General features: G+C 40.1%; 2 protein-coding genes across 2 annotated transcripts; both read right to left on the reverse strand.

Annotated features, from left to right (window-relative positions):
* Window positions 1-14,535: 14,535 nt before the first annotated feature.
* SOD2 (superoxide dismutase 2) lies at window positions 14,536-23,317 on the reverse strand. Its single transcript, XM_074896619.1, has 5 exons — window positions 23,199-23,317; window positions 21,863-22,065; window positions 18,056-18,172; window positions 16,150-16,329; window positions 14,536-15,054 (listed from the first exon to the last, which is right to left on the reverse strand). Exons 1-5 carry the CDS (start codon window positions 23,225-23,227, stop codon window positions 14,909-14,911), a joined length of 675 nt encoding a protein of 224 aa, XP_074752720.1. The 5' UTR covers window positions 23,228-23,317; the 3' UTR covers window positions 14,536-14,908.
* Window positions 23,318-26,454: 3,137 nt separating this feature from the next.
* Window positions 26,455-55,077, reverse strand: WTAP (WT1 associated protein). Its single transcript, XM_074896620.1, has 8 exons — window positions 54,820-55,077; window positions 50,999-51,036; window positions 50,844-50,899; window positions 43,202-43,260; window positions 41,309-41,436; window positions 34,517-34,695; window positions 29,555-29,709; window positions 26,455-27,679 (listed from the first exon to the last, which is right to left on the reverse strand). Exons 2-8 carry the CDS (start codon window positions 51,026-51,028, stop codon window positions 27,096-27,098), a joined length of 1,191 nt encoding a protein of 396 aa, XP_074752721.1. The 5' UTR covers window positions 51,029-51,036; window positions 54,820-55,077; the 3' UTR covers window positions 26,455-27,095.
* Between the last annotated feature and the right edge of the window lie 4,547 nt (window positions 55,078-59,624).

A 59,624-nucleotide genomic window follows, 5' to 3' on the forward strand; every position in this document is an offset into this window, starting at 1 on the left:
TAGGAGGATCTCACTGGTACCCCAGTGCCTGCCCTGCACCCAGGCAGGACACATGACAGAGGCAACACATCCTTCTGCACTGCCAGTCCTTGGCTCTGCTCATAATCAGAGGAGAGAGACAGCCCCGACTCCAAAGTAAGGAAGCTGTTGTGAGGCGTCTGAACACAGGTCGCAGTACCTGTGTTCACCAGCACAGCAGAAACTGGGCGAGAAAGTAGCCTGAAAGGCTGCAAAATAAGTTGCATGGCCACACTTAAGAGCTCTGGTTTGTTCCCAGGAGCCAAGGCAGAAGGTCACCTGCTGCAATGAAATTCTCTTAGGTCTGCAGCGGAATGCACTCAGGATTGATCCTGCCTTTCACGTCGGCCTGCACACTTGCCTGCTACCGACTCCTACACAGTCGTCAGCTGAAACAGCAGTGGCTGCAACTTCCCTAACAGCCCAAAGGAACGGCCTGGTTTAAAAATCTGTCAAACACATGAGAAGGCTCCATCCTGACTTCCTGTACAGCAGCTGATGCAAGTCAAAACCCAGCCCTGTGCCCTGCGGTGGAAGGGGCAATGTTTTGGTGGGATACAATTGCCTTCCCAGAATACTAGAGAAGAAATACTAGAGAAGAAAGAACATGTGTCATGCCAGCCATTCCTCTGCAGCAGTGGAGCTTTTTCCTACACAATATGTTTATTGTTTTAAAGGTCCACTTTGGGGCTTTTCATACCAGTCATTACTGAAGTTATGTGATGATCACAAAACCCAACTTTTGTACTGTATATAGTATATATGTTCCATAGGTAACAACATATCCTGCCTCAACTTCTCTTTATTTCTCTAAAAAATCAACAGCGTGAGATTCTCCACAGAATTAATGGGACACTGTGGTAAGTAAACAGGGGATTAAGCATCACTCACAGGCACCTTTACTCTCTACACACAGTACTGGTGAAGGCAGGATGGGGAGAGTGGTAAGTACCAGGCTGACAACCATGCATACAAAGGGATGCTGGAAAAATGAAGCAGGTTCATAGATCAGCTACAAGAAAAATCTCATCTTTGTTTGTACAACTGGTGACAGACCATATAGGAGATGACATTTAGCAGCTCAGTTAAATAAAACAAAGCATGGGAACACCAAACTGGCTTGTGAACATCTTAATTAACCTTTTACTCTACAGAAAAACTCAGTGCTCACCACATCTAACCTATCTTCTTGGCAACATGAGTCTCCTGCCTATATTAGTACTACAGTTTTCCCGTGAAAGTTTCTTAAGCAAAATCCTTATTCTACTGGAAAAAAAATGAATTATATTACATCACTGTGGCTATTTCTGAAACAGAGATCATATTTTCTTTTTGAGGCTCTCATGTATCATATGAGATTGGCAGGCCTTGGAAAACCTGGTCGTGCCATACACTTTAGTGCAGAGGCTCAAACTACCCACAGGCATCCTACTAATCTACAGGGTTACACACATTAGTAAAAGGGAGGCAAGGATTTGATTGAAGCTCTCAACTTCTGGAGGGAGAACTCAACTTCTCATCAGGGAGAAAGAGAGGAAGAGTAAAGGAAATTATGTGGGAACTGAGAAAGGAAAGAAAAATATATTACATTTACTGGCTTCAAAACACAAAGAGACACTGTGATCATCCATTTAATATAAATTCCTGTGTAAGCCAGGCCATGACATGATTGATTACCCCCAAACAAATACATGGTTAATTCCTCTACAACTGTAATTACAGGTATCTTCAGAAAAAGATCATTTACTGTCATGGCAGTATAGCAGTATTTTACCAGCATCACCCATTCGCCTTTTGGGAATACATTCCTATAGCCCTTTCCAGATGCTGAATGTGAATTATTGTGCAAAAATACCTTGGACATGGCCAATGCGTTCTCTAGGGGACCTCAGAAGAATATGGGATGTGCCAGACCTCTTTACTGGAGAACACATACTGCTATTCAAACTTCTTCTAAGTCAACATCCCTCAGAGGAAGAACTGTCTCAGATTTTTCTACAAGCTTTCATTACCAGAGTGATATTTATGGCTGTGCCTTAGGGGAGCAAGCAGACAGCCATCCCACACACAGCCAGCAGTCCCTGGGCCCTACTTATAAAAAGTGTTCTTTTAATACAAATTTCATCTCAGGCCAAGGGTTCGGGCGATGACCTTCTAGACACCACTACAGCACCAGCAGTAATTGCTTGGACAGAATTTTATGCCACGTTAAATTTCTTAACTTCAATCTGTTAAATGGTAATGAAAGGAGAGCACACAGCTCATTTGCTCATAGTTGTTCTAATCCAGCATTATCGGTCAGACATTCATAGACTGTCATCATGCTGGATGGGGCCCCCAAGGGCTCTTTCAGTTCCCAATGAAGAAATACACAACACTTTTCGAGATATCCAAGCTTTCTCCAAATACATACAAATCTGATGTGTTTTCAGAAAGCAGCAGGAGCAGCAGCATTTTTCTGGTCTTCATTCCTTATGCCCCTTCTGAAGTATACTGATATCCTGGCTCTTAAGGAAATTGCAATTCAGATTTCCTGGAGGGCTCATGAAGAATGGAAGTTTTATATGCTGGGGATGCAGGACAACACCGGCAGCCAGGACCTCATGGCCTTCTGCAGCTTTAGAGATGTTGAGACTTGCCTGATACAGATATCACTGAAATGCAGCCGACTTCTTACTCCATGATGCTCCCGGCTATTAATAATAAAAATTGGAGATAAATGTATTTGTTCATAATGTAGACCTCTACATACTGACATCTCAAATTCACCTGTTTCCTGAACTCATTTTTTATGAAAAGTTTCATTAGCTTCAGGAAATTTTCACCTGAATCTGGGCCAGTTTAAGTTTTTAATTGGAATGCCTTGCTTGGATTAGTTCCAAACTAAATAAAGTTTATTAATCATTCATTGTAAATGGGATCCACACAAGGCTTGAAATTCAAAACCAAGTTCAGAGAATAAAGGCAGCATGCCCAATTCGAACAAAAAAATTCACCTGGTTCTCAGCAAATAAAAACATTTTACAAAGGAAAGATAACATACAAATCAAACGTTTTAAATTAGAATATATATTTCCCAACAATTTTCTCATTGTTTTCAACATAGTGCCATTTTCTCAAAAGTACCATGACTATCATGATTATTTGCCAGCTGTATCAAGCACCACTTTCATGCTGTACTATGTTGTGATACTTTATCCTGCTAGGAAGAACACAAGAAACTTTTACAGTCAATTTTATTTGTGTTTTTGGCCACCTTGAATAATGGATGAAGCACAGTATTGTGAAATGCCTACGTGTCCTAATAAACCAGAGCATCCCTTGGGTTAATGGAAAAGCTGAGTTTTATTTTTATTTGGTCCAACTAAAAAGCACAATCCCAGTTAAAGGCATATAACAAAGAGCAGAAAATAATAGGAAAGTTATAGAAAACTGGTAGGTCTGCCTAAGTTCCTACTAGAGAAATGCAAGGCTGGACTCCAACAAGAATGAAATGAAAGCAGGCCCCTTCAACATGACAGCTCTTGCTTCTTCCATGTATTTGAATTGATAGTGTACCATGAACAATAGTAAGGAGTTCCTGCGGAAAATGATGAAGACTTTTTGTTTAAAACTTGATTTTTTCACTTGCACAGCATCATCTGCACAGTTTTTGAGTGCACAAGCAGCAGCCACTGTCTGTTCCCATCTCTCTTTTGCCATGTGACAAAGAAAGTGACATAAAAATGGATTGTTTTGTTCCTATGGAAATAAATACCATCTCCTGCTGGAAGTACTCTTCCCTGCCTATGTAGATCATGTCTTAACAAACAGCTGTCTGCTGGATTCATCCATCTGCCTGCTTCATCTGCTTCATGGTGATCTGGGTATGCAGCTGCTGTCAATCAGGAAAGGTGGATGTTTGAATCTGGACTGTCTATACAGTTAGACCCCACAAGCAGCTAGAGGCTCTTCTGAAAGCATTTTCTTTGGTGAGAAGGAACAACTACCTCTATGAGAGCAAAGGGCCTATACATACATTAATGTTGCTTAGTTTAATGTTAGTTCAAGTTGAGAGTGAAGGTTATTCCTTGGCCTAGGTGGGGCCTGTCTTTTATTTGACATATTTTTCTTAAAGATTAATGTTAGCAAAGCTGGGGCATTCTCGATAATCCTTGACTGCAAGCTGAGAATTTGACAGATGAGGTCAACAGAAATGACAGGTTGTTTTGGGTGGATGGTGGTGATACAAACTCCTGTGGGCAGATTTCAATCTTCACCAAAAAAATTCCTGTACAGATAACCAAATAACTGGCTTTCTACAAGCACAGATTTTGTTTTTGATGTTTTACAGTTATGTTCTTTTTCTGGTTCCTTGTTTTTTTTCAGAAAAATTTTACAATCTTATCACCATTGTCAAGAACAGCATACAAATTAGTACAAAAGACAAGACCAGTGGCACTCTCCTCTCTCTGCCTGTTCCACTGCATTTGTTTTTCTGGTCAAGGTGAAGGCTAAAACCTGATCATTTCGCCAAGACAAGCTGAGATTGTGTTGCTTTAAAAAAGAATGTGATTATCCCAGTTTTCAGCCTGTAGTGTGGTTTGGTGTTTTTTTTTTTTTTGCTTTTCCCTGAGAAAAATAACATAAAAAAACTGGTGCTGTGACTTTTCAATAATTCTCTCCTTTGATCTGAAGACTTACAGGTAGTTCTTTCTTCTTTTTAATTTATTTTTCATGTTTCCGATTCCTACTTAGTGCTACATGTAATTTTGCACTATATTTAATTTTGTGCTCATTAACATAACCCAAATGTCACTGCCAACTGCCTCCGACAGTCATTCTGATTTGAGATTAACAAATTCATTGTGAATTACTCTGAAAAAAACCCCACTCCACTGCCTAAATATCTGTAGAAGATGAAGTCTAAAGTTGATTGTGATGAAAATCAGTAAATTAAGAGTTCTTGTTTAGCTGCCATTACATGTTCTATGACTCAGTCAACAAATTTATTTCATTCCTGTTCCCCTTTCAAGCCAATAAAAAGTAGTTTCATGGAGCTGGAAAATGCATTGGGCAAGACTGGGGGAAGCAAATACAATAACTTACTTACTGAATACAGGGTGTTGACTGATTCAAAATGTCTTGCCAATTCACCTGAAGTCACCAAACACTTCAAGCCAGAAAGAGGATGTGGGGCTCAATTAGTGAAACAAGACCATGGCAAGGGCAGACGATGCCCCTCAAGCAGTCAGGATACTGCCTGCAGCATTTTTCGGAAATCCAGAGTCTCTCTTTTAGGTGCGCATCTTGGGCATTGGGCTGGAGAAGGTCACCTTTGCCTGACCAGCCCAGCTAACGAACATTTCAGTAATGCCGCTGCAGGAACTGAAAATTCATGACCTCCAAAATGCTCCTGGCACAGCAGACATGGCACTTTGGTGGGAGATATACATTCAGGTCCACTTCAGCAGAGGAAGAATTCAATGCTGCCCTCTTGCATTTTGAAGGAGTGTCCGAACTGCCCACCCAGAGAGCAGAGGCAAAGCTGCAGCACTCGCCTTCTCCCTCCTTGCATGAACAATGCTGTCATACCATCCTTTTTCATTTATCCAGAAATAAATCAAGGGGGGGGAAGACCCAAGGTCTCATTTCCTTGGGGAGGGTGTGGAAACAAAACATATTTTTCCTGAATTTCAGTTCAGAAGCTGATAGGAAGCCTTCATTTTTTTATTACATTCATAGTGCAGGACTAGCATTTTACCTCTATGATACATCTGGGTAACTGCAAGAGCAGCTCCAGGCCAGGCATTAGCTTTTTAAGGCCAAGGCTTTATTGATGAAGCAATATGAGAACCATACACGTATATTGCTGCTTGGATTAACCTGGCAACACTTCCACGTAAACAAGGTCTAATGGTGGACTTCTGTCCTTCCAACACACTGTCAGCTCGTGCTCTGCCATGAGGCATGAGTTCCTTTCCAGCGCTAGGTCGTAGCGGGAAATCAAAGCATGGAAACCACATGAGCAGAGATTACACAGCCTCTCAGGTCTGGCAGCCAGATGTTGGTTTGCAAGAGTGAGCGTAATCAGATGTTTTTTCTGCCATTTTTATTCTAAACACCTAGAAGAGGTTAACAGAATGACACACAGAGAGAAGCTCATGATTACATTTGCATATTTAGATACATACTCATATTAGTCCCTTCAAAACTGTAATCCCTAAGGATCCATAAATGTATGGCATTGTTTTGCCAATTATTAGGCCTAGCATAAAGGACACAGCTGGCATAAAGATGAACCAATAACCCAATTGTATTTGATACAAAAGGGTCAGTACATGGGTGAGTGCTGGGTGTACAAACAATTCAGTCAGATTATACACAATCGACATCAATCCCACTGACCCCAACAATGACACCCCACGACCAACAATGGGTGGAATAAATGGTGAAATGCAGTTTCCCATAGAAGGGACAGGAGACAACCAAGTCAACAAACCAAATACATAAGACCAAGGAAGCCACATACTGAATCTCTACACAGCCCGTGTTTACAAAAGCCAGACCTGACTGGAGCCCAGTTCCAGGGAGGCAGGAGGTCCTTCCCCAACAGGAAACTCTGCAAAGTGCATCCACCTCACAGACAGACACTGCCCCTTCCTGCAAGGGGTCCCAGCTTTTATCCCCAAGTGGGACACTGACCTTTGCTTACTGAATGTGGGACACCTGGGGCTGGTTTACCCAATGGCTCTCCCTGCAAGGCAGCCGCACCCTGGAGGGAAGCCTAAAGGCAAACTCACCCCCCCTTTGGGAAGGGCTGTGGGAATCACCCATATGTCAACCTTCATTTGGGGCTTGGGGTTGCAACCCCAGTATTTCAGGCATGGCTAGGAATTCAGCAGGTCCAGCTCAGACTCTGCAAGAAGCTCTAAGTGAGTGACAGCCAGACTAGGACTTCTCCACATTGCTGCCCTGATGCCAGGACCAGCCTGGGGGTGCAGTCCACAGAATCCTTCAGCAGCTGACGCCAAGCACTTCCCTGGGTGCAGCACAGGGGGGACAGGTTCTCAGCCAGCCATGGACAGTACCCATGCAAAACTGCCCTACAGTGAACTCTTCGGGATTTTGAATAACAAATACAGTAGGAAGATCATTGCAGTGTTGTGACACACTGGCTGCTGATGCAAAGGGCTCAGGCAAAGGAAAAAGGACTTTCATGGCATATTCCTACATCCCAACATGAGCTAGCTCCTTGGATACTTCTCTGAGGCCACAGAAACATGCTTCTTGCTTACGAAGCTGACATCAGAGCTCACTGGAGAGAAATCTGAGCAGGTCAGCCCAGAATCAGTAGATGCAGATGTTACTTTCAAGGACCCATTTCAGGGCTGCACACTCATCGCCAGGCCACACCTGTATCCGTCCCACAGTGTCTGTGCCAGACAACTACATCTGGAACAGAAACTTTTAGTTCCATTTAATATCCTGTGCTTTCTCCTATACAAAACATGGGTTCGACACTCACACACACAGTGTGCATTGCACAGTCCCACACCAGCTGGTGAGAATGCATTTAGGACAGCAATGAATATCAGCAGATGAGCAACCACCACCACTTAACTGCTATGACTTACATTTAAGATAAAATAAAATCCAGGAACAATTCCAACTCCCAGCTAGATAATACAGAAAAGCAGCAGTTCTGGCTCTGAACTGTTTCTAATTGACCCAGGTCTCACGAAAGCAAGGGAAAAACTCCCATTGAAGCTTTTGACGCTCAGACATTCCAGCTGATTGTTCCCATTTTATTTAGTTATGCAAATAAGCACCAAGCCCTACACTTAAGCTCTTATAAAAAATACTCCCCCATCCCCAAAAAATCCAGGTGAGAGTTTTAGGTTTGTGATCCTTACTATTTCATAAGAAAAATAATCAGAAATTCATGAGCATTTCTTTCCTGTAAATACCAGTACAGCTTATTGTAATTAAACCTAAGGTCTTTTGAAACAGCCTGAAATCTTAACTAGAGGTGGGGGAACCCAGATGGAAGAAAAGGAAAAACTAATTCTGACACAAGTTTCTCTCAGTGTGTTGGGAAATTAACTCAAAGGACCCAAGAGTCAAGCTCTTCTGGCAGGCTGGCCAGGTTTGCATGCACCTTTTATGGGAGGGAGAAGTCAAAAGACAATCCGACTATGCATCCTTTGAAAGGCTGCATTTCCCCTCCTCCCTACAGCCTCTCAACACAACTCTGCTTGAGGGCTGAGTGGCTGGAAATAACCCAGTGAAGCCTTTAGTCAGAAGACAGATACATAGATACACAGAGAGACAGAGAGGGAGAACTTCCTTAAACACTATCTTGGTGACCCCAGAATGCTTTGTTTGAAACTGCTCTGTCTGAAGGACCTCTGGAGAAGTCTGAGGCTTGAAGCCTGCAACAGCTGCTCCAACAGACAAGAACATCAGACTTCCCCTGCAGCTGTAGGGCCTGGGGAGCTTCTGTATTCCTGGAAACACTGAGTTTTCAATTCAGGCCAGTTTTGACCACAGACAAATTTCAAAATTCCTCCTTGCTTCTAGCTACCTCAGGTAAGAATTTGTAGAGGCATAACAGGGGTTCTAGTATCACCCACTCCTGTTAAGTCCAAATACTGAAATAGAATGAATTAGCCCTTCTCAGAATTATGAGACTACCTTCAAATCCTGATATTTAAATTAGCAAATGTTCTTTCTCCTTAGCTTCTAGTTTGCAGATCTCTGATGTGCCAGCGATAATTTTTGCCATAACAGTGTAAAACTTTTAACCTAACAAGGAAAAACTGAAACTCCTGTGCAGTAGTCTTCTGATACTGCAAGTGTTACAAAACCTATGGATAAAAATAGCTGAATTACCACGTTACTTGCTTCTAGATCTGACTTTTTAGAGCTGCAGCTCTACTGCCAGTAGCATAAAGGACAAGCATGATCTTCCTTAAGATGCAGGCACTATGGAGTGGCCAGTGGGAAGGAGCACAGCTACAAGGAACAAAGGAACTGCAGAGCTCGCTCTGAAAGAGGTGGTCCTCAATAAGGGACCTCAGCAAAGGTAGGCAGACACCAGGGAAGTAAGAGACTTGGTTCCTCCCTAGGAAGAAGGTGGTGAAAACAAGAAAGGACTAAGGAATTGTAGTTCAACTGAAGACAGACCTGGACTTTTCAAAGTTTTTACCTTCCATAGCAGGGCAAAACTTCCCCAGAGGAAGACAGCTTCTGGAAGTCCCCAACCTGTCTGCAAACACCTAGTGCAGTAACCAGCATCTTTTGCATATTTTCCCCAGAGTTCTGAAAAAATTAATATTTTCAGAAAACTGCAATTTCTTCTGCAAATTTATGTGCAACAGGACTCTACAACTACAGGACTGCCAGTCATTTCACATAGCCCTAACACCAAGAATTCCCAAGTGCTGTACTGCAGAGAGTTCTCTGCATTCCAGGGATATGCCATCAACCCAGACGGATGCTTAAAAACACCAGTGGGATGCATGCATCTGTCAGAGAGCTGCCTCAGTGGTGTCACAAGGCAATGTGGGTTCACCACCAGCTCTGGCAGATCCAGGCAGCAGGTTTGCTGACTTGCCTCTGCTAATTTGTCCATTCATCTCTTCAGGTGAGAAAATCCAGTGCACAGCTGGAGTTTCTCTGGAGCAGCAACAGCCCTATGAAGCAGCAGAGTTTTAACTGTAAACCTCTGTGCCTCAGGTAGCCGGCTGCTTACTCTCTGCAGTCTTGGATTAATTAGACCAATGTAGCAGACTTTGCCCCCTGCAGTTCAACCTCCAGTCTCAGGGCTTGAAAGACCATTCCGGATGTCATGAATGTGTGTCCCTACACAGACAAAGTCAGAGCCTGGTGAGGCAGTGAAGTGGGAACCCTAGAAGCATCTTCATTTTAATTAGTAGTAACTTCCTCTTGCCTCTGCCTGCCTGGCTCTAGTTATAGTAAGACTTGTATTTGACTGTATTTATCAAAATAAAATGTCTTCTCCACAGTAGCATTGTCTCCTCCCCACACACCGTTTAATGACAGGTAGCTTCATTAACAGGGGTTACCCTGATTATTTAAAGTGGAAGCCCAAACAGTTCCCCTCCCGGGCAGTGAGAACACGCAAACTCCTTAACGTTCCTCTTGGAAACGCAACTCGGAAGCCCTACTGACAAGAGTACAGCAGATCTACACCCCCACCTAGTGGGAAATGCACAGCTCTGGTTCTCTAGGACAGGAGCGGCTTCAGCTCTGCAGTCAAAGGTACACACCTAACCACGGATCCCCAAAGCAGCCTTGCTCCTTTGAATCAAATCGGTAATAACGGCTACGATGAAATCTGAGGGCATTACTTTTAATCATTAAGCAAAAGGCACCTTGAGGAAAAGGCAGATTAAGCCTACTAAGTTACCAGTATTTTATCCACTCAGTATAGACGCAACTGTAAACACAACTCTCTTGCTTTATGCTAGTATTATTAACTTTGGGAAGGTCAATGCATTAGGCTTCTAAAATGTTAGCAGAATGGCAGAGCAGCATTTAAAATTTTGCTACACTAGAGAGACCTAAATTCTTGAATGCAAAACAAAGTAAGTCTTCTGTAAATAAAGAGGTTTTATATGTCTAGAAGAACCTACCAGCTCACAAGCTGAGTCAATGACAGTGCTTTCTAGACACAGTTTGGGGGTTACTCTTTTTTTTTTTTTTTTTTAATACATGCTCTAGATTAAGGTGAAATAAATAATCATGAGGTAGAAAGTAGAAGCTGGAGGAAAAAAAGCATCTTTGCTCTATTTCCATTTCTGGCTGTTCAGTGAAGACATCCACAGGTCCCTCCCGTTTCACAAGCAGGATGAACACGCCACCCTCCGGGCTTGCTGGTAGCCACACACTACCTGCCACCAAGGGACAGCAGAAAGACTGCCAGAGCTCAGTCTGGCTGGCCTCAAATTACTTTAATCTTTTCTAGTACCGAATGAGATACACATGCTTTACCATTCATATTAGCCTTCAAATGTCTTTTTACAGGTCAGAAAAAAAAAATCACGAACGTGCACTTACATTTTGCAGCAGCATATTGCCCTTTGAGATCTGATCACATCTGTTTCTGAAAGGAAGTTCAGCCACTGGAACCTGTTTGTAGTCTGCAAACCAAAGTCTCTAACTGCAGCAGTTTTGCCACCCACACGTATTGTTTATAGAATCACACTGATGCGCTTTGTTCTTCCAGCTCATAATACATAATCATTTCCAAGAGGTTTTGGGTTAGGTATCGTACTTTGTCCTCCTCTTGAAAATTATTCCAAGTTCTTGTTGTAACATATTGTGGCCTACACACCAATTACCTGTGTATACATACATGGCATCTTCATAGGGAACACAGTTAAGTAAGGACTGACAAAAGCTAGACTCAGAGGGACTGTCACGATGCAATTCTTCTGCAACGCTTCTGTTTGGCCCAGGTCAAAGACTGATTCAGCTAGCAGTGAGGTTAGAAAACTCACTGTTCCTGTCATGCAGATCAAGTCTGCAAGTCACTTCATGCTCACTGATGAGAGATACCCTGCACAGCTCAGGTTGAAGACAACGTTACACACAGAGCTACTATTTTTACCATTAGGGTCAGGAAGCTCTAGATAGAACAAACTGTTTTAATAGTTTAGCTTTTTGGTAACAGGTCTTAGGCTTGTCTGTTCAGACAGGGCATTAGGCTGTAATGATTTGCCTTCCTGTTTCTCAAGACACACCTGCCCACCTCCACAGCAACTTCTGTAATGCAAAGTGTTACTTCCGAATAGCAACAGCAGCTCTGTGTTTACTGCCTAACACAGATCAGTTAAGAGGTTTATGCACTGTCACTGCCCAGCCGATAGCTTTGCTAGCAGACTTACTAAATTACAGGCACACACTCCAGCTCCTAGTGTCACAAGAACCACTGGGGCTTTTTCCAGATTTCACAGAAGTTTGGAGTTAAGACAGTTTAAGCAAATCCTTCCTTCAAATGAACCATGCAACCAACCTTTGTCCTTTACAACGGTCCACCAGAACAAGCATTAAATCATTTTCATTGCTTCAGTATTCCTACTATTTGCCTTCAACATTCTGTAAATTTTCATCTTCCTGTTTCACAAACATTCCTGTTTGGATATAGCTTTGGACTTTACACATTCAGACTCAGAGGATACAAGGCAGCAGGACAAGCTTACCAGCTGACTGTAAGCAGATGAGCAGAGCTTCTTAAACTGGTGCACAGCAGAAACTGAGCCTTATCAGCATGTGTTTGGTCTCAACTACTGGCTTTAAAGCCTCAGCAAGAGCTGGCCCTGCTTGAGGAGCTCTCCACGGCTTACCTCCTCACTGCCTGGAGTCAATTTAGGCTTCCTCCACAGCTTAAGCACTCCCTTACAGAGCACCACTGTGCAGGCACCTTTACCTTTCTGTTCTGTAAGAGCATGCATTATCGAGAAAATGCCCACCATACGCATTACGGCACTCACCCACAAAGCCCTGCCTCAGCATCACTCAGTGGAGTGCTCCTCCTCATAACAAGGTTTTTTCATCACTGCTCTATGATATTTCACCATATCATATCATATTGAATATGGAAAGAAAGACTCCATTGTTTCCTTCATCTTCATGCAGACTCCATAGTAAACACAACATGCCTTCTCTGTACTTTGAAGCTACTTCTGGAAAGTAAGAAACAAAGGATTCCCTTCACATTGGAAGTGCCTGTTCTCCTTCAAAAAAACCCCAACAAATCACTGCTTCACTCCCACTCAATCCACCTTATCTGAAGGATTTCAGTAAGCTCAAGTCTAACAGCAAAAACCTAAGTACTGGCCTTTACTAATCCAGATATCAACCCAACTTGCTTGAATTCAGCTTTGTATCTATAGCTAACTACACATGATTTACAAGTTATGGTAAATACTGTTCTTTTCTCCCCCTAATAATTATCAACAATATTAATCAACTCTGTAATATTAAGTCCTTAAAAAGTATTTTCCTCAATAATCTTGTAACAGGAATATTTTGCATTAATTTAAGCATTCTGAAGCCCTCAGAAGGAAACACTTGGGGACAAAGGCTGTGAACATTATTAGGAAAATGAGTTTCAAAATAAACTGATCACCCCAGTAAAGAATTACAGCAAAAATTTAGTTTTGAATTGCCAAGCAAGTATAACTCTTTCTGCCAGAAACTTCTATTGAGGAAAAATCTATGTGATGCTAGTGTTTACTCATGGAGACTCAGGCTTCCTCTCCAAGTAGAAAATCTGAGCACATTTTGTGACAGAGACTTCCAATTGCCAGCCCTCCAGATTTACAGAGGATTCTGCAGACAGCAAGAATACAGACCCTTGAGAAGGCTTTTTCTTTTTTTTTTTTTTTTTTTTAATTCGAGTCAAAAGCTGCCAGACATTACCAATAGACTTACTTTTCTTCATCACTGCTCTCACTCCCTCAGAGGAAAACCAAGGATGTGAGGGATGATGTTTTAAACAAGATTATGAAGCAATACAGACTTAAGCAGAAGCTCAAGCTGCATTTCTGAGATGAGAATTAGGCCTAGAGAAAAAATACCCCACAGTAGAAAAAAAAACAAAACAAAACACTCTGAAAGTGAAATAAGCCATGTTTTCATTTGCAACAGTGATAACTCATCAGTCACAGCTTTGGTAAGTGACTAAAGACCAGGTGGTACCTTCTCTCCCTGCATCTGCTAATGAAAGGCAACTCTTTCTTTATAAACACATCTGCCCTTGACCTTGATACTTCAAAATAGCAGCCCAGCAGTATGATAATGTAAGTCTATTCCTTGTTTCCCTGAGAATCTATCCTGAATTTTAGAGGAGAATACTAAAAAACCTCAAAGAAAACTTAGGCAAAAGGTACATATATGTCCAGTAGCATCCAGTCCTCCAGTCCAAAATACTTGCAACAGTATTAGCAAAAGAATCAAAACACACCAACCATTTCTTGTATCTTGCAAGACCACTTGAGCATGCTTCTTTACACCAGAGAGTACTTCATTCCCACCTTAAGCATTAACTTTAACTTGTTATAACTGCTTCAGGAACACAGGTACACAGAGACAATTTATGCTTGATATATGCACATAATCAGTCTCTTAAGTAAAGGATGTTTTAAGATATACTTGAACAACTAGTATGGAATGAGTATCACGTGCTGTCATTCAGTTCCTATATGAACAATTTAGCCTGACCCAGTACTGCAATCTCTTGCCAAACGTAACACTCCAAAAGCAAAGGCATCAATGCATTACATGAAGATCTCACTTAAAGAGAGCCAAGAACGGGTAGAGACAACTGAAGACAGTCAAGTCAGGCAGGCACAGCAATGTCTATTTCCCCTTTCACCTATCTTTTTAATCCATAAGAAAGCTCCATAGCCTGTAATACCACAGATTACTAAAGGTGTTTCTCTTCTGTCATCAAGTAAGTAACTGGACCAGTTACTACTAAAAATGAGTCTCTTACAGACAGTTACAGAAGATTCTCCTTTTGAGTTTTATTTGTCTACAGCAATATGAAGTGCATATTTCCACTTAGGTATTTTAATGCAACAAGGAAATCCATTACTTCATTAAGCTTCAGCAAGGTGATCTATGTTTCTATATGCAATGAAAAAAATTATTTAACGTCTCCCTTTGTTGCACAACAGTTTAAAGCTTCAAACTCTAAGTAAATACTTCTCACAGAATTAAACAAGCAGACATTTTGCTTGATTATGAAATGCTTTTGTTGGATGAGCTAAGTGTTTTCTGCAGTAGAACAATTCATTTGTAAGCCACAGGCACTACTACAAGAGTGGTATCAGAGTAGAAGTGATGACATTTTAGTAGTCTGTGCAAGAATTCCACTCTACTTTTTGGAAGCTGAATATCTCGAAGATACATTTTCCCAGTTGATCACATTCCAGATGGCCTTCAAATAATCAGGTCGAACATTTTTATACTGAAGATAATAAGCATGTTCCCATACATCGATTCCTAGCAAAGGAATGAGACCTGTAAAAACAAAGGGGGATAGGTTTTGTAACTCTATGAAAACATGCTTTACATGTAAAGTCTTACATTGCATCTGCAAGTTGTACCTGATTTCTGAGTCATTATCTGCAGGAAGACAAAGAGCTCTCCAGCACATAGGTGCTTACTGCAACATTTTACAGAACTGTTTGTTCTCCACACACACACACTGCATAAACTGAAAGAGCTGATTATGATAAACACCTACGAACATTCTACAACTGCCTTGAAGACATAACTGAAACCAGATAAAGTAATCTTTGACAGGTTTACACCTTTTGCACAAAGGCATTTTCACGTAAGTTACACCATGAAGGAGTCTCTTGCCATGCCAGTTTGCTTCCAATATTTTAATCGCAAGTTATTCATTAAGTGTCTAATAGGGTTTGGACAAACAGCCACTGCAGGCAGGATTCTCACTGGCCATGAGCAGTTCCGTCTGTGGAGAGTGTCCAGCCTGCCATCACTGCCATGTCACTCTAAGCAAGTAAAAATATCTTCAGAAGTGATCATCGCCAGTACTACACTGCTGGCCTAGCTGTAAGGTTTAGTCCCATCCAAGGTTGATTCAATTGACACTCACTACTCTACCAGTGTTAAAGAAGCAGATTATAAGACTTCCATTTTAAACCCAGCCTATGTAGTAACAAGACTTACTATGTACACCTGCCCCTCGCCTGTTGTCTGGCCTACACTGACAGTTATGTGAATGGCCCCTCTGCCAGAGAAAACAATCTAAAGGCAAGAGGCTCAGTCTTCCTCAATATAGGCAAGCTACTCCAGTAACTCAAAAATAATCCAAAGGCGTCCAGGCTAAAAACACTGAGAGCACTTTCACAGTATGCCCCATCTATTCTCCTTTAACAGACTGTAAACCTCACTGCTCTTCAGAAGTTTTAAGTCCTGCTTTACAAATGCTGTTTTTTTCATTTCTGCTAGTAGTAATATTCAGCTTTCCAGCCCTATTTATCCAGCAATTTCTTCTCAGTATTTGTTCACAAACCCTTTTTCAGATCTCATACACTTGCCTAGGAGATCTACAAAGAGAGAAGCAGAGGGGAAGGAAAGAAACCTGACCTGTTGTTCCTTGCAAAGGGTCTTGATTTGCACAAGCTGCTATTTGTAGGCGTCCCTGCTCTTTGTTATAGCCAAGCCACCCCCAGCCTGATCCTTGAACACCAACTGATACAGCTGTCAGCTTCTCCTTGAAGTTTGCGAAGGAACCAAAGTCACGTTTGATGGCTTCCATCAATTCTCCTTCAGAAAAAGCACAGAAAGATCACAGAACATCAGGTACTTAACATCTTTCAATTTCCAGATATGACCTGGAAATAGAAGGAAAGGGGAGCAGAAGCATTTGGGCTCTGTGGGAAGGAAGTGTCTAGACACTAGGAAGTAGTTCATCAGTAATTAACAGTTCTGTCCCAACCTGCTTAAGAGGGCAAGAAGACTGGAAATAAGTTAGTGCAGTAGTAGTCAAACATGCTGTCCTCAAAGATACAGTCAGGGTGCTATCAACTGGACATTCAGCTGACATTCTTGTCTAAAAAGGAAAGGGAATGCTACAGAGGACCAGGAAAGAAGATAAGGAGATAGTCTGCATACCTAAAAGGACAACACTAAGTGGTTGTGATTTGTCTTACTACTGTGATATCAGTATAACGAACCTACACATAGTAAGAGGTATTTAATCACTTCCCTCAGATTTTAGATTTACATCTGCTTCCACAGTTAAGTAGTCTATTTGATATGGGTAAGTAGGCTTCTGTGACTAAATCCCTTCTTTATTATTATTAAGCTAATCTGTGCCGGGATAAAGGGAACGGAAACTAGAATTGTTTACTGTAACAATGCACCAACTACTTCCTTTCCCCTACACCCTAGTACACTGAAGTTTTCATAAATTTAAGTGTTTGCTCAAAGCCTGAAGGTGTCTACGCTCCTTTCTAATTAGCACGTGTAAGAAAACTTCATACAGTGCAATGCTGGAGAATTCCTGATTTGTTCCACCTTCAGACAGATAGTCTTGAAAATCTCTTGGTGATAGCTGCAAGTGATTCTTAAGATGGGTTTTTGCAGCCTTCCTACAAAAGCCTTGAACCATTCAGCTGAAACTGAAAGATGACATTTTAGGCTTGCTGACTTTCACAGAAACTTCACAGAAATTGGGAGACAAAAATCAAGGCTTTAAAGCATCTTTTCTGAGAATGTCATCTAAAAACAAGCTCTATCAGAAACGAACTGATACCAGAACTGCTTGTTGAAATTTCAGATTTGAAGCTTCAAAATTTTATGCTCTAGACTTAACCAGATCATCTTCAGAGGATCATTGTACTTCCGTGTTAGAGTCAAAAGGCGCAAGTAGATGTCATCTATGAACACTGGAGTACCAAGCATCTGAAGCTCACCAGTTTACAGACAGGCATATACCTAATTCAAAACCCCTCAAGTTTAACACAACAGCTTTTGTGAGATCTGCATTATAGAGCCTTTACCTTTAACTGCAGGTCACTTGTAGATAACCACTACTCTATCCTTTCAAAGGGGATTTCTTCCTTTAGGCTTTAACTGCTAAACTGTCCCTATTCAAATTGGAGCATAAATCCAGCCACTAGGCTGGGTGGTCTGCAGCACATTTCCTCCCTTTCTGTGAACCAAGTACATATGGCAACTTAATTAGCATAGCTTTGTACAACTGTTTTCTCTGATGAAGATGGAAAGGACAATATACAGCAATAGCCAAGTATTTTGCAGTGTACACATAATCAGCTTTACAAATTAAAAATACTTAGCACAGGGCTAGCTTTTTATATTCCTTGTTTGCATCCAAAAAACCCTGAATTCCTCAGAATTGTGGTAACTGTCATACAGAAAGGCAAATTAAGTCTGAAAAAGAATTATCCTTTAGACTCTTTCAAAGAGAGAAAAGATCATCAGTTCTACTGGCTAATTAAAACTGAAAACCACTGTAACAAGCACTAACCTTTAGGCTCTCCTCCCCCATTAGGAGAAAGGTTTGTCCAGAAGATGGTGTGATTGATATGACCCCCACCATTGAACTTCAGTGCAGGCTGAAGTGACACCTGAGCTGTAACATCACCTAAGGATGCAGAAGATAAAAATACAAAGGTAAATAAAAACATCATAATCACCACAGTAGTCAGTAAGTTGCCACTAGGCCTCCATCGACCTCCAAAATCTTTCAAGTCTTACTAGCTTTTAACAGGTCTATGGAAAACATAAGGTTTGTGACTGTTACCTGTATTTTAGATAGTCACTGACAAACCACATTAAAGATTTCTTTATCTTTGACCTTTCCTTATGCTGTAATACTATGCTATCTGCCAATATTGCAACTATCAGGTAAACCATACTACGCATCTAAGATCTACTGCCATTCTTCAGAATAAAGCAACTAGGACAGCCAGAACATTTTAAGGACCCAGCACTTGTAAATTCCTCAGTATTACCACTACAAGACAAGAATGTTGTTCATACATTAGCTCACTGATTTACAAACTAAGAATTTTTAAACTTCTTAAACAATTTACGGGGCAGTTCATGCTTGAAAGTTGACGAGTACAGTGAGCACATATATGAACAAAATGTTCTTCTGCCTCTTATTTTTTGTTTTGTTGTGGCTTTTTTGGGGGGAGGTACTTGCAGGAAGATAGTGGCCCAGATCCCTTTACTCCACATGACAGAACCCTGTAGCTGAAATCAAGAACAGACAACCCTGTACTTCCTCTCCACAAAATGTCATATTCCTTAAAGAATTCACTGGTGCCTTGTGCCTCTAAATGGTGTTGCACCACTTTAACACAAGTGTTTTGAATGCTATTTTGGCTTTTAAAAGAATTGAAACATTTCTAAGATTTTTGAAGCTTTTTTCCACCACATCAGTGGGGCAAGCTGTTTCCTCCACTCTCTCAGGAATTAATGGTAGAAATCTGATAGCAGTAAATGAGCAACCTTAACACAGACATGAAGGCAAGCCACAAAGCAGTAGGACACCTGTCACTAAGGTTTTAATAGAAGATTCCATGTTCTCAGCATCTCCTCAAACGCTTCAGAAACTACAGACAGGTACAGGACTGGAACAAAGCATCTAATGCAGTTATTAGAAACACTATTTGCTGAATTCAAGTATCAATTTAAAGATGAGGCATCCCTCATATCCACTCAAATGGCATCTTTGGCAGATTTTCCTTGAATTTTGCATGCCTTAATGACACTTTAAGTTCATCCAGAGCATACAGCATATCACAAGCCAGAAATCCAAAAATAACCCAGAATGTCTTTAACATCTTCAGCACTCTATTCCACCATTCCTTAGAGGAACCTTTTCCTAAGATCACTAGGAACCAGAGATGCCATTTGACCATTGTCCTTAAAACACAGTATTTGTGGTGCTGTCAGATCAGTCCTGATGAATTCTGCACTGGAAAGGACAATGGAAAAAAGAAAAAAAGTACTCGCCCCTAAGTTACAGCAAAAGTATCTTGGAATTTATTTGTATACAGAGTCTCTGACCTTTGCTCCAGCTTACCACATTCCTCAACACACAGAGGACAAAATTCAGTAAATCAAAACAGGCAGCTTAGGGGTGCTCAGGAGACTATCCAGCTCAGCTTCTCAGTCTACCAAGACTCATTTGTTTCCTCCTAAGAACAGTTAAGTAAAGCACCACAGGTCACGTGACAGTCAGAAGAGCAGGGAAAATTGTGGTAGGCACAAGTTTTCACTGAAAATAAGATTCAAGTTTATATCCTTCAATTAGCAAATCTTGCACATTTTGATGGACCAGTAATCAGAACCAGTTTATGCTGAAACAAAGTCCTGTGCTGCACCCCTAGCACAGAAGAACACACACATTTTCAAATGAGCTGACATAATAAGCCAATGGGACTCAACTCAGGACAGCCTTTATATGAATTTTCTACGCAGATACAGATAGGTGAAGAACATGTTAAAGATAATTTGAAGAGAACATATTTCTTTCTATTGCTAAGCAAAAGCCATTGACAAGGTTCTGTTATCCAGAAGAGAAATTAGTCATTGGACGTGCTATGTAACCCAACACTGAAAAGCAGCACAGAAAGACTTTTTGATCATGCTTAAAGTATGGAAAAATAACGACAATACTGAGAGAATGAGGTGGCAATTCAGACTTAGTCCTTTCTTAAAGCCTTGTCGTATAAGTTTTTCTAATGAGTGTCAAAATACTACACACAATATACAGGGATACCAATTAGGGAAAAAAAAACAAACAAAAAACAAACCAAAACACACACTAAAAAATATCTCAAGTATCTGTCTACTTTGGTGTGCATTACCACCACCAATATATTATCCATTTTCAAAATAATGCCTGAAAAATTGTTAAGGAAAGATTAACCTTTACCTCTAGATACATCATTTCCAACAGCAAGCAATGAGACACTATCAAAGGATAGTATTTTTGAAAAATATCTCAAAGGATCCACAAGACTGCAGATGTTTCTGCTAAACAGAAATTCTGCCACCACTAGCGGCTGAAGCCTTGGTCATTAAACAGCATTAGTAACAGCCGCAGTAGATACACCGTTTTCTTCAGGCTGCCTCCTCAATTGTGTTCGCACTAATTAAATCTCCTGGAATACAACTTTTCTGTCCACTGCTGGCAGGACAAAGCAGAAGCCAATCTTGATTCCCTGATTCTTAATCAAATCTCATTAGTTCATTAATTTAGACAAGTTATTTTTAGGCTTACTTAGGCACTTGAAAATCTCTAAACTTGCATAGGTAACCAACATTCTCTATGCGAGCACACTGGCAATTATCAGGGGATACAGAGTTCAAGTTTACTCAGATATTGACAATTCTCTTTCATCCAAGCCCAAGCAGTTAACTTACACTGTGAAGCTACCTGGCAACCAGACAGAAGAGAGTCTATACAGTAATCACTTCTTAGAAGTAAACTGATACTCGTTAGAAAGATCATCACAACAGAAAAAAACTTTAGAAAATATTCTACTTTCTTGAAAAGATATACATGTTATTTCACACATTTTCATCAGTCCAACCGAAAGACTGAAAGGAGATTTGAACAAAACATTTAATGTTTCAGTGTAGCCCTGTTACAACTGTAGAGTTTTCATAGAAGTCAGCATATCTCAAGATGCAATTTGAGATCTTAACAAAAAATTCTGTGATGACTTGCTGTATATTTTAGTGTCTCACACTGGCATGAAACTTATATGACCCCTTAATCTGACCCAGTGGCATAATGGACACCCAAATTCAGATCTCTTCCCTCAGTGTTTATGTTAACACACATTTGTCCTACCTCCATTTGTAAAAAGGTAAGATTATTTCACAAGAATCAGTGGAGCATCTGATGTGAAAACCATCAAGGTGCAGAATTTTGCCTTTGTATGTTTGTTACTAACATGTCATTACAAAGTATTTGTTTAGTAAAATGACTGCAATTTCCTGCTGACTCAGTGTTTGGTTCAAGTTACTAATGTAAACATGGACTAAATCCACAACAATCAATGAACTTTCTTCTAGATTTACAGTACTACAGAGAACAGAATTCATGCCTTTTAGTTATACCTAGTTTCCAATTACCAGCACCACCAAAGCTTACAATGAAAGCTTGTTCCCAATAAAATGTCACCTTATTAAAAAATCCAAAACTTTTAAAAAGAAATTATCTCCCCTCAAAAGAAGGGCTAACCATTTTTTTCTCTTACATCATCTACATCAACTAGCTTCCATTTCATCTGTTGACTGTGGATATACAAACCTTTCGCCAGCGCCTCTTTGTATTTTTCTTCCGCAACATTCAGGTTGTTCACGTAAGTGGCATGATGTTTGCTGTGGTGCAGCTGCATGATCTCTGCATTAATATGAGGTTCCAAAGCGCCATAGTCATATGGCAAGTCAGGAAGAGTGTGCTTTTGCCTAGAGACCAAGCATCCCAATGGTGCTGTCAACTTGGCACCGCTTCTAGAAGAGAAAAAAAAGAAAGTAGTAATCTTATTCTGTACTTAGGCTTTACCACTGAAACCATGACTGTTATGATTAGCTGCTCTAAGTCCACACGGTGGTATCTTAGATAAAGAAGTCAAATTTCTATTTCTCCGGAGTTCAAAACAAGCACACTCTGCAGCTTAATTACAGACATGAATTCACATAAAGGTCACAGATCTAGGGCTACACAATATAAAGCTGCCACTTCTCAAATCAAGCCCCCAGACCCCTGTAGAAAGTCACATGCCCTCCCTCACATGCTGGCGAGGCAAAGGTAGGGAGAGGAAGGGAAAGCCAGCAACATGACATTCAAAGCTTCCCCTGATCTTTATTGATTAAAAACAGAAGCCAAAATGTCCCTGGTAAGTTTCCCTCCCTCAAGGGAGAAAAGGTCCCTCCATTGCAAAATAAAAAGGTTGAAAACCCCACACCATGCTGTGTTGTCAGGACTGAACCTCTTCAGCATTAACTCTTCCTGTGTCTATGGTGGGTATCGGAAAACCATATGCTGTGTGATGACAGGGCAGCTGCGATATCCAGCACAGAAAACCACGCAGGTTCTGGTTACCCTTCCCCATTTTAACACTTTGCACTTGCCACAAGACGTGACGACGACTATGATGAAAGAACTGCTGGGCCGGGAAGACAGTCAGCTCCTGAGGCCTCTTTACGTTTCACTGGTGACCTTGGCATAAACCAGGGACAAACCGGCAGCAAAACCCTCGGTGCCCTGAAGAGTGGCGATCCTGGCATGCAGGAGGGGGAGAACCCGGCGGCAATGTCTGCTGACCAGAGCCCCTCGGCGGTGGCCAGAGCCTGGGAGGGTGAAAGGGCAGCTGCCAGCAGCCCCCCGGCCGCGCCGCTGACCGGGCCGGCACCGAGCCCCCGCGGACCAGACAGCAGCAGGACAACCTCCCTCCTCCCGAAATGGCGGGGAACGGCAAGAAAGGCAAGGAGGGAGCGACCCCACCACCTCCTTCCCCTCCCGGGCGCTCGGGCCGCAGAGGGCGATGGCGCCGCAGCGGGCGATGGCGCCGCAGCCGCCGCCTCACTCTCCGCAGCTCTGACCGCCATTACGCCCCCCCACCCCTCCGCCGCTCGGTTCTCACCTGCCCGCCGAGGCGAGGCGGCACAACATGGCGGCTCTCTCGCTGCCGGGCGCTGCACCGACGGCGCTGCCGCGGCTTCGCCCGCCCCCGGCGCCGCCCGCCCCGCCTGCCAACGGGCTGCTGAGGGGGCTGAGCCTCGGCGTGTCGGAGGTTGAGAGAACGGTGCAGTCACCCTATTTCTTCAAATTGGGAAAAAGACCTTTTTTTTTTTTTTTTTTTTTCTTTAAACAGTCTATGTAGCACAATGTTATAAACAGAACCACCATACAGAGCCGTTATCTTAAAACTCAGGCCCTCGGTATTGCAAGCTGAGGAGGACTAGCCTAAGAGGAGTCTCTCCAAGCAGAAAAAAAAAAAAAAACAGCCAGGAGCTTCTGCCTGTTGTACACCGGAGAGGATACAGCAGCACAAACCAGGTGTGTTAAGCTCTGAAAACCTGCCTGGCAGAGATATATTTCTGTCAGTTTACTGGCAGGACCAGCAGCACTTGCAAGTACCTTTTCAGCTATTTTATTTACTACTTACTTATTTTGGTTCATTTTTGTTCTTTTCCTCATTTCTGTGCGGATTGTTCCCCATGTTTTCCTTCTGGTAGCTATTCAACGGTCTTTAATGCTGATGAAAATCCTTCATTTGGGTACCTTAACCCCATCAGCTAAAATAATCGGTATGGTTAGTGCAAATGAGTTCAAAGACCAGTTAAAAATCTGTTCTCCACAAAGGTCAGTGAGGAGAACCCTTCTCTCAGAGTTCAGAGGCACTCTGCACACAAGACAAACATTAGTTAAATTTGAATTTTATGGAAATCATCTCTGCTATCACAAAACCCTCTTGTTTTTTGTCTTTTTAAATAAACATGCATATTCTAAGATCTTACAGAACCTTTATTTACCAGACTGCAAAAACACATCACAAATTCAGTGGGGGCTAGGGCTGAACAATCTCGTTGAAAAATAAATTACCTTATCTTGGAAAATGCCAGGAAATCCACCTGGAGACAACCACATGGGCAACCTCAGCCCCCTGCAAGTAGAGCAGTGTGTCTGTCCCCCTGCTTCCTGATGGACCCTAGAAAATCAGCTTCACCCTTCCAGCAGTACTCTGGAAATCTGAGCAGTGAAAATAACCACTTTATCAACTGATATAATAAAAGGTGAATTGCCCAAAATCAACAACAAGTTTGGAAATGAGATTTCCCCCCAAATGCTGAAAATCAATACAGCAAGATTTAGGCAGTTTATAATTTTAAAGAGGAATATGTTGTATTTATTGGTGATCAATAAAATGTTATTTTTTGTTAAAATGAGCCAGCTACCTTCAGGATTATTAAATGTCATAATATAGGCATTAACAGCCAGACATGAGCATGTCAGTATTACAGGTTTTAGCATTTCTGTATATATTGTATCTATATATTGTATACTGCAATTCACTGATGCTTTTTGGTAAGTGTTCCACAAAAGTTAATTATATGATGCATTCTGTTATAAACTGGTGCAGTTGCTGCATTGCCTTAATTTGGAAAAAAAAAACCCCAAACAAATAAAACACCACAGCCTGGTTATTTAGAAGATACCCTCCTAAGCAGAGGACAAAGGGAATGGCTTACCTTGCCTTACAATTACTTTCCTTCAACAAGTTAAGCTAACTTCTAGTCTGAGGGTATAATTTGTGTTTCTATTTTTTTCAGCTCTTTAGCCAAGCTTTAATTTTTTACTACTTAAAAATTAAGTACCACACACTCTTGAGAAAAATAATCTTTATATGAGGTTTTAAGACACACATGTCCTACAGCAACTAACAGATTTAAGTAGCAAGCTGTCACCACCTGAAAGCTAAAGATTTTTTTAACCTTAGTGCAATTAATATTAATTACTGTAACTCCAAAGATCCTTTACAGCCTTTTAATTCCTTATACTAGGTGAAAAGATGTCTCCCATTTTTCTGGCATGAGATGCTTTCCTATTTCAGACTGATTTGAACTGCAACCACAGATTTCCCCATAAGGCTTTTTATACATCTATATTATCAGATAAAGCCATTGTTACAACCTATTATCAGCATTTTAAGCTTCTTACAAATATTATATTCTACCATGGACAGGATCCAGGATGTACATATATACACACACTATGGATAATCAAGCAGTAAGATACTACGACTGAATATAAGCTACAAGCAACTACAGTCTAGATCACCATGAGATTTTTGCACCAGCTTTGGGTGCAAAATGCTGGTACTTTTTTTATACAGATCCTTGTCAACTTCCCTTTCATGCATTCAACTAATAACTGCTATTTTTCAGGCAATGAGGGCTGAAGTAATGTTCAAAAACCAACCAGGTATCACCAATGGAATTTACGCTTCCAATAACAACTACTAAGTGGTTTTAATACATTTAAGTGAACCCTATGACATTAAAATAGTAGTGATACATCGATCAGCACGTCTCTAATACAAGTGACAGCAGCTACTAGTATTTTAATTACATCCACTTGTCTTGGACAGTACTACTGCAGATTCTAATACTCATATGCCGTTTAAAAAATAGTACCACAAACTCTTCTACAATCTAGGAATTTATTACAACTGTGTAAATTTGAAACAAATTCAAGTATGTCTTAGAACTCTGAACAGTGCTTAAAAGCCAGTGCTTTTTCATCTCCTTGCTTACATGCTACCATCAGAAAACTAGTAGACAGAAAATAACCAACAGAAATTCAGATTCTGAGGAATTCCTAACTCACTGCTACTAAGTAATAAAAGTATGCTTAATATAAAGTTAATTTTTTCATTCTCTGCACCTGTTAAGAAGTCAGTTCCCTCAGGCAGGCATTTAAAAACAACAGGAGTTATAACTAGTTTAAGAAGCTGAATTACTAACTCTTAAAGATCTGTGGTTGAGTTTGTGTATTTACCTTTTGGATACTTCTAGCTTTTTGGGGTTTTTTTGTTTGTTCTGTTTTGTTTTTGTTTTTGTTTTTTTTATCTTTATAAAAGCCAGGTTCCAACTCTAAGGTTTACTTTTTGTTAACCTTTTTTTTTTCTTTCCCTTACCTGCCAATAAGGACAAAACCTGTAGAATAAGCACTATAAGGCTGGCCCAAAATTAGTATGATAGTACACACCTGTAACTTCAGGTATTTGGCATAAGCTGTATAAGATAGGATTGACACAGGAACAGATTCAATAAAAAGTACTGTAGATACACTGCATACAAATAAGCCATGTAAACCAATGCAGAACAATGAGGAAATTACATTATTAAAAGTTTTTATTTAGGTTTGGTCAGTACAGGTAAGATAATATTGGAGTCACAGAGCAATATGCATAAACAGGATACAACAGTTCTTAAAAACTGAGTAACTATGCACACAATTCATAAACATTCGGTCACCTAAGGAGAAAAATGCACAGATGTATGGTGGGAAAAACTGTAATTAACACTGAAACTACTACAGGACTCCTTCAGTAAGTCCATCTTTTAGTGATAAAACTACTGTACTGGGCAAACTTGGCAGTCATAAACCCACAACTATTATGACAAATCTTGAAGGTGGTGTAAGTATAACAGTATGAGTAAGAATGCCCTTACACAGCACAGGTTCTAGATATACACAGATTTGTACAGACATCATTTATGTTATACTTTATGGAAATAATTTCCATTTCAACTTCACATTAACTCATATAAAAATAACTTGAGCTACACAAACGTCCTTTTAGCAACATTCAACGTAATTAACTGTTAAAATTTTCAAAGTGGCAGAGGTATTGAAGCAAAAAGAAACCCACAAAAAGGCAAAATTGTGACAAGTATGCACTAATTTAAACGGCTTCTGGACAGTATCCTCTCCCAATTTAAATGACACTGTATAAAAATGTTGCAGAAAAATGTTACAAAACTGAACCCTGCACATTTACACTGGAGTCCAAACCATTCTGGACATGACGAGAACCCACAGTTCTGTTACCTTTCATGCTCACTGTTTTCTCCTCTTGAGGATCATGATTGGAGTCTGTGTCATTTGAGTGGTGAGTGAGAGAGTTTTCACTGCCAGTGGGAGAGTCTACACTTTCATACCCAGTACTGAGTTGGTTTATGTAGCTACTACTTCCTCTACCAGTTCTATCTTCAGAGTGGTTGGACAGCTTATTACCATTCCCTGGAGAAGCTGGGAAGTCATCTTCCGTGCCGCTGCCCTCCCTATAAAATCCAGGCCCAGACGTCCGCTGATGGGAGGAGCTACCATTGCTTGGTCCGTTTGCCAGACGGCTGCAGTCTTTACCCACAGCCTCTCCCTGGTCTGTAGGCTCAGAAGACGGAGTCCTGCTGGTACCCGGGTTGGAGGCCTGGGACTGCTGCTGCTGGTACTGCGCCAACTGCTGGCGAGTCTCCTTCAACTGCTGCTGAAGAACTAGAATGGTACTCTGCATACCCTCTACCTCCTCATCAAGCTGGATGATGAAGTCATTCAATTCTATATAAAGAAAACACATTTGTTGCAAACACTTAATAGCCCATATATAGCTTGAATCTCAGACAAAAAAAATTTAAAATCCTGTTAATGTTTTATGCTGAAATTTTCAAGAGACTGTTTTTCAGCCCTCAGGTATGCACCAGTTTTGATACTCTGCCTCTGAAGGAGGAAATGCTTAACTACCATCTACATACTTTTTATACTGCTACTCAGAATACATGGGAAGAAATTAATTTCTGGGCAAGAAAGGAAGATATCTGGAAAACTGATCAATTTCAACAATTAGTATTCTGCAAGTAGAACCTTGTGTATCTCAAGTATAAAACCTTAGCAGAATTACTTTTAAAGTGACCATGAACCACATCTGTATATAATAGACAGATCTGAATAATTACAAAAGCCTGTTCAGTGACAAAAATTATTTTAGTCACATTTCAGAGAAGTTTCAGCACTTACTGCTTTCAATCCTTTAAATCCTGCAAAACAGGACACTAAAAGGCTTTCTTACCAAGAAAACTGTTAACTAATTCCACAGGGTGTTTCAGTACTTCTATGTACCAAGAAAAAGAATTTTACAATACAGACTGCATTTTGGAGCAAAACAAACTTGACCTGAAAACAGTAGAAAAAACACTGGCTACCCCCAGTCTTCAATTCAACTGCACCATTGACATGGCAGAGCAAATACAGTGCATACTGCTTATTATTGTAAAAATTCATAAAAGTGTTCTTGCTGCTACATAAAAAAAATAGGAAAACTGCTCCTGCAGGATTATCGTCACCTTTGTTCATATGGGGAAGAAGCAATAGGGGCTAACAAACACATCTCAGTTCTGGAGCTTATTTTACTATACTACATTCAAGAGCAGAAATCTTTGAAAAATATGCACACTTGCTTCACTTCTGAACTTGATAAATTTAGATGAAGTTAAGCAGCAAAAGGGTAACTAGTTCAACACTGTATTACAGAAAGAATCACTTTAAGAATTCTAGTTATCATACATCATTTTATACTGCTACTTTCTCAAAAATATGATCCTATGGACAGGGGAAAGATTTATCCTTAAAAATACAAGCTATGTCAGACTTCGATAATGCCAAATCAAGTCTATGCTATCTTACAGACTTCAGCTGTAAAACAAAAATATACCCAGGTTTAAGTGATGTCTAACTAGCTCAAGTCCCAAGACTTACTGTAATAATCAGATAACCTAGTCTGTATGATTCTACCAAAAAAACACTGATTCTATGCAGAACGCTCAACTGCAGGTTTTTTTTAAACTTGCATTTTCCCCTCCATTTAAATTATGCAAGAGGTCAGAGTTTATTATCAATTTCAATTTAGGTTTACAATGTTGTAAAATCTGGACTGTGAAAACAATAATGAGGTATTTTAGTTCATCTGAGTTACCTAAATGCAAAAAACCCACCACCCCATTCTTCTCATTCTTAGGCATTATTAAAATGTTGATTTTTTTTAAAAATTAATTTCAGAATGAGTCAGTTAACAAGCAGCATTGTGTTCTCAGTGCATGCTTAGCTTCATGCAACGTTAACAGCTTTCATCTTACCACTTCCACCAATAATGTGCGCAGTCTAAATATTCCCTATTAAATACAGCAAGACCTACAGTACAAAATCCAGCAATTTCAAATTCAAATGCTGGTTTACTGGAGCTGCAAATCCCACTAGTCCCCCAAAGTTAAGTTTTTGTTTGTTTTTAATCAAGACTACCAGTGAAGACACAACTGTTGTATTTTACTTGATATTGCCCTTTCATTCCGGCAAAAGTGGTTTTAGAGCACGTGTATCATCAGGAAATTAAAACTAGCAGAAGTGCAAGGCAACTTCCATTTTCTTAAAAAAATCCCTTACCATCCTGACTGCTTTTAAGTTCCTCACTATATTTCTTCTGTAAAGCCAACTCTGCCTCAAGCTGTGCAATACGTCCTTGGGACAGCTGCCTTCCAAGCTCTTGATTCTCCTGGAGAAGCATTCGACACTTCGCCATTAACTTTTTGCCTGTTTGGCTGCAAAGGAAAGAGCCATCTATCACAAAACGAATATAAAACCTTCAGTAATCTTCCTCAATCACAATTACAGACAGAAAGGAGATGCAATTTCTGCATGTCACAATTCAAGAAACATTATGCCTCGACATAATTTTCATAGCAGAAAATCTCCCTACAGTTACCACGTGCTGTTGCAATGCCAGTTGATCTTCTGCCGCTGTCCCATAAAGTGGAAGGCAAGTTTTATTACTGCAAATATGAATAAGCATATTGTTCTTTTTTTTGATACCAACATCTGGATTATCAGTATGCACAGTCTTGCATGTGCTAATTCTCAAAAGAGATAAGTATTTGATTAAAGATGTGCCTTATAAGTCAAAAGATCGAGTACTGCATGAAAATTACATGTATAAACAGAATTATAAACAAAAACCTTCATTTATTGCACTAGTAAAATTTAGTAACTAAATTTTGGTGAAGGGAAGAAAGTTGCTTGGGATGAAGTATTAAATCCCACGTTCATTCTTCCTCATGACACCCATTCTTCTTTAAGAGGTTCAGACATTCTTTTGAATGCTGTCCAGGTACTCTTGTTTAAAAAAATTACATGTCTATTTTTCAACTCAATTTATATATTTGACAGTAATGTACACAGTCTTGTTTCATGATTTCTATGGTCAGCTTTTCCTGAGTGCATCTTGCATAGTGAGGAGAAAGTAAAATGTCATTAAAAATTGGCAGGAAATTAAGGAAGGAGCATGCTATTAATCTACTTCCTTTAGAATGAGAGATTTCCAATCATGTGTAATGATCATTAAGATCTCCAGTTTTTGAAAGAAATTGGAAACAGGCAGGAAAAAAATTTCGCACTGACAAAATTTTCTTTACTAAATGGAAAACATCACACATCTTTAATCTTCACGATAAAAATTGCGTTGTAAAGCATTATAGGAAGTACTATGCAAATTAATATATAGGCAATACAGCTGACTCCATAAGAGAAAAATTCAAGTCCTTTAAGTGTCTTGGTCTGCCAAAGTCAGGATAGCAACCACAAACAGTTCTCTCCTTTTAATAGGCTCAGCAACATAATGAAGCTGTCCTCTTTTCTACAGCAGTGTAAGCTCTAGCAAAAAAAAAAAAAAAAAAAAAAAAAAAACCACCCAAACTTGAAAAGGTTTATTGTGAATTCAATGGCAGGACTTGCATTACTTTTCAAGACCAAGCAGGTCATTTAATTTTTTGTTTGCTTTTAAACAAGTGACAAAGATTGAAAGAAATTTTGAGGATTAAAAAAGTAGAACAGGAAATTTCTGCTACAATTCACAGCCACGGTTCTCTCCTGCAACCAAAATACCCAACCAAAAGAATTTAAAATAGTAATTTCCTTATCAACTACCTTTTAAGCATTCAAGCCTTAGACAACTTTTAAGTTCTGGCAACTCTGCCCCATTTAACATTTTCCGACTGACTCTCCCAAATCTTTCAGATGGGCTGCTCCAGAAGGAATCTGGCTGTGTAAAGTCCTGGAAGCCTGCAACTCTGCTAAAGGCAGCAACCTGTTTTCTTTCTTGATGTGATGTCCAATGCCAGGTCCTTGAAGTTTAAATTGTGCTGACCTAATACAGTCCAAGTCGCACACTTAAGATGCAAGTTTCCTTAGAGATGTTCATTCTGTGTAAAGCAGGACCACTTTGGAGATAACCAATGTGACATATCCCAAAAGTTATTAGGCAGACATGCAGTGATTTTTAGCCATTTGCAAATTCCTTTTACTGTATTCATCATCACTAAAAGTTGAAGAAGTTCACGGTGCTTAAGTCATTTAATGCTTTTCTCTTCACAAAACAACATCAACTGTAGAATTAGCAAGTACCAGTCACCTTGGAATTGGGACAATTTTAGAATCCCATTAATTTCTTCATGTTAACTCCTGCCAAAATGTAAAATATTTATTACCTGTATAGAAATTTGCATATTTACCTATAATGCTATTTCTTCCCATCAGAATTTTTCCAGATGTTCTGAACTAGTATGGCACCAAGTAACCTTCCCTTGCAATTTACAAAAACAAACACAAACATGCAAGAATATAAAATCCAGTAACTAATTTTAAAATAACTCCTATTAGCTGTAAAGCTTGAGTTTGGCATTGTTTTCACAAATCCTCTTGAACATACACGCAACAAAACCTGGAAGAATATAAGTGGTTAAATTTCACAAGGCTAATGTTCGTTTTACTAGGTTTACCGCAAATGACATTTCTACGAATTTTTAATCCAAGTGCATACTCTTATGTTTAGTGATGGTCGAAATGGCTTAGCCCAGCCATTCCTTTGAATACACCTTCCCTCCAGACATCAGCAACGACTGTGCTCTACACCTGTATCCATGGTTAAGGCCAAGCACTAACAGTGCTCAGGGTTGCAGCTAATTTGTTACCCTAAGAACACCAGTCAGGGATCTGAATAGGAGCATCATCTCTTTCACAAATTAGGTCAGATGCCATGAGTAGTTGCATACATGTATGGACCATTAAAGCAATTAAAAGGGTGTCCAGGGAGGGGCAGGATGCAAAGAGAATGAAATATCCTATAAATACTTTACATGAGTCATCATTTCTTTACCCTTCCAGAAATAAAAATCAGAAAAACCTTAATTCAATTAATGAAAACAGCCTCAATTATTTACCAGGAAATAACTCTAATTTTCTGTAATCCAGCTACTGCACATATGAATTACGTGGACTCACACCACTGACTTAAAATTATATTATGAATATTAGGGTATGTTGTAGCTACAGAAATAACAATTTTCTTTTGATACTTTTGCTTTAAAGTGGTAAGTTACTTGTCTCTCCTCAGTTGTACACACACATTTAGAGCCTGAGGACTTCAGAAAACAACCAACCTGTATCTAAACGTATTAAATAATTTTCTGAACTCCAAGTTAAACAATCAAATCTGCACGGCATGCCTCTATCCACACATTATAGCGAGCTTTACAAATGGCTTGTAACACATTAACAATTTATTAATGCAAGTCTTACCTCTGTTTTGATGCTAGATCATTAAAATCTTAGATACTGCTATAGCAAAATCATTCCAGATGTATCACTTAAAAAGGTAAAGTTTTTCTGTAGGTTTTTCTTTTGCTGTTAAGTCATTACTCATGCAAAAAAATAAACCTGCGTAAGTACGCTACTCTTCAATCCCACATTCATCATCTGAAGCACAAACAGTTAAGATACTTCTGAGTTAAAAATACGTAATGCCATCTTAATAAAAGTCATCAAAACAATCAGAATACATCACCTTCCGTGATAGCTGGATGTCTTTTTTTTAATTTAAAACTGAATTTTCTAGGATCAGACTGAGTCATAAAACGTTGCCCAACTGTTTTGAAAATCAAAACCTCAGATTACTAAATATAACTCAGTTCACTGAGGAAAAAAACAAACACACAAATGCTAGACCAAATCTGCATTTCACTTTACACACCTCAGACATGCACTCCCAACTGTCCCGGATTGCTACTCTTACAAGTAACTTGGGACAACAGAACAGAGGCATCAATAGAGTAGCAAAGGTTCCTTCACTGATTCCACCAAGGAAAATGCATGCATTTAAGGTTTTTTGGTTTGTTAAAATACTGACTTTGTTTTCAGAGAACGAGACAATGCAGAAGTAACAACCTGTTCAATTCTCGTTCATCCCAGGAGTTTCACAATACAGCAGTATAACCAGTAGTGTTCCTTGAACTATATATTACAACTATTTCAAGGCACATTTTATATAGAAGTGCAATACAAAAAACCAGGTGTACAAAGGAATAAAAACCCCACCAACACTGAAGACAGTTGCCATTGTGTGCCTTCTGTATTGAGCATGAGATCAGTTCTTAGTATAGAAGATTGAAAAAGTCTCATTTCTGCATGAAAACATGCAGTGAAATAATTATCACAACTAGTTTTTCTTATACATGCTAGTTGTGATCAAATATATATTGCTTCCAACAATTTTAAACCTGCGATTATATAGAACGTACATTTTCGTACAGTCCTAATTTTGAGGCGTCCACGGTATCACCAACCATCCAGAAAACAGTTCATTATTTAGCAACAGTGATTTAAGGCTCCGTCAAGTGCTAGAGAGCCCAAAGGCTAAACAGTCAAATGTGTACACTACCACTGTTGTGATATCAAATAGCACCTCTCGTGGCTATTCAAAACTGGTTAGCAAGTAAATTCTTTAACGCAAAATTCACCTCATTGAGTTTTGACCCAGCAGTTCAGTGAACAAGCAGGAAGTCCACAGTCTTATTGGCAAAACTGACTTACAGTGTCTCTAAGTCACTAGGCTCAAGGTTAAGAGTGAAGCATATTCCACTTCTACATTTTACGGGAATTTTACATGTTCAATTCATGATTTATAATCTCTAGGTTCTCTCTCCTCCAAACTGTCTGTAGACACAGTGTGCCACAGACTTAAGACTTCTGTTTCTCCCTCTATTTTCTTCAAATAGAACAATTTTGCAAATGTCTACATGTTCTAGAAAAGATTTTTTTTTCGAAGATGGCCATTTCTTCAGAATAGTCCGACGCCGTCAGGCCTCTGAAGCAAAGGGGGAGAAAAAAAGCTGAAACACAAGGTTCATCTGGTAAGTTTTACATTAAGCATTACAAGCTGGACAGTATAAGAATGTGGCTTTTGCCTCAAAACGTCTGAGTCTTGGTGTGGAAACGAGTACTTGGCTGTCCCACCATAGCATTCTCGTAGTGGGACTGTCAGGGAAGTCTTGACTGGGGAGTATTTGTTTTGTTTACCTATCAGGCGTAAATTTCCAGGCACTCAGTTCATTTTGGGCTTGTTCCAGTTTGTCTTTAGTCTGTTCCAGTTCACCTTTCATTTTTAGGAAAAACAAGTTGATGGCTGGGTCCACCATTGTTGATCGCAGTTGGGCAACACTAGGCTGCTGGACTTGCTTGAGGTACTGAATCTGATTCTGCACAAAATAAGAAAGACGACTGTTATTCATACAACATTAAATAAAACTTTGAAGTCATTTAAATACAAATAGTTATTCCAAAGATAACATTAAAGAAACCTGCCTTCTTTCATCACTATAACCTGGAAAGGGCAGGATAAAAATCACTTTTGCCCACATGCACCTTATCAATGTGCATATTTACTCAAACCCCCATCTCACCACCTGCAATGCTTAAATTATTTTTTTTTTCTCCTCTCTGCTTCAAATTGCCAAAGCAGTTTACATTTGCCAAAGCAGTGACTAGAAGATTAAAATGCTCCCTTTCTTTTCTATCTGCCTGCACTTTTTTTTTTTTTGGGGGGGGGGGGGGGGGCAAAAAGGATGTACAAAAAGTTATCTGCCTAAAACAGATAGCTAATTTCTATGGATTTTCAGGGAAAGTTATTATGGAACATTACAGCTAATGTTGATGAGTAGTATTTTTAAGCAACTAGTAAAAAGCTTTTTATAAACTTCTAAGGTTTTTTTTGCAGATGTGATAGTCGTTTATGATGCAAGTTTGTATATTTATTTTTTTAAACAAAGTAACTTAGAAATATTAACATCAATTAAACATATTTGGTTGGATTTGATTCTCTTGCAATAACAACAACCTGAAAGATTTACAATTTTATAATGCAGAAGACTTACAATATAATCAAAATTTCAGGAGTAACTGTGAGAAGATTTCTTTTAAATATAGCACTCATTAATCAAAAACTTCTATGTATTTAAAGATTAACTTCTTCCAAAGTTTATGTTTTAATCCCATCACATCAGTCTTAGAATGTACTAACAGTACATGTTTATAATTCAGCTGATCACTAAACACATCAGCCTACACAGAGTTTTCACTCTTGAATTCAATTTATTATGTTCCCTGTATCACGCACATTTCTTCATCAGCAAGAACTAAACAAAATTACATTAAATTAAAAAAGAAACATTCACTGAAAGTCAGGAGTTTTGCCTCCTGCTCCATACACAATCTTGCAACCACACTTGGTAACAACAAAGCATCACCAGCAAAACAGAGGGAAAGCCTCCCCCTCCACACTTTGCTTTACCTGGGACAAGCAGCAGTCAAAAGCACTGTCAATTTGACCATCTTCCCATGTATAGAGTTAGTCTGTTATAAGGTCTTTACACAGCAATGGCGAAGAGAAAGCGTAAGTACAAACATTCTGTTTACCTTAATGCACAGTAGTGACCTCAGTCACTTCTTGATTGAGGAACATAGGTGTTTTAATTTATATAGTTAAGTAGCAACAACTCTTGGATTTTATTTCAAGTAAGTGATTTCAAAGGTACTGAAATAACCGAAATATTTTCACTGACTTCACATTAATTTGATATTATCAAAATAATAATTTAGCTACTTAACAGCTTAAATCAATTAGATACTTAAAAAAAAAATTGCGATGACCATCATACTTTACGTTTTAAACAGACAAACTTTTATGTCTTCAGAAAGAATTATAAAGGGAATAAAGCACTGCATAAGAGTATTTTCAAGAAATAAAACACTCAAGAACCCACCTACAAACATTACTTAGAAACAGGGAGTTCAAGTTATGATTATCCTAACATTTCTTGGATGGCATTTTACCCCTACAGGTCCTTTGACTCACTGAATGCACAAAATGTTGCTCACTGCATAAAGAGCTATTTATTATTACTGATACAACTTTTCTGTCCACTCAACTTTCTGACACTTGCACTACTGAAGTATTTCAACAACCTGTCAATTCTGTGAGGGCTAGCAATAGTAGAAGGTGAAACAACTAGTTTAACAGATGTCTGCACACATACAGACACTCCAGCTGGCACCACACTACAGCATAATGTAATTATGCTACAGCAAGATGGTTCCCAGCCTATTTTTAGAGAGTCATCTTTGAGGGGAAAAAAAAAAAAAATATTATGCTCCTTGTCTTACCTAGGCCCAGCTCCCTCCCCTTATACTGCCATCCTAAGAATTGTAACAGATTCCTTGGATTAATAGTTCAAGTAATTGCTGCCACCTGCTCCTCACTCATGCCAGACATACACTAGAACACTCCAGAGGACCTGGCTGATTCTGTCCAATGCCAGTTATTTAACAGTCTCATTTGGGTATCTCTAGCTCAGGCGCCTAGACCAAGCAGAAAGCACTTGCACAGGCTCTATGTAACACCTTAACTGTCATTCCTAAAACAGTAGCACAGAAAGAACTTACTTAAGCTGAACAATCCTTGCTCATTCCCTCCTCAAAATTTAAGATTATTTATTCCTCCATTTTTTCGAACTAAAAACGTTTTACATCCCTCTACAAGTGCTTTCTCCAGTTGTAACTCCAGAGTTCCCAACTGTCAGGCTTTTCATCCACTTGGCCCAAGTAAACTCCCCCCAGTATGACCCACTGCCAAAGCAAGCCCATACCTCTTAATCATTCTGCCTACTTCCTTAGTCCATTCTTCTTCCTGCTTAGCCAGTCCAAGCCTCCCATTCTTTCTCCCTCTAACCACTCTCTGGTACATGCCTCCTCCTGTTGATATTCCAAGGGGTAAGGGCAGAAGAGTTTACCTGCAGTCAGGACGAACTACAGGCCAGAGTTAAATATACAGAACAGCCATGTCCAATGCCAGACCCCAAGACATGCCCACTCCAACACCTGAAATATCTACTAGCTGTTCATATTCCCAAACACAAAAGCACACACTACCTGATATTTCTCAAAACCCCATCACATGGACAAACAGGGATGAATTTTCAGAGTAAAAGCCTTGGTTTCGGCTCTCTGCTCTAACCCAAGGCAGAAGAACACTGAAAGTAGTCTTTTTAGAGGACATCAGGTTGTGTGGAGTTTTGTGGGGTTTTTTTAAAGACAGAGAGTAACATTTTCAACCCCTCTACTTTTCCCATGTTCCTGGAAACAGTTGAATCCTTTTAGCTGAAGTAGTCCAAAGATATCCACAAAGAACAGACCATCTGACATGAAGAATTCAACAAGAGAGCACAGGTGTTTAACTGAAAATGTAAGTAATCCAAGTACAACTATATATCCTTCTTCTAAGGAAGGAGTATGAGGGAAGAAACTATATAATGAAGAAGAGAAGAAACACAACAGAGCTGGAACCTAAACCACAAGTAGGTTATTAAAAGTAATGACTACAGTCCAACGGCACCCACAGGAAGCTTCCACTCACTGTTATCTGTTCCACAGAAAACCTGAGTAACAAATTTTTCCAAATGCCTGTCTGCTTGTTGACCTCCACTAGCTTGGGAGTGTGTTAATGCCTTTCCCTGAAGTAGCAGTAACATACATCATCACCACCTCTGCCAGAAAGAAAGCTTTATGTAGAAACAGTAGTCAATACCTTTATCTGCACTTCCTTAACAGAACCTAAGAGTTCCTTACAATCCCCTAAAAGAGGTTGCTGCTGTTAGGGGGAAGGTAGCTCAAAGGCTGCTGTCAACAATAGAACACATGAGGTATTAAAACACCTAAACTTCAATCTAGCCCTGTAGAAAAGAAACCCATATAGACTGCTTCTAGATGTGGCACAGAGCACAAGAGAATGGAGCTATGTGCTTGACCATCATCTTGTTTCTTCTAAGAGAGTACCGAAACAGAATCAGGACAACGATTCTTCTACTGCTACTCTGACATGCACACCTACACTTCCAAGACAATGACTAGTGACTTTGTAAGCTGAAGTAGGTTTTGGTGTGTTTTATATTTTTAAATGAAGGGTACAAATTAAAACAGCACCTAAGACAAAGTCTGTCACAACTTATTTTAAAACAGACCTACTGTATTTTAACTAGCAAGGTGTTTTACATATCAGTAATCAGAAAACTCACATTTTGGACAACTACTGCTATTTGAATATGGTATGGCATTTTTAAGTTTTTATCCATTTAAATTTGAATGTGACCTGAATGTGATGTTTGTAAGTACAAAACATGTCCCAAAAATAAAGAGTAATACGAACAATAAGTATACAGTAAATATTCATAACTGCAGTTTTCAAGAAACAACACCATAGATGCTCAGTCTAATTAAGATGTGACAGGAAACATTAAAGGCTTACATATAAATAACTGTCACCAGTATATTTTACAGGTAAACATGAATTATAAAAAATGGTTGACTAAAATTCTTTTATGGATTAAAAATTAGGTATGTCAATTAACACATGGCAAATAGCTGTTGTTCGTTTATGAAATGATTTAGCAAACTACAGCTTAGCTTCACATCTCATCCAACATGATTTATTTTGCTACTGTTACTGTACTGGAAAAAAATACTCTCTAATAACACAAACCCAAGCAGTCCTCTAGAACTTCTTGAAACTACATACATTTAAACTTTTAGCATTTGAAGGTGCCAATGTCTCCATTACAGCTTTTACCCACCTTTCTTCAAGGGCCCATCTTCCTACTGACATGTACTATGAAGGAGATTACAACCTTGAAGCTATTCATGTGTCACTACCTGGAAAAATATAAGCCACTTTGGTATGTGTGTTTAGGTTTTGTTTCTTGTTGGGGGGCACGTGCGTCCTCTAAGTACACTAAAATTAGTAAAAGCTCTTCAAAGGTTCTTCTAAACAGATGTTTAGAGCTGTGATGCATAGGCTTTTCTAGAACATCTGTAACAAACTGCAGCCAAAAATCCTATAGTCTTCATGATCTTGTTAAAATTTAGAGTCTTACATACTCAAAATTTCTGTCTAACTCATTCTTTTAGAAACAGAGGAAGAAAGGTAAAAATAGGACACAAATTTGGTTTTGGTGAAAAAACTTGCCTTTATTTTTATTTTTTTAATATTTATTGTTTCAGCTATATGTTCAGAAGTTCAAAAGAGAAAACCTCTTACTACTGCTGTTCCTCACAGCAGTATTTATCAGTAAAACCAAGAAGAGAAGCAGATCAACGTAGTAATCTTACTACGAGGGAAGTGTTGTGGTATAGTACCAGAACAGATCTTCATTAGCATCCTGTGCTGCATTAGGACTGCTGCCAACAGGTCAAGGGAGGTGATCCTTCCTCTCCACTCAGCACTAGTGAGACATCTGGATTACTGGGTCCAGTTCTGGGCTCCCCAGTACAAGAGAGACACGGACATTATTAAGCTGAGGCCAACAAAGGGCCATGAATATGACTGGAGCATCTGACATACAAGCAGAGGCTGAGAGCACTAGGGCTGTTAAGCCTTAAGGGAAGGCTCAGGGGGATCTTACCGATGTCCATAAATACCTGATGGGGGGAGTAAAGAAGGCAGAGCCAGGCTCTTCTCAGTGGTGCCCACTGAAAGCACAGAGGGCAATGGGCACAAACTGAAACACAGGAAATTCAACTTAAACATAATAAAATGCTTTTAGCTGGGACAGTGACTGAACGCTGGCAACAAGTCACCCAGAGAGGTTTTGGAGTCTCCATGTTAGGAGATGCTCAAAACTCAACTGTGCACAGTCCTTAGTCATCTGGTCCAACTGATCCCACTCTAAGCAGGCAGGTTGGACTAGACAAACTACAAGTCCCTTCTAACCTCAGCGATTCTGTGATTCATTTTTTAATCACTGCAAAGTAAGCTTTACCCCCTATTTTTTTCTTTTCATACCAGTGCTTACTATGAACTGAGGTAATCTTATGGTCTTAAAAGCAATGAGAATACTGCATACAGAGTTACATGTCCTACTACTATACCTGACAGCTCTGAAAACCTACAGCAAAAAAGAAAGGAAGGCTAAAAGAAAGTAACAGAGGAAAGCTACAATACTAGTTATTGGTTTTGCACAGAGCTTGTATTTTTCAGAAGAGAAGCTCTCAGGTATACGTTAACTATCAGTAAGAAGCTTTTTACAATCTCCTCTCAGGAACTGCCAAATTAAAGCAGTGGGTGAAGACTATGTTAAGAAGGTAATCCAAAAAAGATCAAGTCCAAAAGTGGTAGAATAATTTTCAAGAACCCAAACTAAACTCAGAAGAAAACAAAGTCACAGAAACCCTGCAGAAATAAAGGAGAAACAGAAACAGCAACATAAAAGGTATTCAGTACAAAGAACTTTAGAAACCCCAATAAGCATATCTGCCACATTTCAAAAGATCTTTCTCTAAGAAAGTCAGTAGCTCTTTCCTCTACCTAACCAAAGGGATGCAGAAGCTTACAAATACCTTATCTAAATCCAACATAAGTATCAGCCTAACCCTCCTAAATGAAACCCAGTAAACTCAATCTTATCCTTACATTTCAATTTGTTCCTGCATCCACTGATAGTCAGAAGTAACATTTTTGGTAAATATGCACAGTTGATAAATGCTAGAAGAAAGCAAGCATAGCTCATGCAATAATCAGCTCGGTTCTGAAACAGAGGTCCTTCCAAGCACAGCTCCTGCTGAAAATCAACTGAAATAAATATTTTAAAAAGCAAACTTTAAGAAGTGATCTTTACTAATTCAGGGAAAATTTTAAGTGCCCCACCATTTCTTTAAGCACAGAAAATGTGATCCTATAGATATATGAAAAACAGTGCAAGGGTACTGGCTCAAAAGCTGATATTCCTGTAATAGTCTGAAAACACTTATCCTCTAAATACTTACAGTACACTCTTGCATCTCCTGTTCCTTAGTTGCCAGCCTCATCACCAGAATATTTTCTCTTCGGGCAGACTCTTGCTGTTGCTGTTTCAACTTCTCTTCGGATTCTCTCAATCCCGTCACATCATTAGCTAATACAAGCAATAACACATAAAAAGCACGTTTTATAGCACCCTCTCATGCATAGTTTTTAAAGACAGCTAAAAGAATCTAAAACTTAATACATAAGCAGCAAGTCATAGATAAGCATGACTATGATAAGCAAAAATAAGAAATCAAATTATTATTAAAAAAGCTTGATAACAGTTGGTTTTAAATATATTTTTCTGTTCCCTCCCTAAGACTTCAACTTTTCAAAATGTTTCCATGTTTATATAGAAAATAACTTTTAAATTGCTTGCTTAACCAACTACTATTACAGCTTGCAGCCTGAAACTCAGGAAGTTGGAACTGTCCTGATATCTATAAGAAATGTTGAGGCCAAGGTGGGGGGAAGAGGGAAGTCTACACTTTGGCAAAAACCAATCTGCGGTCTGTAAAACTGTGCTATTTGTGGTCAATCCTCAAACTGGTCTCAACACTCAAGTAAACAGCAAGACATTTGAGAACTTCAGCAATGGTGGTTTGGTCACAACTAGAATTCTTCTGATCCATGAACATTTATGACAGTGTATATATATATATATATAAAATGTGAGAGAAGGCAGTACAGCACATTTCCAAATTACTCAAACAGGAACACGTGCAAGCAGTCTGATACAAGCAGTGTACATTCACTATGCTACTGGTCACGTATAAACTGATGGAAAGTTGGAAGAATTAAGATCTTTATTTTTTCTAATTACTTAAGAATGATCAGCTGTAAATGTAAACTATAAACATCATAAACTGCTTCAGGACAATTATTTCTAAATAATTCTTTGCAGATAATTCAATAATACTGATTACTATAGCCTGTATTAAGAGTTTCCAAAATTGAGAAACTGGGAATGTTAAAGCAACTTATTTATCTATGTTAGAATAGTTTGAGATTAGAATGAAATTAACTGCTTACATTTGCTGTATTTTAGTCTGTCCAAACCTCAAACATTATGGGGTGGCAGTAGAGGAAGGATGTAACAGAGAGAGAGGACATCCATTTGGACTGACAGAAAGATAACCCTTCAAACTCAGTGGTACTTAAGTATTTAGACTGAAAAGGTGGGCAGAAAACAAGCAAGAGCCTATCTCTAGCTGCCAACACAATTTTTAAAAGTGACTTAGGCTTGGTGATTCCGTCACTTCCTGAATGTATACAGCTTTTCCCATCTGAGAGTTTTTCCCATATTCTCTTTCAAAGGACCGAAATACAGACCAAGTTATAAAGACCACATAAGACTGCCAATCAAATAGTTATTTTGCCTAATCAAATCAAACATTACTTGTGGACTCATTTTAGATCTTTATCTCTACAAACTATTCCCCCTGCCATGTGGTTTACAACCCTGTGATGCTACTAAAGGCACAGACATTCATGGAGTATTTTGGTAGGGGATAAGACTTCATTTCTAATGGAAAAGTCCTGAAAATGCACCTATTTGTGGGCTTATGTTCTGAGACACACACACACACCACCACCACCCCCCCCCGCAGTCTGGCCACAGACAGTCCTACAGATGCAAAAATAGAACTTTTAGATGCTGTGTATAAGATCTGCAAAGAAAAATAAGGAGCTGAGAAAGTCGGGAAAAGGTAAAAACTTACATTAGGAAAAAAAAAAGGGACTTTTTTCTTGACAACTTACATACAGATTATTATCTTATTTAGAGATACTAGAAAGCACAGACATTACTTGAACACTCTGCTTTATACAAACACTCAGGTAACTCATATCATTTTGAAACTTGGCTAACTTACAATTAAGGTCTGTGTACTTGCCCTCCAGAGCTTGCACATATGCTTCATACTGTTTCCACCTATTGCAGAGACAAAGAGAAAAAAAAAACTTTCTGAAGTTCAGTTTATTAAATCAAGGCATCTCATTCCTAAACTTTCAGAGTATACTTTCATACCATAATCAGAAAATGTTAAGAGGAAATTACACAATCGCATAAAGGAAAACTCCAGCTTTAAAAACAGGGCTTTTAATCATGACAAGCGTTTAACTAACAATAGTTAAATCCACTTCACATCTCAAAAGGATAAAAAGGTAGATGTGCATTAAAACATTTAAAATTGACATCATAAAACTTACTGCAATATTTTGGACAAACATTGGGATTAAATATCTATTACTTGTTATCTGTGTGAAGTACCTAAGATACATCTCATTCTCAAAGCAGAACAATTCAAACAAAATTCTGTAACAGAAGCCATAATACAAAGACAAGATTAAGCCTGTTACCAAGTGAACAAGACAAGCAGAAGTCTATTACAATACACTACAATGGGCAGTCTAGGTTAAGTAGTTATACCAGCTTATTCAAATCAAGACCATACACTGATTATATTCACCAACCAGAAGTCAAACAGTTAATAACTCTTTGAAGGCATGTTATTTAAGCACTTCATCCAGAGTCAGAAAACCTCACACTTGAAACCAGCATCACATTTGATACAAGCCATCAAATCAGTAGCAAATAAAGTCTACAGTAAAGCTTAACATGACATGCCCTACCAACAAAGTTCACAGGAATAGTGTTTCAGAGTTTTTCATTTGTTTATTTTCAAAGTATTTTACTCATAACTGTGTCTTCCTAACAATGGTGCAATTCCACATTATGAAACAAATTAATAGCTTATCACTACAGAAGTGCAAGGTTTCTGTTCCCTTCTCCCAACTACTCTTTCTTCCTGAAACCTGTTTTATGCCAGACTCATCATAATTGATCTATTTTAACTCCCTAACTTACACCACTAACTGAAAGCTATAAAATCTAACACTAGATCATTTTTGACTGCTCAGTGAATTCAAACAGCTTGCTAAAGGGTTTTAAAAGCATCATATCTGTAACATCAAGTGAGATCACATCACTGGGAAAAGCAAAATTAAGCACAGGATCTCTTCCTTCTGGCAGCAACAAAATTTTTCATCTGTTCAGCTGAACATGAAATCAGCATGAATTAACTCTCAAGTTTGTAGAAGAAAGCAGCTGTACTCCCACTTAACTCTTAAACTTCACTCTGCTCTAGAAAGAACATTGTTAGAAACAAAAGTTTCACTGACCACCAGAAGTTCTGTTAGTTCAGGAGATTTCAATCCCCCCAAAGTAAAACTGAAACCATCTACTAAACAGCAATCATGGAAAGAAAACCTTTTTTTTCTTTTCCACACAAGAAGTACATGAAATAAAAGGTTTGGTCCTCAAGTACAGCTGACTTGTAAATTATATCTCACAGCCCCAAACCAGTAATTCTGTCAAAATCGTCACACACACACACACCCCTCACCAATAACAGGAGCTATACAAAGAGCAAGTGAAACGAAGATCTGAAACACAAGTTAGGTAGACATGACAGACCACCACTGGGGAAAAAAAACAAACACAACAACAAAAAAACAAACACATAACACATGGTCACCAAGAACATCAGAGAGAAATACCTCTAAGTCACCTCTCAACAACTGCCAATATTTAGGCAAGACCTGAATTACTGGAAAAAAAACCAAACTAGAAGGCACTAGGCCATCTCACGGATTTGAAAAGTCATGTGCCTGCCAACACTTCTAGAAACATGACTCTTCAGACATATGGTTTTGTGAAAAACCTGGTGAAGACTGTTGCAGTTCATCTTCAAGCCGATTGTACTGGGTCTGGCCAAGATGGTTCATTTTCCCCCAGCAGCCCTCACAGTGCTGTGCTGTACCAATACAGGTATCTATCAAGGTGCTGATAGCACACTAGTGTTTTGGCTACTGTTGAGCAGTGCTCACACAGCATCAAGGCTGTCTCTCCAATGTTCCCCCCTCACCAGGAGGCTGGGGGTGGGCAAGATCTTGGGAGGGGATGCAGCCAGGACAGCTGATCCAAACTGACCAAAGGGATATTCCATACAATATGACCTCTGCTCAGCAATAAAAGCAAAGAGATAGCGTGGTGGGGGCATTCATTATTACATTTGTCTTCTGGAGCAACTGCTACACATGCTGAAGCCCTCCTTCCTGGGAAGTGGCTGGACATCAGCTGCTGATGGGAAGTAGAGAATGTAACTTTTGTTTTCCTTTGCGTCCATGCATTGTCTTTGCTTTTGCTTTATTAAACTGCCTTTATCTTGACCAATGAGGTTTTTTCCATCTTATTTTCTCCCCCCCACTCTCCTCCCAGGAAGGGAGTGACAGAGCAGCTTCATGAGCACCTGGCATCCAACCAAGGTCAACCCACCACACAAATTTACAAAATTGTACAGAATAAACTGGTGATCACACTGACAGAGCACTCTCCAACAATCAAACCACCATTTTTAAAACTTGAACATTTTCTACCACATTAGCTTTACTTTCACACACATGCACTGTCTCAATTTTCCTACAATTACAGAAGATCTTGGAAGCAATTTTCTTTTCTAGTAATTGAGCAGGTTTTCACCTCACTTCAGGCAAACCAGAAAGCTAGCAACTATAGAGACAAAAATCAGAAGCAGGCTTATTTAATGCAATCAGATTTAGAAAAAAACCCACATTGACACAGACAATGAAATAGACTAAAAGCATCAAAACAATAAGTGAAATAATGAACATCTAAAAACATTCACATTAATGAAACGGACCATTCTTATAAATAAATTTGGCTCAGGAAAGTAAGCAAATATACTGTAGACCCTCACTGAAAGGGGACCAATTCTTTTTCAATGAAACTTGCAGTTGTGATTCTTCATCTGCTGTGTATATATTTTTGTAGTGATCTCCACAATCCTGAAGACCATTATGACAAAATATTTACTCACAAACATTCATGAAAGCAACTGAAGTAAAAGGAAGTCTTGTGATGGTCCTGATAATTTAGTTTTCACTTAAGTGTCTATTAACTGACTTAAGACTTTAAGCACCTTTTACAGTTTCTAAGTTCTTAAGTCTCTTCTTGTAGTAACTTTTCTTGTTCAGTACCATTAATAATCTATTCTCCTAAACACTGTTTTTCCATCTTATTTCACTATGTTTACAGTAGTAGCACAGAGGGAATTAAAGTGGAATTCTGATCTTTGAAAAGCTGAAGTTACAAAGTTGTAGCTTCTGAAGTTACACAAAAGAAAAAGGAAAATAAGGAACTATGGCAGAATAAAACATTTTTTAAAAAGGAAGATGAAGATCATTGACAATGTTTTTAGTGTTCCAACTCTGAACATTGATAACTCTTACCTGTTCTTTTTGTTCCTTCTTCTCTTGTTATTATGTCTACACTGTTACAGAAGACCAGATGACACTACAGTCAAACAGGTCAGGTATAAAACTCTGCATTCCTAGGTCTTAAATGGCCACATGAATGGTGTTTGAGTCCTTAATACCATTCTCTAAATGAAGAATTCTCACAGAAAATCTGTTTTTACCTGAATAGAAGGGCAGCATTTCCAGATGCATGACCTTGGTCTTACATTGTACAACTGAATCTCAATGCAAAACAACTCTGCTTCTGTACTTTTTTTTCAGTAATGTGGACTCTCAGCTGCTGACATGCAAGGCTGAGGTGAGCCTGCACTCTCATTACGTGAATCTCACATCCTGAGTTTTCACACAGAGCTTAAAAGAGGTGACAAGGACAGCAAATTTGTGGAATGCTCTAATGATGCCTTTGCTCAGTGATGGCATCTCTGCCATGCCATGCTGAAACTAGACAGCAGAAGCTGAGGCTAATCTAGCAGTGGATGTAGTATCACCTAGAAATCCCAGCTATCAAGCACAACTCCAGTATAGTCCAAGGGTTCAGAGCTACAACAACAAAAAACCACACCACCACACACAAAAAAGCAGAAAACCAAGTATGATCTGAACCCTCCATTAGGCCCTACTGCTATGAGGAAACTGTTAGAAAAACTCAACTCACAGATGTCACCATATTTCAGATCCAGTTAGAAACTTTAATGAAAACTGAATCCAGAAATATTGTAATCCTCTGCATAAAAACATGCAACTTCCCCATAAGACACCAGAACACATTAAAGATCTGATAAATTATGAAATTTCCATATAAATAGCATTCCTAAAAATTACATACTTCAAACATTTTCCAGCTAGCTCACTTTACAGACTCCTCAGAGAAAAGATTTTTGCCCCATAACACATCCTGAAGTTCAGTGAAAGAAATGTTAAAAAACCAGTAGTGATACAAACAGAATTACTTTTGTCCTCCCCTCCCATTAAGTCAGAATTAAAATTTGAAGACTGCTACTAGCACATCTTCAACTACAGGAGGAAAGCATTCCCCTCTGGGAAACTTTTTTGCCTTACTTAATGATACATTCCCTCCTATCAGGTTTCATCTACACTTAATATCTGCATTAAATTTTTTTAATAGACAACACTTCGTGACATAAAAAAATCAGTTTTCAGTTAAACTATTTAAGAATTTGCACATACTTGCAAAAGCTTTAAATAAAACAGTGATTTATAGGAACTCGCCAGCCAGAGCTTAACTGCCTTTCTTTCCAAGTTGCAAGAAATAGGTCTCTTCACATATGTAATCCATGAGATGCACTGGTTTAAGCAAACCTGAGAGCTGCCTTGACCTCCTTGCCCCATATTGCCCCTTCTGGTACCTCTGTAGGGGACTCAGGCAGCTCATCAGTGAACTTGTGGGGGAAAAAAGACAAAGGCTAAAAGCCAGCTTTTTTCTCCAAGGTTTTGTTTCCACTCAATACTGTCTTTTTGGATCTGTTTAGTAGTTCATGTCAGGAATCTGATGGCTAAACAATGCAATCTGAAGAGCTTCACTAATGTGCTACTTGGAAAAGTGATAAAGAACAGAGGCAGAGCTGTACACAGAACTAGGAAGCCAGTCCTGAATCCAATTTACAGTCAAAGGGTCACTTAGTCTCACAAGAACTGAAAGGTAATTGAGCAGCATTATGTAGGTTAATTAATTTTCTTCCTTCTCTAAAAATATTAAGCAGACTTTAAGACCCCATGACTTCAAAATGACTCTATAAATACCACTATTTTTCTTGGAGGACCCGTTTTTTATGCTGAGCTTTGGGGTTCACTTTTTCCAAGAATAAATTATAAGAATTCAGCAGGTAGGGCACACACAGCATTACACCTAAGCTGTTCCAAAAGGGACTGGCTGTAAGTCCACGTTCACTGAAGCTGAGTAAAAGCACTATTTCCTCAGAACCGCCTGTGTAAATAGAGGTGCTTCAGTGTTTTGCAGACTAACCACTGGGCTAAACAGTCAGGGCAATACTGATCAGATTTTTAGCTACGATCCACAGAGAGCTTTGTTATTGTGTTCCTGGCTCTTATTTCTTCACAGAAGCTCCTACACAGTCAAGCTAAGCAGATACTTCACTGAAGGGAGGAGGGGAAAGATAAAGGCGCTAAGACCACAGCAACAAGTTAACAAGACAAGCAAAAAATTCCCAAAAGGCTGGACTGTAAGCCTTCTTATTGATCCTGCTCGCATTTAGTTAAAATGAGCAAACCAAAATTAAGTATTTCATGAAAAATAACAGTGAAATTGGGATTCATGGCACAGAAACTGACAGAAAAGAATTAAGATTTTCTACATATTTTGTCAGTGCCATTGTACAGTAAGGACAATGTATTACCTAAAAGACTAAAAGCAGATGACACGTGCCCCTATCTTAAAACCATTTGCCTCACCAAAGCATGGACTAAAAAACCCACATTCCAAAACTTAAGACAATCCAGTAGCGATCAACACATTTTTCAGTGTCTGAAAGTAGCAGATGCCTTTGATTAAAATATACTTGTAATAGTGTTGTTTTATTGCAACCTACAAATGAAGCCAACAATTAAGTGTAGTAAATGCTAGTTTTATGTGAAATCACAATTAAAGCTGAACCTCCTATAAATACATTAAATATGCACCCCATTCAAACAAAAAAATCCCCAACTGTTTGTAGGACTGCTTAATACAAAAAAGATGGACACAAACCCAGCATTTCAGCTTTCACTCCTGGGTATAATGGACTGCTATTCTCTTTGAATCCATCAAGCAGCCTTTTTGAGAGCAGAAGTTGCTTTGTCTACACTAATAAGATTCGGTATCAACATAGCTGTCATTAGCAAATTCCCTAACTCTTCATTAACACACATTTGGCTGCTGACATACTTTACCTCCTTGGGTACATTCCACCACATTGTCACTTGAATATATGCTGGAAACAGATCTTCTATGGTAGCAACTAATCATTGCAAGTTACAGAAAACTATTACAACTGAAAACCTTTTTTTTTGTTTTCACACAATCAGAAAGCAAGTGGCACAGAATGTATGCTTCGATACTTTGACAGGAATTTTATAGCTGGAAGTAAGGGCACAGCTTTACAGACTTAGAAATTTGCTATTCCCAGGAAAAATCATGAGTATGGAAATGTCTATAAAAAGGTTCACAAGGCCTAAACCACTCAACATCAAAGAAGTACTTTTTCCTACTGTTTAAATACATTATCCTTTACTACCCAAAAGACTACCTACTTGGAGGAAGCCAGAAACCAGTTTTAAACAAATGGAGCCAGACTACGTCGACTCCCCTGGAAAGAACTGTCACCCTAGAAGTAGCTGGCAGGATAGTTTGCCCAGGAGAGGGAGTAGCTGATCATACACATTAAGCATTGCACTTGTATCCTCATGTTTCTACAGAGTTTAGTCTTTGTTCTATGAAATAGCAATATTTAACTTGAGACACCATAATAATGCTAATAGCTTACAGTGTACAAAAAGCCAGGAGCTAAAGTTTACCAAAATGCACACACAAACTACTCCAGCAGATAAACAGACAACATACAGATGCTAAGTTTAGTTTGCTCCTTGATTACAGATCCAAAAATTCAGATATACAGAGATAAGTGACTGGGGTCAGTTTCTTTAAGCAGGTGGTCTGCATGACAGGACTGCTTATTAGTTTTTTCACAGTGATACTAAGTTTTCTAAAAACTGAAAAAAATAGCCACACTCTTCTTTATGCAAATTCTAGGTGATGAAAACTTCATTTTAACATTTTACTGTTAATATCTGAACACTCTGAGAAGACGACTGCACAGAAACTTATTGTAGGAGTAAGGAGTTGACATTTTTCTGATGTTCAAAAATAACTTGCTATCTAGTAAGGAATGTAGGCAACCATATCTTCTGAAGTTACAAGTGAAGAAAAAACCTCCTACTCATGTATTACAAAATATTGTTCAGGATTTTGTCTCTGAGAAAAGTGTTTCCCCCCAAACTAGATATAAAAATATTTCAGACAAAATGAGAAACTTTAGAGAAGAGCTGTATCATGGAGAGTTTTTAGAAGAAGGATACTAAAAACAATGTAAGAAGGAGGTCACACATCTTCGTTAAAAGTTCACTAAAAGGTTGAGATAGAAAAAACACTTTTTACTTTACCTTAGGATGAGCTCATCTCTAGGTAAAACCTTAAAATCTGCTTCACTAAGGCGAACCTATGGAGAGGAAGGAAAAAGCACAATTTATCAAGCTGTCAGGATTATGGGAGGGGGATTGGGGTGTGTGTGTAAAGTCACAAGTATTTTTAAACATACCTTCTTTGGGAGAGGTTCTTCATTCGTCATTGTGAACTCTGAAGAGGAAGAAAAAAAAAAAGGAGTTTATTTAGTGAAGTTACCAGTGCACATGAAATACTGAACAAGTCAGAAACTTGTACTCCTAGCCCCAATAATTTCTGGTTTTTAGCTTGCAATATTAGAGTACTGAAATATTGGCTCTATACAATGCAGACCCAGGGTACAAAAACAACACCCAACAACATGTTTACTGCAGTAATCTAGGTACAAAGTCAACAGATGCATTTTTTCTAAAAATTAACAAAAACTTTCTTTAGATGTCTGAAAGGCCTATCACCATCAATTCTTCCTATTTAACTAAGCAAAACCACCCAACTTTGTCGATATACGTTTACATCAAACTGACATTTCATATGTGCCTATGTCTATTTAATATTGTATTTTACAAGGTAGAGGATAATCAGGGTCTGAGGAAAGCAACTGATACTACTAATCTCTAATAATAAAGTAAATTTGTGAACATTACCACTAATGTTTGGGTTAGGTCAAAATAACATGTTGTTCCAAGTACTTATTCCCCTACTTTTAGGATTTTGATAAACAAAATATTACAGTTATTTGAAAACCCTTGTGAGTATTTTTAGGAAAGATAAGATGTCAAAGAAACGGCTTGCATACACCAAATTCAATTCCTTTTGTGTGTATGTAGTGTAAGAGGATTGCATTGTGCTGGGTTAAATATTCACAGTTCCTTGAGTTACAGGACATGCTTTCTTACCTCAAAAGGATAATACCTGGTACTTTCTACAACTATGATTATGTCAAAAATACTGAGTCCACAAAGATTATACCATACAAGTAACAACAAATGTAAGGTTTTCTCGACACATGCATCTTTGCAATATCCTTTCCAGCAGAAAAGCTGCATATAATATTAAGAATTGACAAGCTTGTAAAGCTGCTGCAATGAACATATACCAGAGAAAGGATATGTCAACTCTTTGTTTGTGAACAATTAGCTTCAAAAAAAATAATGCTGTTAATATTTTATTTTCTCCAAAAGACTACTACTGACTACCTTAGGTATTTTCACAACAACGCCCAATGAACTAATTTAACTTTTCCCAATCCTAAGACAAACAAACCTTAAAATTGTTTGTCAATAACACAAACAAATACACACCAAATGAAGTAGAGCCTCTCCAACCTACACTAACCATTGGCAAATACACAGCACTGCCAGGCAAGTCCCTGGTAAATAAAATTAAAAATAGAATAAAAAAACACAAAAAAACAACCCCCCCACACCTAGTACAGTGTGCAGATAAAACAACTTCCAAGCTTTTCATAAAATAAAACCCGACATTAGAACCCACAGAAAGGTTTCCAAAAACATTCAGTAGAAGCATCTCACTGATGAACGGCAGCTTCCTGTTCCTAGTCTTAACACACAGGGACTTAAATGTTTCCCTAGCCTAAGAGGCTAAGAAGTCCCACCAGCACCTTCCCGCTCACACACAAGTTACTCAAGCATTTTGCTTTAACTTCTGAATGCAGCTCCTTAATGGAGACTGGTTTACTAAAAACATACCTTAAATATTTTCAAGCATAGGAGGCTACCGATAAACTGCTGATGCCCAACTCGGTCATCCAAAATAACACAGGATAACTTGAGATGACAGGGGAAATGCTCGTGACACCCCTGTACTTAGGTTTCTTACCTCTCCCACTATAATTTTCCTAAAGGATTTTTAGAATCTTTTAACTCCTTCCTTTAGTATTTGGAAACACTCTTGAAGATCTCAGCAAGTTTTAAGTCCTCAATAGAGAGCACCATGCTTTTTAGATGTCCCACAGAACTACAGCTAACACTAATTGTGTACAGATAATATCAAGTCATTATTTATGTGTTCCTCAGAAAGGTACCAGAAGCATACAAATACCAAAAAAGGGTGCGTTTCCCTAAAGACTTGGCTTGTGAACCCTGCAGCAACATAAAACAATTACAAATACTTAATTGCTGCTACAATCGTGACTGAAAGAAATCAAAGGTTGATGTTCCATCTAAGGGAGATCTACCTCACGTCTCCAGACCTCTCCCAAGGTTCCAGCGCCCAGTTGTTCTCTACAGTAGCACCAGACCTGGCTAGTCTAACCGCTACGCCCAGACACCACCATTTACAAAGCCATCTCTTGCTTTCAGACAAGAACATAAAAGTGCTGAAGACTGAGATTACAGGCCACTGCATTAAAGAAGCTACTGTCCTAATGCCACCTATTATCGCTTGTAGCGATAGAACTGTATGCTAAAAAAACCAGCATGCTAGCTAAAAACATTCTACAGGTTATTTTAGAAAAGCTGGGTTGATCACATCTACAGATAAACACTAGTGCTTTTTCTATGTGGGAATTTCACCTCACTCCCATGCAACAGCTTTTTCGGCACCTACAGTAACTCACCAAAATCTCAGAAATTTGTTACTGCTATACATTTCTACCACTGTGCTCAAGTTGTCACAAAGATTTGCCTTAGCTTTCTGTTCATTAACAGATGAATTTGAGTGCTACAGATAGTAACATTACAACTGAAATGTTCATCCTTTGAATACAGTAACTTCTCAAGTACTGTGCAGCAAGAGGTGTTTCCTATCACTTCGCTCTGTTCTAAGAGATGATCTCTCTCCTATGCAGATAAGAAATATTTTGCAAGAACATGAAGTGTCATTTTCTACAATAATCAGCAAAACAATATTCCTGTATAACTCACTAGAAAGAACACGATTGTATTTCGCAATTTATATGAACAGCTTAACTGCACTATCCTAACTAAGCACTTTCATGATTTTGAGGAAACGATGGCTGCTACGCACCCCTACTTCTGCACATCTGCTCCTGGCAACAAGCAATATAAAGCCATATTATATACTTAAAATAACATTGTCACGGGCATTGAAAGAACTTTTACATAATCGCATCATGTTTTAGGCTTCTACGGTACTTTATTCATATTTAAAGGTAAAACTGGGAAAGTGCATTTTAATTTTGATAACTCCAGTAGTCTGTACACCTTTTACTACAATGTTTAGAAAACATGGGATTTAAAGACTTAAAACACCCCTAAGAAACAAAGCCATTAATATCAGGTATGCTGCTTGACTAGTTACACCTGGAGTAACTGCCAGTTATTTTACCGATGAAATAGAGTTCCGTAGGGGAAACCCCGGCATAGGCTCCAGGCTCTCAAAATACACTGAAAAGCTTCAAAATACCGCTCTGACTGGGCAGACTTCACACTCGCCTCGGTAATCGCGGTCTGAAGCTGGGTCCCGCGCCCCCCCCCCCGCCGCCGAGGCCCCATCGTGCAGTCCCGCCTCCTGCGCGGAGCCCCCGCCGGCAGCGGGCCAGGCGCAAGCTGCAGGCCGCCGACCGGCCGGCTCGCCGCAGGCGCTTGACAGAACCCGCTGCCACCGCCCCCCGCCTTCCCCAGAAGCTCAGGCACTGCCCGCCCCACCGGGCCACCCTCGCTCGTCTTTCACAAGGGATGAGGGAAACGCGTCTCCCGCGCCCGGGGGGGCGGCGGCGACCGTGCCCGGGCGTGGCGGTTGCTGAGGGCCGGGGGAGGAGGCTCCCAGCCGAGCCGCCAAGCCGGGCTCGGGGCCTCGCACAAAATGGCTCTAAGAGCTTCCGCTCCTCCCCCCGCTCGAGGTGAGGGATAGAGCGGCCGCCGGGGTTCGGCGCCCCGGGACGGCGAGGTGTCCGGTCCCTCCCACAGGAGGGGGAACGCGGCGGTGCCAGAGGAAGAGAGCGGGGGGGGGGGGGGCGCTCGCGCGGCCACTCACCTCCCGCCCGCGGTGCGGAGGCCTCGCTCTCCCAGCACACTAGTTGCCTGGGCCGCGCCCGTCACATCGAGGGCGAAACGCCGCCACCGCTCACACCTGCCGCCAACCTCTGTACCCGCAACAAGCTCTACAGGGGCCGCCGCTCCGGAGCCGGGACCGCCGCTACTGCTGCTGCTGTCGCTGCTGCCGCGTCCCCCCCGCCCGGGCTCCCTCGCGCGCCGCTCCCGCCCGCTCTTTATTTGCGGATTCTCTGCGCTACAAAATGGCGCCCAAGGAGGAAATGAGCGCCCGGCCGCCCCGCCCACGGGCCGCCTCCCGCCATAGGGGCGGGGGGGCTGCGCGCGCAGCCAGCGCGAGGCGGCGGGAGCCGCCGCAGTGGCGGGGGACGGGGCGGCATGGGCACCCCGGCCCGTGTGCAGGGCCGCCTCCGGGGACCTCGCTCCTCGGCCGACCGGCCGACCGCTGGAAGGCGGCACCGGGGGGCCCCTGCCGCGGCGGGGCAACGGTTTCCTTGGGTCATCCGGCCGTCGGTTTAACTGGCGGCGGGGCGCGGGGCATCCTGGGGCGGGCGGAAGGATACAGGCGCCGTGTGGACCCTGCCGGCGGGCGGGACGGCCCGAGCGCAGCGCCGCTCCAGCTGCGGCCTCGACCCCGAAACCGGCTGCTGGCGAGCGCGGGGGGGGGGGGGGGGGGGGGGGGGGGGGGGGGGGGGGGTGCGCGCTCCTGGGAGATCGGCTTGGCGCCTTCTTGGAAGGCTGACGGAAACGATGGCGTCTCTGGGAAGGGGAGCAGTTAGTAACGCGCAAGATGGGCGCCGGGCCTTGCGTCGTGACTTTTGGGGCTTCCTGCCAGACTGGGGAACGAACCTTTTCACCCCGGTAAACCGAGCTCAGCGGTATTGGTGCAAGTCGGCGTCATCAATCGACAGCGAGAGAAAAGGGAGTCAAATTCCAGCCAGCTGCTTCCAAAGAAATTACCCTTTCTGCATCTGGGAATAATAAAGAATGTAGCATACAGTTCGTCCTTAATTACAGCCTAGTATGTGAGCTGCTACTTTACAATCAATTTTATCTTTCTAACTTATCCATGATTTCTCTAGCTCTATTAGGACAAGTAAATACTTCCCTCTCTTGCCAGCAGTCATAAAGTTGCTGTAGGCTGAATTAGTCTGTCGGCTGGGTTGCACAGGTATAAAACATTGTCGCTCACTACATCAGTGTTGAAGATGCTCCAAAAATCTGTCATGACTCTTACTGGTAGCAGAAATAATATATTTGCCACAGAATAGACTCCAATGTATGTATCTGCACATCCATAGATATGTATGAATACACTGATTTTCATGTAGAATGTGAAACATTTTGAAACCCAAGCCACACATTTGACATGGTTAGCCAAAAAAGGGGTGAGTTTTGTGTGATTAGTGACTACAAGGATAGAGGGCTTGAATTAATTCCTTTGAAGTCTTATTTTTAAACTGAAAAAGTTATGCTGTGATTATTGTTCATGGTTTCCTGCTCCTGTCCCTACATTCCTCTGCAAATACCTTGCAGGTATTTGTTTTAAGCATTCAAGATACTGATTTACAGATGAAGCCATCACAGCATGGAAGAGTCAGTGAAATAACAGAGTAGTCCTTAATATCAACATTAATGTAGCAAATTGATCTCCCCATGCACAAATGTAAACATAACAATACTAAAAATGCATATAAGCCAAGCAGGACAAGAAATTGAAACTTTTTCCTTATAAAAGAGATGCAGAGATATACTGAAGGCTGCTTCTGTTCTGTGTATTTCTATCTACATTACTTAACATTTTCTTTATATCAGTGGAATTTAAACAAGTTTTCCCAATATTTGCCTGGAGTTTGGCTATTTTTTGTTATGTTCAGAAACTGGCCCCCCCTCTTGTCTTTCTGTAAGGCAGATGAAGGTCTAGCTCAGATACACCATAAGATGTGGGACTAAACCTTCCACTGGTGCCTGTTATTTGTGTTCATGAGCATGTAGAAAATACTCTTGCATTTTTTACGCCTTGTCAGCACTTAGTTATTTTAAATTTATCTTTACAAGGGTAGATTACACTTGTGGGAAACTTGTTAGCTGAGCAAGAGGCAGCCAGCCAGAGGCATCTAGAGATAAATTGAATCAGTCTGCAGAGCTTTATATTCTCACCTGCCTTCCTTCTGTCCCTTCAGATTAGCATGTATGTTATCAGGCTATACTTACAATTTTTGTCTGAGAAAATAGGAGCAGTAATTTGTCCTTTGCAAGAGGACTTTTAACTGAAATAGTCTTTTATTCTGTTTGCACATCACCTAACGCACAGAGAACTAACCTGTGACTTTTTGGTGCTACTGGAATAGACCTGTTGACACCTGCATTGGGTTGTGTTTACAGTGTTATAACTGGAGTAAATTTGTTTTTCAAATAATAGGTGCTAACATAACCCCCAGCAGCACCGTTTGTCCTCAGATGAGAGGACACGTAACGGTCTGTCTAAGTACCAACAAAAAGCAAAATTCATATATTCGTTCATCTTATAAGATGAAATAGTAACCAGGTTAGGAATGTGCAGACACGACAGCTTGCTGCAATTAAACACAAGAAATAAATATATGCTTAAGGTGAAATTAACCACTGCACTTATGATTAAGTATGTTGTGTTTGTCTCCCTCCTGATGTTTAAGAGGTCATCTGAATTGCATGGTAAAATTGTTGCAGATTCTTCTGCATTTGACTTTGATGGAAAAGTTGATTTAAGGAAAGTGGAAGAGTGTCCGAAGGAGACCATCATTTGGCATTACTGCAACCCTCCCGCACTCCCATGCCGCTGCCCACCCTCCTCCTAGGCACCACTCTCATGCCCAGGTCCTGCTTAGCAGATATTCACGGAAACGGTTCTTATTTTTGTTATAAATCTGCTCATATTGGCTCATCTAGTTTTAGGTTCCTGGAACGACGGCATGTTCTTCATTAACTTAATTATCCATTAACTGGAAGGCTCGTAAATGCTTTTACCTGCTCAGTTTGGGGTTTCTTTTTCACCCCTTGGTTTCAGATGGAAGCCAGCAGGAACAGAGCAAACACTAAGCCGCCTGTGTGCTCAGAGGGATGCTGTTTGTCCCCCCCCTTTTTTGGGCTCATTTTTCCGCTCGCGTGGGCCGCTGCTCCCCCCACCCCCGCGTGACGGGACGGACCCGCGAGGGGGCGCTGCGGAGCCCCCAGCGCGCGTCTCCGCAAGTGGCGGGCGGGACGGGGGGGGGGCCGTTTCCCGCCACCACCCCCCCCCACTCCCCGTCATGGCGGCGGGAGGAACAGGGCGGTCTGGGGACGCAGAATTTAACGAGAACCCTTTGCAACAGACTAATAAATATAATAGTCTGCAGGTCAGGAAAGCGAGGAAATAGGAAAAAAGTAAGATAAAGCGTTGTTCCGAGGGGGAAACAAAAATGTTTGGCGTACTGCTATGTACATTTCTTAGTATTTTAAAGTAGTTTAAAATATCAGGAACTAAAGAAGGGCTAATCAGCTCGTGCAAAGGTTGGTCCTGACTTTAAGGACATGAGATGGCGGAAGGCAAAACCACTGGTACCTCTGCTGCTGGAGCAGAGAGTGAGCCCTCAGGGGACACTAGAAGAGGCTGCTGTAGCCTGCAGGTGTGGGGAAAAGATAAAAATGTAAGGATTGCTGCCCTGTGAAGAAAGTGATACAGAGAGATACTTCAGCTAACTACTAGGTAAAAATCTGGGCAGCAAAACGCCCAAAGTTGACATCCATTTCTTTCTCTTACAGGAGCTTCCTGAATACTAGGCTGCAGGCTTAATGCTTTCTTTATATCCCCTGGTAAGACATTTTTAAGGATCTTAAGTGGAATTACCACATATTTTTCATCCATTTTAAAAGCAAGAATTAATTAAACTTCTTCAAAAAGCTTTTATAAGGACTTTTAATTACTAGTAATTTTTTACAATTATATACACACGACTCCATGGAAGCATATTAAATCAGCACTATGATAACGTACAGCCCCACAGACCTGATTTGGTTTGTAACTCTTGTCTCCAAGATGGCAGCACTTGCGATGCAACACACACCAGTGAATTGGTGTGTGCAACAGAGCAGTCAGGAATTTTGCTCCTGATCAGGGCTCACCACACCAGTGATCGAACTCCAGAGCCTCTCCGGAAGACATGCCCTGACAATCAGTTGAGATACAATTACAGCCAAATGGTGACTCAAGTTAAATTCAGTTTTAGGATGCCTGATAAATACTGCAAGCTTGCATTTGAAGTACAGATGTGTATACAGTTACTACGAGTATAAAACAAGGTATCTACTATACCTTTTTTTAAGCCCCAGAAATGCCATGACAGTTTTAATAATGCTTAAAAGATTTTTCTGTCTGAGGGGAAGACAGCTTTTTTTACTAAACACTGATTAGATTATGAGCTTTCCCTGACAAAAATAGATACATTGAAAACACAGATCACTCTTAATACAGCTAAGAACATTTTTTGCCTATCAGGAACTTGATTTCCAAGGACCCAATCAGTCAGGGTAGAGGTTGAGGAATTTCACAAAAAGTAAATCTCATCCTCACTGGGAGAACAGATTGTTCTTTGAGACATACCTTACGTGCTGAAGCTATCCATAAACAACTGAGTGACAGTCCACTGGTAAAAAACCTGGAAAAAGCATGAATTTCTAGACCGGAGAAAGGGTCTTAAGGTACTAAAGGTGTTCAGCAAGCCTGAATGCCCTGTATATCGACACGATGTCACAGCCTGTGGAGAAAGGGAA

Source organism: Athene noctua, chromosome 1 (assembly GCF_965140245.1).
Source record: "Athene noctua chromosome 1, bAthNoc1.hap1.1, whole genome shotgun sequence".
NCBI classification, from domain to species: Eukaryota; Metazoa; Chordata; class Aves; order Strigiformes; family Strigidae; genus Athene; species Athene noctua.

Bases quoted from the DNA above. Each gene is read 5' to 3' on its own strand.
- WTAP (XM_074896620.1), bottom strand. From the start codon at position 51,028: ATGACGAATGAAGAACCTCTCCCAAAGAAG. The intron at 41,437-43,201 runs GTAAGTTAGCCA...TGCTTGTATTAG, and splicing joins CAAGTACACAGACCTTAATT to CTAATGATGTGACGGGATTG. The intron at 27,680-29,554 runs GTAAGGGATTTT...TTCTTTATATAG, and splicing joins ACTTAAAAGCAGTCAGGATG to AATTGAATGACTTCATCATC.
- SOD2 (XM_074896619.1), bottom strand. From the start codon at position 23,227: ATGTTGTGCCGCCTCGCCTCGGCGGGCAG. The intron at 18,173-21,862 runs GTTTGTATATCC...CTGCATCCTTAG, and splicing joins CAAAGAGGCGCTGGCGAAAG to GTGATGTTACAGCTCAGGTG. The intron at 16,330-18,055 runs GTTAGTGCTTGT...CTTTTTCTGAAG, and splicing joins TGGGGGAGGAGAGCCTAAAG to GAGAATTGATGGAAGCCATC.